The sequence below is a fragment of the Gossypium hirsutum genome, chromosome A06 (assembly GCF_007990345.1).
Source record: "Gossypium hirsutum isolate 1008001.06 chromosome A06, Gossypium_hirsutum_v2.1, whole genome shotgun sequence".
Taxonomy (NCBI): Eukaryota; Viridiplantae; Streptophyta; class Magnoliopsida; order Malvales; family Malvaceae; genus Gossypium; species Gossypium hirsutum.
In genome coordinates, this window is record NC_053429.1 from 16,374,299 (window position 1) to 16,446,387 (window position 72,089).

General features: G+C 34.0%; 3 protein-coding genes across 16 annotated transcripts in view; 2 read left to right on the forward strand and 1 right to left on the reverse strand.

Moving 5' to 3' along the window:
• LOC107962732 (SNW/SKI-interacting protein A) overlaps window positions 1-2,256 on the forward strand; it is a 3,594-nt gene extending 1,338 nt beyond the window's left edge. Inside the window, exons 2-3 of one of the 2 annotated variants that reach the window (XM_016899224.2) lie at window positions 25-104; window positions 239-2,256. In XM_016899224.2, coding sequence (XP_016754713.2) covers window positions 267-2,090 — 1,824 coding nt within the window. In that variant the 5' untranslated portion in view covers window positions 25-104; window positions 239-266 and the 3' untranslated portion in view covers window positions 2,091-2,256. The remainder of the gene's footprint in view (window positions 1-24; window positions 105-238) is intronic. The other variant, XM_041115222.1, reaches the window with a different exon arrangement.
• A 660-nt stretch (window positions 2,257-2,916) lies between these two features.
• On the reverse strand, window positions 2,917-5,670 carry LOC107962731 (protein phosphatase 1 regulatory inhibitor subunit PPP1R7 homolog). The gene is made up of 6 exons (XM_016899223.2): window positions 5,168-5,670; window positions 4,530-4,760; window positions 4,166-4,312; window positions 3,931-4,073; window positions 3,746-3,860; window positions 2,917-3,217 (listed from the first exon to the last, which is right to left on the reverse strand). The coding sequence occupies exons 1-6, from the start codon at window positions 5,465-5,467 to the stop codon at window positions 3,137-3,139; spliced, it is 1,017 nt and encodes a 338-aa protein (XP_016754712.2). The 5' UTR covers window positions 5,468-5,670; the 3' UTR covers window positions 2,917-3,136.
• A 13,480-nt stretch (window positions 5,671-19,150) lies between these two features.
• On the forward strand, window positions 19,151-34,747 carry LOC107962729 (golgin candidate 1). Of its 13 annotated transcripts, none has more exons than XM_041115226.1 (23): window positions 19,151-19,391; window positions 21,028-21,108; window positions 21,601-21,635; window positions 21,735-21,821; window positions 21,996-22,358; window positions 22,460-22,522; window positions 22,769-22,846; window positions 22,960-23,163; window positions 23,668-23,724; window positions 23,841-23,915; window positions 23,992-24,063; window positions 25,498-25,560; window positions 25,667-25,765; window positions 31,356-31,433; window positions 31,554-31,622; window positions 32,315-32,362; window positions 32,450-32,545; window positions 32,651-32,727; window positions 33,576-33,621; window positions 33,703-33,801; window positions 33,887-33,931; window positions 34,063-34,178; window positions 34,371-34,747. In XM_041115226.1, the coding sequence occupies exons 1-22, from the start codon at window positions 19,364-19,366 to the stop codon at window positions 34,132-34,134; spliced, it is 1,935 nt and encodes a 644-aa protein (XP_040971160.1). In that variant the 5' UTR covers window positions 19,151-19,363; the 3' UTR covers window positions 34,135-34,178; window positions 34,371-34,747. The 13 variants fall into 13 exon arrangements, 10 of the variants coding, with proteins under 10 accessions (XP_040971160.1, XP_040971161.1, XP_016754705.2 ...); XM_041115227.1 differs by having other exon boundaries at window positions 31,362-31,433; XR_001701745.2 differs by having other exon boundaries at window positions 21,735-22,358; window positions 34,063-34,201.
• Window positions 34,748-72,089: the final 37,342 nt, after the last annotated feature.

Consider the following 72,089-nt stretch of genomic DNA (forward strand, 5'->3'; position numbering starts at 1 on the left):
CTACCCGAATTGCCCTTTCGACAGCCGACTATCGACATAGCTAGCTGCTGCTCAGTTCGATTTCTATCAAATCATTAACCCGATCGGTTCGAGAGCTTTTCAAGGTATTTATCCTCTTTTTGTTTAAATTAGGTCTTTCTGATTTTGCGTTCGAAGCGTTTTCTTTTTTATGTTATTCGCTTTCTAAATCCTTTATTTAATAAATGTTAGGATTTTTATTTTGCTTATTATTTGTTAGGCAGAAATCTTGTAGATTTGGATACGCCATGGCGGCTTTGAAGGATCTTTTACCAGATGCGAAAAACTCAACGTCGACCTATTATGATCACGCGAATGATCCTTGGTTTAAACAACGGTTTAGTACGTCGGAGGAAGAGAAATCCACTGTCGTAACGGCGAAGCCAGTACCGCCTTACTTGAAGCGCGCCGGATTTGTTCCTAGGAAAGTTGAAGACTTTGGAGATGGAGGAGCTTTCCCTGAAATACATATTGCTCAATACCCGCTTGATATGGGAAGGGTTAAAGGGGCAAAACCTGGATCGAAGATTCTTCCGGTGACTGTTGATGCTCGTGGGAATTTGGCTTATGATGCAATAGTTAAGCAGAATGAGAATGCCAAGAAGATTGTTTATTCGCAGCATAAGGATTTAATTCCTAAGATTTTGAGGAATGAGGAAGAGGGTGATGATGAGGGGGAAGAAGAGGAGGAGATGCAAAAAGAGATCGAGGAAACTATGCAAGAAACTAAGGCGGCTTTAGAGAAGATAGTTAATGTGAGATTGAGCGCTGCACAGCCTAAGAATGTTCCGAAACAGTCTTCGGATTCAAAGTATATTAAGTATAAGCCTTCACAGCAATCGGCTGCGTTTAATTCAGGTGCTAAGGAGAGGATAATTAGAATGGTAGAGATGCCTGTTGATCCTCTTGAGCCTCCCAAGTTTAAGCATAAGAGGGTACCTAAGGCTTCGGGATCTCCACCAGTGCCAGTGATGCATTCCCCTCCACGTCCTGTTACTGTGAAGGATCAGCAGGACTGGAAAATTCCACCTTGTATTTCAAACTGGAAGAATCCAAAAGGGTATACTATTCCGCTGGATAAGCGACTTGCTGCTGATGGAAGAGGTTTACAGGAGGTTCAGATTAACGATAACTTTGCAAAGCTGTCTGAGGCTTTGTATGTTGCAGAGCAGAAGGCTAGAGAAGCTGTGGCAATGAGATCAAAGGTGCAGAAAGAGATGATGATGAAGGAGAAGGAAAGGAAGGAGCAGGAGTTGCGAGCTTTAGCTGCTAAAGCCCGTTCTGAGAGAACTGGGACGGTGGCACCATCTACTGCTGTTCCAATGTCATCTGATAGAAGTGTGATGGATACTGATACGAGAGTGGATTATGAGCCTGCGAGGGAAAGAGAAAGGGATATGCCAAAGGAATCGAAGGAAGAAAGGGAGGAGCGGTTGCAGAGGGCGAAGATACGTGAAGAGCGTCGTAGAGAAAGGGAGAGAGAGAGAAGGTTGGAGGCCAAAGATGCTGCCATGGGTAAAAAGAGTAAGATTACAAGAGATAGAGATAGAGATATTAGTGAAAAAGTTGCTCTTGGTATGGCTTCTACTGGTGCTGGAAGAGGTGGGGAAGTAATGTATGATCAAAGGTTATTTAACCAGGAGAAAGGAATGGATTCTGGATTTGCAACTGATGATCAATACAACATCTACGACAAGGGTCTATTCACAGCGCAACCTACTCTCTCGACACTCTACAGGCCAAAGAAAGACGTGGATTCGGAAATGTACGGTGGTGCTGATGAGCAGTTAGAGAAAATAATGAAAACTGAGAGGTTTAAACCTGACAAGGCGTTTGCTGGTACTTCTGAGAAGAGTGGTCCAAGAGACAGGCCAGTTGAGTTTGAAAAGGAAGTTGAAGAAGCTGATCCATTCGGTCTTGACCAGTTCTTGACAGAGGTCAAGAAGGGCAAGAAAGCCATGGACAAAGTGGGTAGTGGAGGGACAATGAAAGCAAGTGCAGGTTCGTCCATGCGAGATGGCTATGAAGGAGGATCTAATAGATCTCGCATTAATTTCGAAAGAGGACATTAATATACATGGTTCTGTAGCTTGTTTATTTGCTCATCTTTGTTACCCAGTGAAATCTTAAACCCTGAAATAGCAGTCTGGGGTGAGATTTTCTCTCTCTTCGGTACGTGGAATGTTGTTTTATTTTCCCTTGTAGACTTTTAAATAATCATATTTCTCTGTTATTTTATATTTGGTCGATTTCTTGTCCCATGATCATCTGTGTGCATTTCATGAAATAGTATAATCTACAGAGGATAATTGCTTCTTCTCATTGCCCTTTCTGTTCGTTGATAATTACTTAAAAAAAGGTGCGGAGATTCATTGTGGCGTTTATGAACTTCTCTAGAACTTCATCTTGCATCTTTGAGCTGCTTAGAGCTAGAGCAATGTGTGATATTGATTATATCTCCTGGCATTGCTGACAAAGTCTAGGCCAGTAATTTTAAGATGCAAGATAACCATGAACCCATTTACGAGTATCATGAATTGTTGGAATTACAAGTAATTTTAGTACAATGGAAACCATTACTGAACCCATTTACGAGTAATTTCAGTAATTTTAGTAATTTTAGTAATTTACGAGTATCATGAACCCATTTACGGTGCCTTAACTAAATGGAAACCATTACTGAAATGATGAGTAAAATGTGGTTAGTACAACAATTATAAATGAAAATTTGGATTTGCATTTCTTCTTTGACAAATGACCATGCATCTTATGTGAATTTCAGGACTGACCAACAACCTAGAAAGCCATACATTCTTGTTTACAAGAGAGCTTGAAATATTATTAAAAAGTTGGAAAGAGGTCAACAATTCAAGAGATTAAGTATGTTCAAAACAATGATTAACAACACTGAACACTGCATTTAATAAATAAACATATCATGGTTAATCCCCTTTAAAGAATTAGGGATCACTTCCAGAACCCTGTTTTCCCCTAGTAACATATGCAAACTCACAACTTCAGACAACAAGGGACTGGAAATGTTACAGTTAGCATACTACACGCTTGATTGCAAATTTATGAACATTCAACTACAATAGTCCAGATCCTACCAAAATTTCTAAGCAAATACCTCAGAATCGATTTGCTGAATATTGGGGAAAATTTGTTTTAGGGTAGCATTGTAGTTTGGAGACTGCGCCTGCAATAAAACAGTACAGTTGATCACATGTGAGAAAGGTTAAGAGAGAAGAATGACTACTAAGCCAGTAGAGAAGATTGAGAAATGTCAACCGACGATCACCAATTGTGCATGTAACTCTAGCTAAAGTGAATGCAATATGCCAAGGGGAAGATGATGATATAGAATTAACTGAACTCAGCCCAGGAAGGTAGACAACTACATTAGATGGATGCCACAAAACAGCTTGCACCAAAGACATACTCTATCAATAATTAGTGTCTTCATTCAAATATTAAATTGGAAATATAATTGAGAAAAGATTACATATATGAAATCAGGAAAATACAAGAAGAAAACGGAGCTCCGTAGCATACAGAGTAAGAATTAATCATGTTCCAACTACGAATTTGAACTAGATAGAGAACCAAAAATATCAAGATAATCAACCAATTAGCCATAACAAAACATTTGGGATCGTAAGGATGCTGCAATCACAAAAACCAACAAAAACTATAGTCTCTAAAAACTGCAAGTTGCAAACCGTACACATGGATTATTTTCAAGGTAGATAGTAGTGAGCTTTTCTCTTGAACCAGAAACACCCTCAGCTATGTCCTCAAGTGATTCTATTCGGTTGTCATTGAGCCACAAGTCTTCCAACCTGCATATAAAATTATTCAACAACTTATGATAGGATAAGATCCCTACACGTAGAGAGAAATGAAAATTACCTTGTTAAGTTTTGAATATCATCGACTGATGTTAGCTTATTTGATGAAACATCTAATACTCGGAGGTTGACCAATTTTGATAGGCCTTCCGTTTTTGCTATACCATTGTGGCTCAAGTATATTTCTTCTAGGGCATTGCATTCCTTGAAAACAAAAAATCCAAAGAAAAACCTCATCCAAATATTATGACATATAAAAAGTTTTACGAGAACCAACATTTTTTAAAGTGCTATACCTCCAACCCTATCATAGATGTTAACCGGTTACTTTGCAAGCTAATCTTCTTGATGCAGCTAAGCCCACAAAGGTTGATCACTTTGATTCGGTTTCTTCCTAGCCACAGTTCTTGTAACTTTGTGAAATTTTGCAAATTTTCCATCACCTAAGATACCAAGATCAATGAAAGCAATTCACAAATTAGACCATGCTCAAGAAATTACTAATAACTGATCAATCTTACCCCCCCTACTTCAATACTGAAACAAAAATTGACAAAAAGCTTATGCCATGAAACAGAAAATTTCCACCTACCTGCTGCATACAATAGATGCTTATAACGTTATTTATACAAGGATTATGAAAGCATTTTAATAACTAACCCGTAGTCTGTTAGAACCAAGTTCAAGGATTTGCAACTCATGCAAGTGGTCAATCTCCTCCATCTTAGTAACTTCATTTTTGGAGACATAGAGTTCCTTGATTGTGCTGGAGGCCTTCGACAATCCTTGTAATGAAGTGATTTCATTGAAAGAAACATCAAAAACTAAGAGCTTCTTGAATATACCCACATCTGGTATTTTCGTCAGTTTATTATCCCTAAGTATTAACTCCTGTACAAAAAGAAATAACCCCAAGCTTCTTCGTTAGGCTCTTATTCATTTTTTTCCCTTTACTTTCTTATTTACTTCTCACAAACGTCTAAAAGCTAAAGCAAATGGCAAATCTTTGATTAATAATAAACAAGTAATTAAAATATAGCAGAAATTCAGGCATAATTAGTTCATGCAAACGTAAAATTTTGCATCTTATAATTAAAAAAAAACCGTACTTTTAAACATCCAAGAAGATTAGTTGCATTTATCTACATGCATTTTTTAAAAGCAAAACTGCAAGTAATGACCAGCAGTACATAAATTTCGTATACTTTATTTTTCTAACGAAATTACTACAATAATAATGAATCGTAAAGACCAAAAACAGAAGGTTGAGAGGGGGTGAAGGGAAAGAAGAAGATAACCTCAAGACCAGTTAACGATTCCCAGCTGGAGATTGGCTCGATAGCAGCATCGTTGAAGAGATTCTGTCGAAAAGAAAGCTTTCTGAGATTGATGAGGTTCGCAATCCGAGAGTCCAATTTCGATAAGCGGTTCGTTGTTAGGTCCAAATCGATGAGATTTGGCGGCAATTCCACCGAGTCGAGATCGGGGAGCTGGAAGCTGGTAAGATCGAGACTGGTGATGGAGGATAAATCAATCTCCACGGTTTGATCATCTTGGTCCGGTTTGGCTTCTACTGGTGGTTCGTTCTGGCTTTGCATCTTCTTTTTTGGGAGGTGGAGACGCCAGCAGCTTCCGTCGACCAGTCGTGCAGTGGAATAGTTTCGGTTTTCTGGTGCTTTGTTTTTCACCTGGTGGATGCAATGGAATATTATGCAAGAGAAACGACATGTCGTTTTCGGGTTTCCCCTTGGACGGTTTTTGCGTGAAAGCCAGTAGATAATAGGCCTAGCTCCTGGGCCCCAAAATGGAATAAAATTGAAATTGGGCTAATTTATTAGCAGGTGGGTTGGTTTTTATTAATTTTTTAAAATACTCGTACTATTATTTATATTTTAATTGTATTGGTGTCATAAGTTAATAAAATATTAAATTTAACTAAAAATTTATCATTCACGTATGCACGTAGAAATGAAAAATATAAAACACAAATGTGTGTTTGAAAATAACATATAACAAATAATGAAACGTATGACTTGAAACAAATTAATAATGATATCACATGTAAGATAACTTATTACATAACTCAATCTTGAGTCGGTATCGAGTTAACTTGTAATACCAACTTAATCAAATGCATTATTAATACATACAATCGATGAAAGTAATAAAGTGTGCATAATATAATTAAAATGTATAAAATATTAAAATAAAACTTTAGTTGGGTGGTAAGTTAAAGTTTTACAAATGCAATTGATTCGGGTTCAAATTTCATTATATGTATATTTTTATTAATTTTTTTCAATAAAAAACTAAAATACCATCGAATAATATAATATTTTTTCATTAAATATACTTATTGTGGGCTTTGAATAATCTTTAAAGCTTCAATTTAATAATTTCAACCAAAACCACATTTGATATTAATATATTAGTATTTTTTGAGCAATTTCATTATAGGCTTTGATCATGTCTGTTCTTTTTTACATAGTACCTAGAATTACTCATAGCCCCTTCTAATCCATAAACAGTAAGATAATGCGCTTCAATCCATTCGAACACATGTTTTCCTACATTAACAATAATGTTCATGCCAATCAAGTTAAGACTCAATCCTCATCAACTACAGAGTCATTCCTACCTTATTTTGCACAAACCCACCACGGTTACTGGTAATTCTATTCAGTTGAATAATGGATTACAACCCAATTCAACAAAAACATCGAATAGCCATTTTTTGCCTCCCTATTGAATGATAATTCAGAGTTTCCAAGAATAGAATAAAAAGACTTCTGTATCCCATTTTACCAATCTCAAAAGATCTTCACTTTTTAGAAATATAACCAAAACATTAAAATGAAAAAAAAAATAGAGAAGAGTTTTTCATTTTATTGTTTTAGGGACTAATTTTTTTCTTCTAATACCCTCCACCAAAATTTAACAAGATCACATATGTAATCATAAAATCAACAAAATAACACAAAACCCACGTTAAACATCAAAAGCAATAACTTTTTGTGAAGAAAAATTGTCAACAGTTTCTCTCTCCTCATGTTTCTGTGGTTTTAGACACTTGCAAAGGCTCTTGAACTATAAGTTTATGGAGAAAGAAGAGAAGAAGGAAGAAAGAAACAGAGTTTTAAAGCTGGCTTAGAAAGAACAATGACTAAAAGGATTTCTAAATTTCTTTTTACGAACTTCAAGTGTAGAATTATGATTGTGTAATGTGATTTAGAAAAAAAATATTAAAATAAATGTGAAATAAAATATAAAATTTTTAAATAAAAGTAGATTGAATCAAAAGGATAAAAACTCTAGCCTTCTCTTTTAGTTTTTAAATTGGTCGCAGATTATAGATGTCTTTTTATTTGATGATCAATGTAAAAAAATAGAAGGCCAGTAATGACAATATATCGCAAAGAAAAGAGAAAGAAAATTTAAAAAACACACAGATTTTACATGGAAACCCTTTCGGGGAAAAATCACGGGCGGAGGAGAAGAAAATTCACTATGTCGAATTCGAATGATTACAAGAGTAATAGACTATGTCTATTTATAGGCTTGTAAAGCCATATTCTAATAGGAGTGTAGTAAAATTGAAACACCTTATTCTAATTAATATCAAATAGATGGAGTTTAATAATGTTTAAAAATTCTTATTCTAAAATAAAATAAAAGAAGTGTAGTTCTATAGGGATTTTACTTTTATTTTATTTTACCACTATTTTATGTAAATAAAAATTCGGGTCACTTATATCTAACAATCTCCACCTTGACATGAATTCTCAATGAACAAGTTCTTCATTGTAAACTCTCAACGAACAAGTTCTCCACCTCTTCCATAAAACCCCTTATAACTTCAACAATGAACACCAACCAAGTCTAAGCAATGTTCAAACTTGGTTATAAGAAGTGACTTAGTCATCAAATCTGTAGGATTTTCATGAGTACTAATTTTGCTCACAACAATATCACTACGAGCAATAATATCATGAAAAAAATGATACCGAATATCAATGTGTTTTGTTCTCTCATGAAACATTTGATCTTTTGTAAGGAAGATGGTACTCTGACTGTCACAAAATACTATATTGATTTGAAGGTTTTCATTGAGTTCACTAAAGAGTCCCTTCAACCAAATAGCTTTTTTACAAGCCTCAGTAATCGCCATGTACTCAGCTTAAGTGGTAGACGAAGTGACTGTGGTTTACAAAGTGGCTTTCCAACTGATTGCATAACCTCCGATTGTAAAAACATAACCTGTAAGAGATCTTCTTCTATCAAGGTCTCCAGCAAAATGAACATCAACATACCCAATGACTCTATCTCTAGTTTTTCCAAACTGTAAGCAAACATCAGTAGTACCTCGTAAGTATCTTAAAATCCACTGAACTGCTTTCCAATGTTCTTTACCGGTATTCGTCATGTATCTGCTAACTGCACTGATTGCATATGATAAATCTGGACGTGAACAAACCATAGCATACATGAGAGATCCCACTGCACTAGAGTATGAAACATGTGACATGTACTCAATTTCATCATCTGATTGTGGAGAGAAAGCCGATGAAAGTCTGAAATGGGCTACTAAAGGAGTACTAACAGGCTTAGCACTCTGCATATTGAACCTGCAAAGAACTTTCTCAATGTATCCCTTCTGACTTAGGTACAATTTACTTGCTTTTCTATCTCTGAGAATCTCCATACCAAGTATCTTCTTTGCTGGTCCCAAATCTTTCATCTCAAATTCTTCACTTAGTTGGGCTTTGACCTTTCTTATCTCTCATTTATCTTTCACTGCTATCAACATGTCATCAACATAAAAGAGTAGATACACAAAAGAACCATCACTGTTTTTCTTAAAGTAAACACAATTGTCAAAACTACTTCTTTTGAAATCATGAGAAGTCATAAAAGAATCAAACCTCTTGTACCATTGTCTTGGTGACAGTTTCAAACCACAAAGGGACTTTTTTAGCAAGCAAATATAGTCCTCTTTTTCTGAGACTGTAAAACCTTCTGGTTGTTGCATGTAAATATCCTCTTCAAGTTCTCTATGCAAAAATACAATTTTTACATCTAACTGCTTAAGCTCTAAATCATGCATGACCACAATACGAAGCAAAACTCGAATCGAACTATGCTTTACAACTGGGGAGAACACGTCTGTGAAGTCCACACCTGGAATTTAACTGTAACCCTTTGCAACAAGTCTTGCTTTATATCTGGGTTCTTCAACTCCAAGAGTTCCTTCTTTCTTTTTAAACACCCATTTACAACGAACAACCTTTTTACCTTTAAGAAGTTTCACCAGATCTCATGTTCTATTTTTGTGGAATGATTCCATCTCCTCTTGCATAACAAACATCCATTTTTCTAAGTCTTCACAGCTAACTGCCTCAGAATAATTAGATGGTTTTTGGTTTGCATCTATATCTTCAGCCACATTTAAAGCATAAGCAACTAGATTAACCTCAGCATACTTCTTTGGAAGTTTAATTTCTCTTCTAGTTCTGTTTTTAGCGATATAGTATTGTGGTGAAGAAGTAACTTTATTCTCAATTTTTGTACTGGCTTGAGGAGTCGACTCTGTTGTAGATTCTGTATTAATCTGATGCTCCACTTGCTTTTGATTTTCTTTATTGGAAGAATCTTTAAGAGATAAGTTAGGTAGCATAGCAGTTTCATCAAAAACAACATCTCTGCTAATCACAACTTTTCTATTTTCAGGACACCATAACTTATACCCTTTTACACCAACTTTATAACCAAGAAAAACACATTTAATGGATCTCGGTTCCAATTTTCCATTATTAACATGAGCATACACAAGACACCCAAAAAATCTTTAAATCAGAATAATTAGCAAAATTACCAGACCATACTTCTTGTGGAGTCTTTTTCTCAATGACAACGGATGGAGATCGGTTGATCAAAAAACATGCAGTAGAGTCTGCTTCGGCCCAAAACGACTTTGGTAAGTTGGCATTTGACAATATACATTGAACCTTCTCTATGACTGTTCTATTCATTCATTCTGCAATGCTGTTTTGTTGTGGAGTATAACGAACTGTCAAGTGTCTCATGATCCTTTCTGACTTGCACAGTCTATTAAATTCATCATAACAAAACTTTAAGCCATTGTCTGTGCGAAGGTATTTTATTTGTTTTCCTGTCTGTTTTTCAATCATAATTTTCCAAGACTTAAATGCGGAAAACACATCACTTTTCTGCTTCAGGAAGAAAACTCAAACTTTTCTGGAAAAATCATAAATAAAAGTTAGCATATAATTAGCTCTACCTCTTGAAGGCACTCTGGATGGCCCCCATAGATCAGAATGAATATACTCTAACGTTTCTTTCGTGTTATGGATTCCTCTGGTGAATCAAACTCTCTTTTGCTTCCAAAAAATGCAGTGCTCACAGAACTTCAGTTTGTAAATTACTTACCCATCAAGAAGTCCTCTTTTGCTCAATTCTGCCATGCCATTCTCATTCATATGCCCTAAGCGCATATGCCAAAGTTTATTAATATCATCATCTGATAAGGAAGAAGAAATGATAGCTGCATCACCAGTAACAGTAGAACCTTGCAAAACATATAACTTGACAGTCTTTCTCTGCCCTTTCATCACAACGAGGGAACCTTTGGAAATCTTCAAAACCCCACTTTTAGCTGTGTATCTGTACCCTTTTGAATCAAGAGTACTTAACGAGATTAAATTTCTCTTCAATTCTGGAACATGTCTCACGTCACTAAGTGTTCTGACGACTCCGTCAAACATTTTAACTTTAATTGTTCCAACACCTGTGATTTTACACGAAACATTATTTCCCATCAAAACAACACCTTCAGACACTATTTTGTAAGTTGTAAACCAATCCTGATTGGGACTCATGTGGAAAGTGCAGCCCGAATCAAGTATCCACTCCTTGCTCACTTTAGAATTGTTAATAGAAGCGACTAGAAGTTCACCATCGCTGTAGTCTTCTACAACATCAGCTTCACTGAAATTTTTTGGTTGTTTTCCCTTTTGATTTGTAGCCTCCCTTTTTATCTTATTTTGTAGCTTATAGCACTCAGATTTAATGTGCCCTTTCTTCTTACAGAAGTTACAAGTTTTACCTCTGTTTGAAGACTTCTATCTACTTTTAAATTTATCACGAGGATTCCATTCCTGTGTCCTTCCACGATTATCATCAGCATTCCGATCTTGTCTTCCACGAACAATTAGACCCTTTCCTTGAGAGTCGGGTTTAACCACAAGATATTTCATCTTATCGTACGGGGTTAAAGAATCATAAACCTCATCAACTGTGAGAGACTCACGACTATATAAAATCGTGTCTCTAAAGGTTGAATAAGACGGGGGCAACGAACAAAGTAGAATCAACCCTAGATCTTCCTTATCATATTGAACCTCTATGGCCTCCAAGTTTGAGAGAATTTCTTTAAACACTGTTAAGTGTTCGTGCACAGACGCACCTTCCTCCAAACGATGAGCATAAAGACATTGCTTCATATGCAACTTGCTGGTTAGAGTTTTCGACATATATATTTGTTCCAACCTCTTCCATAATACAGCGGCGGTTTTCTCCTTCATCACATCCTGCAAAATTTCATTGGACAAATGTAGATGTAATTGTGTTAACGCCTTTCGATTCTTACACTTCTTCTCTTTATCTGTTAATATCGAAGGCATCTTATCTATCCCTAGCAAGGCATCCTCCAGGTCCATCTGCGCAATAACTGCTTGAAACTTAATTTGCCACAACGCAAATCTGGTGTTGCGATCCAACAACGAAATTTCATACTTCAAAGATGTCATTACCGTGATCGAGATGAACAACCCGGAAGCTCGGATACCAATTTGTAAAAAAATAAAATGTCGGTAATGACAATATATCGCAAAAAAAAAGAAAAAAAATTAAAGAACATAACGATTTTACGTGGAAACCCTTTCGGGAAAAAACTATAGGTAGAGGAGAAGAAAGTTTACTATGTTGAATTCGAATGATTATAAGAGTAATATACTATGTCTATTTATAAGCTTGTAAAGCCATTTCTAATAGGAGTGTAGTAAGATTGAAACACCTTATTCTAATCAATATCAAATAGATGGAGTTTAATAAGGTTTAAAAAACCTTATTCTAAGATAAAATAAAAGAAGTGTAGTTCTATAGAGATTTTACTTTTATTTTATTTTACCATTATTTTATTTAAATAATGATTCGGGTCACTTATATCTAACAATCAACCAGCTAAAGTGATTGAGGAACAACTCAAACCACTAATTCTTCCATAATGGTAAATTAATTAGAAGAACATCCCAACAATTAATTTTGTATAAAATTTTTAATTTTTTTAAAAATAGAGAATTCTAAAAAATCTATAAAAATTAAAAAATATTATAAAATTATCAAATAAAGAGAATACTAAAAAGTAAACAATAAATGAAAGTAAAAGAGAATTATCTTGTACCCTATTTTAACTATCACAATGATTCTATTTATAAGCCATTGTTATTCAATGCAATATACAAATAAATGAAACTTACTTAGGTGCTTATTTAATACATACATTAAGCAAGTTTTATGTTCACTTTCATAAATGAATAGGGGATTTATCTCATAAATGAATTGGTTAGAATATGAACATCCACATTTATATATTTGTAACATTCTCCATTGGATGTCTATCAGAGAAAAATGTGACTCATTAAAACATTTGTTAGGAAAAACCTCGTGAGATAAAAACCTAATGAAGGAAAAAAAGTACACAAATTTCTATTTTAAGTTGCCTTGTTAAAAACCTTTACTTGGTAAACCCAATGGAACAAAACTTTGATTAAAGGAAAAGAGTACAACATGTCTTGAATCCCTTGATAACAATGTCACTTAACATCTTTGAGTTAATGCATTCCAATTTTGTAAACCAGCCTTTCAAATGTTGCAGTTGGTAATGCATTGGTAAACAAATATGCTAAATTATCACTAGAACGAATGTGTTGAACTTCAATATATATCACATTTCTTCTCAAGATCAAGAGTGAATAATAATTTTGGTAAAACATGTTTCATTCTATCTCATTTTATGTATCCTCTTTTAATTAAGTTATACATGATGCATTATCTGTTAGGAAATGTGCCCATATTGCAGTAAACATGTAATTATTTTCTATGTATTTGAACGATAAATAAATAAATTTCACATTTCACTATTATGTCTTTTGTATTTTTGTTTTTCATATTTTGTATGCATTGCGAAATTGTGACAAACAAATATTAGCTCATTGATTGTCTAAGTTCAAACTGATGATAAGTGACACTATAAGAATGTTTACATTGCGAGAAAGACAACTTACTTCTGTAGATAATCTAAATGACTCCATAATCTCGTAAAAGAATCAAAGTGAGCATTTGATTCAAATATTGAGAAGGATTATTATGTCGTCTACAATTCCAATTAAAGAAATGACTAGTCTTAGCTATCGGAGCAATTGACTCCATGGGTAGAGATATAAATATATTCATTGGCAGAATGATACATTTGACTAGACCTAAGATGAATTAATTTTGAATCCGTTTGTGAATTAATTCACTTATGACATTATAATGTGATTTACCTAAATCCCAAGTTAGTCACTGACTATGCATATGTAACTCATGTGCTTTGATAGAAGAGGAGGCTTATGCTCTAAAGATAATCGAGCCGATAGCCGGTATGTTGGGTACATGACTTGTGTATGTCATGGTTTTCCTAGTAACAGGGAAATTCATAGCTCAATTAAAGAGTTAACGATATCCTCTCATTGACATTGTATGGATTGATAAATATGGAACGTGGTCACAGGTTGCTGGTTCTCGAACGAGCAATTTATCATAGTCATTTGTTAACAGTGACCATATTAAAATCATTAAGAAGACACAATAGTGACAATAAGATAAAATAGGATTGTATTGAGTGAACGGATTTAACTTAAAGGAATCAAATATATCATATAAGGGTAACACATACATGATGAGGTCATTGGACAAAGCAGTTGGATGAAGAGTATACAATAAAGAGTTTTCAATCATGGTACTTCTTGTAGACTGACTCCATGATTAAGTAATTGTGAATTATCAGAACGATGCTTTTGGCCATAATTGCAATTAATAGAGCTTAATTGTATATGTTCAATTGGTCCCTCCGCTAGCTCAACAAAAGCTCAATCAGACTGCTTTTGAATCAGAAGAAAATTCTGCGACTTTGAAAATAATTTAATTGAGTCAATTTATTGGAAGTGGAATTAAATTGGGCGGTCATAAGAATTGTTCAACTAGAGAATTTGATTAAAGAATTTTCTTGAAAAATTAATTTGGAAAATCTAAGTGATTTTTGGAAAAATTAATTTTGATCAAGTAAAATTAAATTAATCAAATTAATTAAAAATAATATGATATTTTTGGAAATTAATTTTCAAGTCAGACAATTGGTCCAATAGGTAATTGAACTTAAAAATTGGACTTGAGATAGTAAATTGGGCCCAGGAGCCCAAAACTGAGGTTAATACTCATAAACTGGTCAAACCAGGCCTGGTATGTGAAACCAAGCCGATGGTCCAACCGGTGGCTAAATTAGACTGGTCGGGTTATTATTGGCCCAGATTGAACTGCCAGAAACCGAACTAGCTCGGGGTGCCAACGATTGTGACGGCGACATTTTAGTGGTCGAAAAATGGTCAGTGGTGGTGGGTCTTTGATGGTTGAGCAGTGGAAGAATTACACTTCTACTAGGAATCTTAATTGTATTTTATTAATTTAATATTAAACTAATTATATTAATATTAATATTAATATTAATTTAACGTTTATCTTGTAGATAAATATTTATTAATTTAATAAGATTTAATATTAAATTAATTTAACGTTCATCCTAGACGAATCGAAAATGTACAATTTTGATTAAATGTTTATTACTTTAGATATCACAACCAAGTTCTTATTTTGATTTTTTTTTAAAATTCTGGTTTTTCCCTAAATTTATTTTCCCCTGCATTTTCTAAACACAATTTTCTAACACCAGTGTCTACTATCCACTCAGTATCATTTTCCACCATGTTGACCTCGGAGACCACAATGACAATCATCTTATCTAGATCTTCAATCAGATGCTTTAATGGTTTGTTCTCATTCTAATTGTGACTCTCGGAGTAGTCAGAGTGCCGAAAGCATTGGTATGCTTTGTGTCCTAGCTTGCCACATACATAGAAACTCACCGAGTTGTTGGACTTTTGATTCTTTTCTAGTTCCTTGAAGTTAACAAGCTTCTTCGATCGAGGCTTGGTTTCTTCTTTGGATTCCCGACATTCTTAAACCTTTTAAGTTTAGGACCAAAAGAAGATTCCATAAGGCTAGCCTTAAAAGATAATTCACTGGTAGTGACAGAATCCTTATATTTAAGATGATTGGCTTCCTCGATTTTCATGTGGCAGATCAGTTCCTCCAGGGACATGTCTTGTTTCTTATGCTTCAGAAGATTCTAGTAGTCGGTTTTGTGCAGTGATTCGAGTTTGGACAGATTAGAGATGTATTTGTTAGCGGCGAGAGACATTATTTCTACAATAGTAGGTATTGTTTCTAAATTGTTGGATAATTAATAAGGGAAAATTATATAAATAATGTACTGTGGAGAACCACTGCCTTAGAAGCAATTTTGCCTTGATCGGTGTAATCGGAAATGGATGTCGCCCCTAAGGTTAACACAGTGCTTTAAAATTCGTACACCCAAATGAGTAGGATAGAACACAATCGGTATTGCTCTTCTTAAGTTTATATGAAATAAGATCAAAAATAATTTTAAAAGTGGTCAAAAAATTTGGCTGAAAAAAACCACACTAGGATCAATTTTCAAGAAAATTTGGAGGGGTCACAGACAGTCCCACTTACTAGACAGAACTTCCTCTAATGTAATTTTTAGTAAAATAACAAAGAAGGATGAAAAAGACTAGAAGAGTGATAAAGGCTCTGATTCTTGTTGTTTGTAAAAAATGGGGGGAAATGAATCCTATTTATAGGATTCTTAAAGGTGCAAAGTGATCCAAAAAGTTCAACGGTCAGATTCCAACGGCCATATTGTAACAATCATATTTCAGTGGCCATATTGTAACAATCATATTTTAACGACCATATTTTTACATTACCAACACTTGGGACATATCATTAGTAGAAAATGAGTAGCTATGAATTACAACAATGTGAAATGTGTCCTTGAGTGGCCTAACCCGAAGACTGTTAAGGAACTCGGGGGATTCCTTGGGCTTGCTAGTTACCATAGGAGATTCATCAAGGGATATGGTCTTATTGTAAAACCATTAACTGACCTTCTGAAAATGGATGGGTGGAATTGAAACGAACAAGCTACTTCTGCATTTCAGTCCCTTAAAAGAGGCCATCACCAAGCACCGGTTTTAGCATTACCAAATTTCTCGGATGAATTAACCATTGAAATAGATGCATGTGGATTGGGAGTAGGAGCAGTATTATATTTATGGGTCGGCCTTTGGCTTTTTTTCAGAAAAAGCTCTTTCACCAAGGCATCGGGCCCTTTCCATATATGAAAAAGTGATGTTGGCAATCCTAATGGCAATCAAGAGGTGGAACTCATATTTGGTTGGTAGACATTTTAATATTAAGACTCACTATCAAAGTTTGGAATTTTTACTGGATAAACATGCGGTGACCCCAACGCGACAAATGTAGATTGGTAAAATGCTAGGGCATGATTATGAGCTATGCTATAAAAAAGGATCTACGAACACGGTGGTTGACTTATTCTCTAGAAGACCTATAGAAGAACAACCTAACTTTTAGCTATTTCAGCCATCTCTACCACAATTTTACAAAAAAATTCAAGCAACTCGGAAAGATGATGCAAGGCTACAACACAAAATTTCCGAATTGCTGAAACATCCGACTAAGGGTTCAAAATATACGTGGATGAACAATTAACTTACAAGGAAGGGAAAGTTGGTTGTGGGTCATGATTCTCAAATTCGGGAGGAATTAATTAGCTGCTTCTATGACAGCCCTACAGGGGGTCATTTTGGTGCTCTGCTACAGTAGTCCGCTGTTGTTTACTGGAAGGAATGAGCAAAGACATCAAAAAATGGGCTAGAGCTTGTCCAATTTGTCAAAAGCAGAAATATTACAATGCTGCTTATCCTGGTATGCTGCAAACTCTCCCAATCTCTGACAGAATTTGGACTGACATCAGCTTAGATTTTATAGAAGGTCTTCCTAAATCCAATGGGGACTATGTTATACTGGTGGTTGTTGAAAGGTTATCAAAGTAAGCCCATTTTGCTACATTAAAGCACTCTTTACTGCCATTATAGTTTTCCAGCTATTTATGGATCAAATTGTAAAGCTCCATGGTCTTCCTATTATTATTGTTTTGGATAGAAACAAAATTTTTATGAGTGAATTCTGGAGGGAGCTATTCAAACGATTCAACACTACACTTAAGTTTTCCACTTCTTGCCACCCCCAAACGGATAGCTAGACAGAAGTGGTCAACAGAAGTCTTGAGACTTACCTTCAGTGCATGACAGGTGAGAAACTAAAAGACTGGAGCCTTTGGCTTCGCTTGGCTGAAAGGTGGTACAATAAATCACACCACTTATCCATCAACACCACTCCTATGAAGCGTGTGTATGGCCAGCCACCACCCTTACACCTACCTTACCTTCCCGGGAAATCAAAGGTTCATGCTGTGAATAGGAGTTTGTAGGCACGAGAAGTTGCCATTAAAATGCTGCAAATTTACCTCACAAGATCTCAAAACTGAATGTGGTCTTTAGCTAACAAAAGAAGATCTGATAGAGAGTTCAAAGTCGGAGATTGGGTTTACCTAAAGCTCCAACCTTACAGGAAACAATCCACAGTCAACCAACCATATATGAAATTAGCAGCCAAGTACTTTGGTCCCTTCCTCATCCTGGAAAAAAAATGGTAATGTTGCTTATAAACTGAACCTACCCTTGGCTCGAAAGTTCACTACGTTTCATGTTTCTCAGCTCAAAAAATATGTGGGAGCAGCCCCTACTCAGCCCCAATTACCGTTGATGGCTAATGATGGGACCATCCCTTAGGAACCAATTACAATACAGGAGGATGATTAAAATACTTACAGGAGGATGATTAGAAAGGGAGACCATGTAGCCACTGAAGTACTAGTTCCATGGTTCAATTCTTTCCAACTTGGGAGCTATGGTAACAATATCTAGATTTTAATCCTTGAGACAAGGATTCTTCAACCAAGCGAGTATTGATGCAGAGAAATAAGTTTGATTGAATTAAAACTTTATATGTTATGGGCTGGACTTATTTAGTAACAGGCTTAATACTAGTATTTTGTTATTTTTGTTAGATGTCAATCTGCTGGGATGTTGCAGAGGAGAAAATGAATTCTGTTATATAGAGGAATGAAATGTGAGAAGGGACTGGAGTATTCTTCTCATCACAAATTCTGTTAATTTTCTCTTTCTTCTCTCACTCTTATCTTCTTATTTTCTAATTCTTCTACCTCTGAAATTACCCTGTATCATTTTGTCAATTTAAAGTTTGATTTGGTGTTTGTTGTGAAAGAACTGAAAAATAAAAGAAAAAAAGGCATTGTTTAATTTTATGAAGGAAGACATAAAAAATAGAATAAGAAAGAAAAGAAGATAAAACTTGAATTTGAAATATTTGTAATTCTTTTAATATTTTTACATATATTATTATTTTTAATTTATTAAATTTCTAAATGTTGACATGATAATTTTGATTCTTGTATAATTTTAAATAAAATCCAGATCAAATTAATAAAAAATATAAATGTTGATGACTAAATTTATTATTATACACGTAAAATTTTGACAGTCGCTTAAAGATATTGATGACTAATTTATAACTTTTTCTAGTTGATTGACCAAAACAAAAATTATACATAATTGGGGGAGTATTGATGCAATTTATCATTTTATGTAAAGCCCAAGTAAAGACTATAATAATACTTAATATTAATATTATATAAATATTAAATATTACTAGGCCGTTGCTGATGCTAACCGAACTAAATGTTAGTCAATAACTTGATATGTAATTAAAGTAGCATTCTCAATTTGAAAGGAAACTAAAAGGACAAATTTTTAGTTAGCAGGTTTATTTTTTATTTCAAATGCTAAAATTTATTTTTATTATCGAATTTATTTATTTTTAATCATGTAATATTAAAAAGTTATATATAAGTTTTTTTTTTCATCTAAGCAATCTGGAATGCAATCCAAAATTTCGAATAATATTTTCAGTTTGTTAAGAGCCCCCCGCGGTCTTGATCTTAGCAGAGAAACGAGTTCGTTACCATTTCATTATTGCTAGCCAAATCGTACCGGCGCCTTCTCATAATCTTATTTGCCGGTGCATGGACGCTCCGTGGATCCATCTCTAGTGCACGATTTCATTCATAACTAATGGCTTCGTGGTTCAAAGTCGCCGAAGGTGTGACTCTTCTCCTCCAATTTGTTCCAATCTACATTTCATTTGTTGTTTTAATTTTTCATTTTTAAAACTTTAATTGAATTTGAACGTCTGATCTAAAACTTTGAATCATTAAATCATAATGTCGTGGGATTAAACGTGAGTTTTTAATGGATTAGGTTGCTTAGTATAATGTTATTTGTTAACTTTTGAAATTACTTTGTATCTCCTGGTGATTAGCTGGGTATAAACTAAGAGCAAGAAGATTGTAGTTATTTTGTTATGAGATCCACATCTGATTTCGTGTTTGGCAATTAACATAGTTTGAAGTAAATAGTGAAAAAGCGGTTAAGCTTACTCTAGTAATGTTGTTAAGACTGGCATGTTTATCTGTTCGAGGAAATTTAGAATTACTATTTGCAAGGGATTTGCTTTTATTAGATTTTGGATTGTCTAAAGGATTCTAGTTTTTCTTTATTATTGGCTACTCTTGGTAATGCCAATGCCAGGGATCTATTAAGGGTAAGCTTGAGTTCAATGGCTATTATTTGGTTAGCTTAAGCAAACATGTATTAGCAAAAGCTTTGCTGGATGAAATTGACATTGTGGTAGGAGTATTAAAATTATTATCGTTTTCTGCTTCTTTTTTGGTTGTTTCTTGTTATGACTATGAGTAAAAAACATGTGGTTTGTTTTCCATTTTATCGTGGCCATTACACAGAGTTGAGAAAATTAGATAAGAAATTTTGATCTGTTGTATAGAATAAGTCAACCTGTATCTGAGAGCTTCAGATATTGTGAATGTTTGGGTTCTATATTAGGGGTAGGTTTTGTAGCTCTTGATATAGTTTTAAATTTTTTTATAGGGAATGTTATTTTGGATCCATGTTAGAGTTTTTGAAATTTTCACTGTCACTTGGAAGTCTGAATATTCTCTGCTCCATAGAAAAATAATATTTCAAACAAAAACTATTGTGTTTTGTTTGCCATTTTATCGTGGCCATTACACAGAGTTGAGAAAATTAGATAAGAAATTTTGATCTGTTGTATAGAATAAGTTGACCTGTATCTGAGAGCTTCAGATATTGTGAATGTTTGGGTTCTATATTAGGGGTAGGTTTTGTAGCTCTTGATATAGTTTTAAATTTTTTTCTAGGGGATGTTATTTTGGATCCATGTTAGAGTTTTTGAAATTTTCACTGTCACTTGGAAGTCTGAATATTCTCTGCTCCATAGAAAAATAATATTTCAAACAAAAACTATTGTGTTTTGTTTGAATCTTGAGGCCTGATCTAGAGAGCTGATATTAAAAAATAGCTGCATTGGTTGATTGGCAGTGGGTTACTCAATCCTTTTCATCTATTTGTTGCTGCATATTGGTTTTTCATAGATTGCTGTAATGTTTTTTCATCCTTTCTTTTATTTAAATATTCTGGATAAACGTGCCTATATAATGGTATGCAAAGGTTAAAATTCATATGATCTCAACCTTTAGCAGTTTTGGAGAGTCTGTAAGTATCAAGTTCTTCTTCACCTTATTGTTTGATATCTTAATTGTTAATCTAGGCAATGCTGGCCACCCATCAGTGAAAATAGCAATCAGATTTCCTTTTTATTGATTCATGACAATTGAAGGTAACTTACTATTTTGGACCAGATTTATTTGAAGTTGTAGATCGAAGAGCAAAGCTGGTTGCTAGTGAACTGTCAGAAGAGCAATCAGATTCTCAGCCACAAGGTTAGGGTTCCAAATCAAGGGGTTATTTGCATGCATAAATCAATGTGAAAAATGTGGTTTGGTGTCTTTGCACTAGCAATTTCTTATTCATGGTTATATCAACAGTGTGTTTGTCCAATAGAGAGACTAAAGTTTAAAAAGTCTGTTTGTCTATTAATACAAATGTCCATCTTCTATGGGGATCATTTGCTTAGAAAATCAACATATAGATATTCCTTTTAATATCATCCTAAGATTGATTTACAACCAAGGTGGAAATTAAACTATAATATCAGCTTGAACTCTGAGTAGAAAAGTAAAATCTTAACTTCATTTAAATTCTGTTTGAGTTTTATTATAATAACTAATAATTCTGCCTTCTTGTTTTCTGAATCACAATATCTGTTTTCTGTCTCTCTCTGGCTCCTCTCATTCTTCTGTTTCTCAGACGCACATGCACACGCACACACACATATCTTCCCCCTTTTAATTGCAATGCTTCTAATGTGCAAGGTTCTTCAGCAGAAAAGACAAAGACAAGGAAAAAGGTATTAGAAACATACAAGCTTAAATTAGTTCTAAGTGTACTCATTTAAAGCAAATATGTTCATAAAAAAATTTTAATTGGTTGTTTTTCTTCTTTGCAGGCTCAGAAAAAACTTCCCACAACTAAATCTCCCAAAACTAGTGATGCTGTACGTGAAGAAACAAGTTCAGAAGTATTACAATCAGAGGTAACACTATATAAAGATAAGGGTACTCTTTCTTCTAAAAATGAGGGAAACCCTAGTGCTACATCTATGGTCCAAATAAGTAGCGAGTTGTATAGCAACAGTGAGAAAGATAATCCTGGATTTCCTTCACCTGAGCCATTGGATACCAATGTGGTTAAACATGATACTGATCAGGAAGAAGTCTCTGCAACTGTTAGCAACACAGAAGCTTCCTTGTCAACTTCAAATGGCAAGCTTCTCAATGAGCATGCCTCTAATGTTCTTGTGGAGCACCGTTCTTCACCATTAGCTGCCAAAGATATTCAGGTTGCTAGTGAAGATCATTTAGCTGATGGTTGCCAAAATATTGAATCCCAAAATGCAGATGTTATTTCAAAGACTGACCAAGAGAGGTCACAACCTTTATTTGCTGATTCTCCTGTTAACATTGAAGCTCAATTAAAAGAAGATGATATTAAAGTTGGAACTCCTGTGAATCAGAAGAAGCCACGAGAACAAAATGCTAACACTCCTCCAGTTCAGGACCACCTTGAGGAGGTGACAAATATATTCGATCTGAAATTGTAGCTCATGTCCTCAAATCTTCTCATGCCTCCAATTTAAAAGCTTTATTCACTATTTCTTTAGTTTTTGTTCAGGCTCAAGGATTGCTTAAAACCACCAATTCCACAGGTCAATCGAAAGAGGCAAGACTGGCTCGGGTAAGCTCTCTGAATTTATTGGTTTTTCTTTCTCAGAGATATTGGGACTAAGTTTTATTATTTGCTACTTTAGAAAAGATGAGTTCAGAATCTGTACTTAAGGGATGTGGCAGTAGGATGATAAATGACATAGTGTCTCCTAAGTAATCGCTCACAGATTAGACATTTTGCTGTTTCTACTCTCTCGCATTTTTTTTTCTTTCTTCAATTTGGAATTTCTAACAAATTTTGTACACTGTTTCACAGGTTTGTGCTGGACTTTCATCTCGTCTTCAAGAATACAAATCTGAGAATGCACAGCTTGAGGAGCTTCTAATTGCTGAGGTACATCAATCTATCTTTTTTCTCCTTTTAGATATATTTTCAAGGTTTAGTCACACTTGTTCTGGATGCAATTTAAGGAGTATTGTTTTAATACTAAATTGCTCCGCTTACAGAGAGAGCTGAGTAAATCTTATGAGGCTCACATAAAACAACTACAGAAAGATTTATTTTTATGTAAGAGTGAAGTAACAAAGGTAGAGGCAAATATGGTTGAGGCTTTGGCAGCAAAGAACTCTGAGATTGAGGTGCTTGTCAACTCTATGGATGCGCTTAAGAAACAAGCTGCTTTATCTGAAGGGAATCTGGCATCACTTCAGGTTTAACTCTAACCCCCTAGTTTTCCGAGCACTATCTTACATAAAATGTGGTCTTTGTTTAGTGGCTCATAGAATTGTGGCAATTTTCAAGTTGCATGAAATGAAATATATTTAGGGTCTTGGAATTCTTTGATTCAGTGGGTGGATTTATATGGTTTAGCTTAAAAGCCATACTTTTTATCACCCTGGCTTCTGTATATCTAACTATTAATAGCTTTAGAAGCTAAATAGAAAGATATTGATCCTACCAAATACTTATGTTAGCCATGCTTTTCTTCTGATAAAGAACCAAAGGATCAGCCCATTCATGAATTCCTGTTAGCCTTTAAGCAAATTGTAAAATGCATGTCTGCTTCTGTATTTCTCTCCTGCTTGCTAATTGCTCCTTTACTTGGCCTCAACGTTAGACATTGTCTCTCTGTCAACTACCAGTCAGTATGTGCTCTCGACTTGTGCCATTTGATCATAAGAAGTTTGTTAATACTTTTTATCGTACACCATCAGGCAAGCATGGAGTCTGTTATGAGAAACAGGGAATTGACAGAGACAAGGATGCTGCAGGTAAACTAATTAGTTCTTTCTTGCTTGCACGTGCATGTGTATTCACACACAAAAAATGCATATAAGCAATTATATCATTATGATCTTGTTGATCTATTTGTTTACTTCTCTGTTAGGCCCTACGTGAGGAGCTGGCTTCTGCAGAAAGGAGAGCAGAAGAAGAACGTGCAGCACATAATGCTACTAAAATGGTCCATATTTGGAACATCAATTTATATACATTTTGTTGTTATCTTGCACTCAAATAATCTCTAATTTTTGGAACAGGCTGCAATGGAAAGGGAAGTGGAGTTGGAACATCAAGCGGTTGAGGCATCCACGGCTCTAGCTAGGATCCAGGTAATGTAAGGATTCTTTGTTTCTGATTCATGGCAAATCATCACCTAATTTGCATGCGTAATATTATCGTTTTGCTTGATAATTGGGTAACCTAGTATTGCATATTCAAAAAAACTTTGAGTTGAATGTAATATTGGCCTTTCAGGATTAGTCTCTTCCTCATTCTTTTTTCAAGTGGATGTCAGTCGTTTCAAGTAAATGCCTTGATGTGGTAGAAATTTTACATTTAATATCTGTTTGGTGAACATCTGTCAACTTTGGATTTGTAAATATCATTATCCAGGAAATTTCATTTGCAAACATATTTGCATTTTTAATCACTTTTGGCACTTATAATCTTGGCAATGCAAGGTTGTTAAGACAAATATGTTTTTTTTTTGTATTAGTTTGGAATTGTGCTACAGAAGTTGCCATATAATAGACAAATATGTTATTCAAATGGTTCATTGGATGTTTGCACTCTGAATTCTTGGATTCTGGTGTTTCTAAGATCTGTTACCTGGTATATCTTCACAATCTTATTTACCACAACTCTTTCTCTGAGAAAACATGGAAACCAGTTTTTAATGATCCGCATGAGTTTCAAATACTGAAGTGATGAAAAAAGGGCAATTACATGAAATTTTTAATCAGGATAATGGTTAACTAATCTCAAAGGCATTTCGACATCTTATTTTCAGCTTCATATTTACTAATATAGTAGTTTTATGTTGACTGTTGTCTTTAAGCTATCCTTCATTGTTGCTGCACTTGTTTACAATTGCGCTATTTACGAGGATACTGCAATTAGTTTCACCATTATGGTGTCATAGCTTAGTTTAATTTATTTTCAAATGGTTCATTGGATGTTGGCACTCTGAATTCTTGGATTCTGGTGTTTCTAAGATCTGTTACCTGGTAATATCTTCACAATCTTATTTACCACGACTCTTTCTCCGAGAAAACATGGAAACCAGTTTTTAATGATCTGCATGAGTTTCAAATACTGAAGTGATGAAAAAAGGGCAATTACATGAAATTTTTAATCAGGATAGTGGTTAACTAATCTGAAAGGCATTTCGACGTCTCATTTTCAGCTTCATATTTACCAATATAGTAGTTTTATGTTGATTGTTGTCTTTAAGCTATCCTTCATTGTTGCTACACTTGTTTACAATTGCGCTATTTATGAGGATACTGCAATTAGTTCCACCATTATGGTGTCATAGCTTAGTTTAATTTATTTTCCATTAATTTAAAAAAAGAATAAAAAATAAAAAACCAACAGTCTGTCCTGTAGTTAATATGCCATTTACAGTTTGGAGCTCAAAATACTGCTACTTTTTTAGCAAAGCTGGTGCCCTTTCCTTGTTCAGCACAGGTGTCCATTGATCATTTGGCCCTCTATATATTTCCAACAAGCATTGTAAAATTGTTGCTTGTTTCGCTATTCAGAGGGTTGCAGATGAGAGGACAACAAAAGCTGCAGAGTTTGAGCAGAAGCTAGCACTTCTTGAGGTATATAAAACAAACTGGTAACAATGCTTTATATGAAAGTTTACCTCTTTGACTGAGCAAAATATGAAGTGAAAAGCCTCTTAATATTTACCTGATATTATGTCAGGTTGAATGTGCTTCTCTAAATCAAGAATTGCAAAATTTGGTAGCTCGAGCTCGTCATGGACAAAAGAAGTCCCCAGAAGAGGCAAATCAAATGGTTCAGGTACATATGTTGAAGATATAACTGTCTCAATTCTATCTTGGAAATGTCACTGGACCATTTCCATACTGTTGTTCCAATAGGGTCGGAAGCGTGTAAATTATTGTACTAAAAAATCACACAAAGTTCAATTCCCAGGGAAGAGAGGTGGATCACATGGATCTCTTAAATACCAAGTCTTTCCTTAGACAGAATATCCCTTCTATAGTAATTTAATAGCACAATTAAATACTACTATTATACCCTCAAATATTGAAAGAAAAATAGGACAAGAAAGAACACAAGAGATTTAACGAGGTTCGGTAAATTATACCTACGTCCTCGGGCACTAACACCAGATGATAACTTTACTATCTCCAAAATATTACAAACAAATAGAATTCCTTAAGAATTCTCAAATGGGAGAAGAGAGAAAACTAAGAGAGAAAGATTGGTTGGGATGGTTGAAATGAGAAATGGTTAGGCCTATTTATAGTTGAAGTTCAGGGACTAACTTGCAAATGGCCTAAAAAATTAGGGACCAAAATTGCAATTATCCCATTCAACTTTTCAACATTCGGTGCAACTTGCTCAACCTTTTTAACAAGTTGCTTCCTACCTTTGTTGACTTTTCAACAATCTCCACCTTGAAGATTTGATTAGGATAATCACATCTTCACATACTTCCTTCAACTCCCCAAATTCGATAAAGCTATCTTTTGTAGTGCCTCCAAATGCGCTCTCGAGCGCCATACACCTAAAGGTGCTCAAATTCTCAGGATGTTAATCAAGTTCAAACAATGATTAAACTTGATTGTTGTTACCACCTTGGTCATCATATCTGCGGGATTATCTGTTGTCGGAATCTTCTCAAGTAGAATTTTTTCTTTTTCAAAGACTTCCCGCACAAAGTGATATCTTACGTCGATATGCTTGGTTCTTGAATGATAGACTTGATTTTTCGCTAAATGAATAGCGCTTTGACTGTCACAATATGGACTAATGTGACTTTGAACAACTCCCAAGTCTTTCAATAATCCATTAAGCCAAATAGCCTCCTTAACAGCTTCTGTAACTGCCATATATTCTGCCTCTGTAGTAGACACAGCTACTGTAGACTGTAAGGTAGACTTCCAACTCACTGGGGCTTTCGCAAGAGTAAACAAATACCCCGTAGTTGAACGACGTTTATCTAAATCACCAGCAAAGTCGGAATCAACATATCCAACTACAAACTGACCAAGTGCTTCATCCTGTTCAAAAATTAAACCAACATCTACGGTTTTTCGAAGATACCGTAGAATCCATTTCACAGCTTGCCAATGTCCTTTTCCAGGATCATGCATATACCTGCTCACAACTCCAACAGCTTGTGAAATGTCAGGCCTCGTACACACCATCGCATACATCAAACTCCCAACTGCATTAGCATATGGGACTTTTGCCATATATTCTCTTTCTTCTTTAGTTTTCGGAGATAATTGAGCACTAAGTTTCAAATGAGAAGCAAGTGGGGTACTTACATGTTTTGTGTTTTCATTTACACCAAAACATTGTAATACCTTTTTCAGATATTGCTTCTGATTCAAATAAAGCTTGCCTCTCTGTCTATCTCTACTTATCTCCATGCCGAGAATCTTCTTGGCCTCACCTAGATCTTTCATCTCGAACTCTTGATTCAACTGAGCCTTCAGCTTATCTATCTCATTTTGGCTTTTCGAAGCGATTAACATATCATCAACATACAAGAGTAGATAAATGAAAGATCCGTCATGCAGCTTCTGCAAATACACACAATTGTCATATTTGCTTCTTGTGTACTTCTGCCTTCTCATAAAGCTATCAAATCGCTTGTACCACTGCCTCGGGGATTGCTTCAATCCATATAGCGATTTGTTAAGCTTACAAACCCAATTTCTACCACCAGCATCTATGTATCCTTCTGGCTGAGTCATATAGATCTCCTCTTCTAACTCACCATGCAAGAAAGCCGTCTTAACATCAAGTTGAGCTAGCTCCAAATTCAACTGTGCTACCAAGGCCAACAAAATTCTAATGGAGGAATGCTTCACAACAGGGGAAAATACATCATTGTAGTCAATTCCCTCCTTCTGAGCGTAGCCTTTAGCTACCAATCTTGCCTTGTAGCGAATATCCTTTTTGCTAGGAGATCCATCTTTCTTTGCGAATACCCACTTGCATCCGATTGCCCTTTTACCTTTCGGTAATTGCGCCAACTCCCAAGTATTGTTCTTCAGGAGAGACTGCATTTCTTCATCCATGGCGCTTTTCCATTTATCACTTTCTAAGCTTTGCATTGCTTCTTGATAAGTGATAGGAATATCATCAACGGGAAGGGCGTAGGCCACCATATCAGTAAATCGAGCAGGTTTACGAATTTCTCTCCGTGGCCTTGCAACTGCAACTGGTTCTGGTGTACTTAGTGGTTCTTGGGTCAGAACCTCTTCAACCTCTAATTCCTCCATTGTGGCTGGAGAATTAGACTTATTAACTGGGCAAATTCCCATCTGCTCAAACTCCACCTGTTTTGGAGTACACTCCACCTGCTGTGGAGTATTGCTCGTCTGAATATCTTTATCTGCTACCTTTTTCAATGTGGCAGATTCATCAAAGGTAACATCTCTGCTACAAATCATTTTCTTTGTGCTTAAGCACCAAAGACGAAATCCCTTCACTCCAGAAGTGATTCCCATAAAGAGAGCTTTCTTTGCCCTCGGATCTAACTTTGACTCCTTCACATGGTAATATGCAGTGGATCCAAACACATGTAAGGAATCATAATCTGTAGCCGGTTTTCCAGACCATACCTCCATAGGAGTTTTTCTTTCTAATGCAGATGATGGCAAACGATTAACAAGATGGCCAGCGTATGTCACAGCCTCAGCCCAAAATTGCTTGCCCAACCCAGCATTGGACAACATACATCGAACTTTCTCCAGCAATGTTCGATTCATACGCTCTGCCACTCCATTCTGTTGTGGTGTATCCCTAACTGTGAAGTGTCGAACAATACCATACTCTTGGCACACATCGAAGAACGGATCACTTTTATATTCCCCTCCATTGTCCGTCCTAAGCCGCTTGATTTTCTTGCCAGTCTGGTTTTCGATCATAGTTTTCCATTTAAGAAAAACTCCAAGCACTTCATCTTTAGTTTTCATGGTATACACCCAAACTCTTCTGGAAAAGTCATCAACAAAAGTAACAAAGTAGTGTTTTCCTCCCAACGAAGGTGTTTTAGAAGGCCCCCACACATCTGAGTGAATGTATTCCAAAATACCTTTTGTATTATGGATAGCAGTGCCGAATTTCACTCTCTTTTGCTTTCCCAGAACACAGTGCTCACAAAATTTTAATTTGCAAGCCTTTGCACCTTTCAACAATCCTTGCTTTGCCAGAATTTGCAAGGATTTTTTGCTGGCATGTCCCAACTTCATATGCCACAACTGCATTGAGTCCAAGTCTTTGTTACCGGAAGCTGCAGCGACTGCTCCAATAATTGTACTACCTTGGTAGTAATATAAGTTATTTTTCCTGATGCCCTTCAATATCACAAGTGCGCCAGATGTCACTTTCAAAATCCCATCTCTCATAGTAACAACTGAACCATTGGATTCCAAGGCTCCCAATGAGATAAGATTTTTCTTCAAACTGGGCACGTACCGAACATCAGTCAGAACTCTGGTTGATCCATCTTGATTCTTTAATTGGATTGAACCTATCCCAACAGTTTTACAGGCATTGTCATTGCCCATATAAACAACTCCATTTAGTTCTACTAAATCAGAGAACCACTCCCGGTTAGAGGACATATGATAGGTACAACCCGAATCCAATATCCACTCATCTGAATGGAACGACGATGATGATTCAACCAGTGATAGTTCAGAGTCACTAGTATCATGCTTAGCAACACAAGCATCTACAGCAGCTTTTCCCTTATTCTTCAGCTTTGGACAATTTTTCTTCCAGTGGCCTTTCTCATGACAAAAAGCACATTCATCTTTCCCGAGTCTGGACTTTGACTTTGATCTCTCCTTTTGAGTTTTCTTCCGAGTGTATGAACGACCTCGGACTACTAAAGCTTCTGTATCTCTGATTGAGTTTTTCTGTTTGTCCTTCTTTCTCTGTTCATAACTGTATAAGGCCGCACAGACTTCGCTCAGAGATATATCACTCCTGCCATGAAGTAGAGTAGTTTCTAGGAACTCAAACTCCTCAGGAAGTGACCCCAACAGCATCAAAGCCAAATCTTCATTTTTGAATGTCTCATCCATATTCAGCAAATCAGTGACTAACTGATTAAATTTGGTGATGTGATCATTCATTGTGGTACTTGGGACGTATGTGAAGCGAAACAGTCTTTTCTTCAAGTGGAGCTTATTTTGACTGTTTTTCTTCAAAAATTTTTCTTCAAGTGCCACCCACAACTTATTTGTAGAAGTCTCCTTTGAAAAAGCATACCTCTGCTCTCGAGAAAGGCATGATCGAATTGTGCCACATGCCAACCGATTGATTGCCTTCCAATCTTTCTCCTGTACATCATCTGGTTTCTCTTCATCAATGGCAATGTCTAGACCCTGCTGAAAAAGGGCATCTAGAACCTCACTTTGCCACATACCAAAATGGCCCGTGCCATCAAAGATCTCCACGGCCAATCTTGCATTTGCAATTGTCGGTCTTGTCCACATGGACGATGTTGAAGCTCCTACACCGACCGTTTTCTCCATAATCTTTCAATATACCTAAGGAAATCTTTTCTGATGTGGAAGATCAGTTTAAACTGCAACCACAGAGCATACTACGATTAACCTTCGGCTCTTGATACCACTTGTTGTTCCAATAGGGTCGGAAGCGTGTAAATTATTGTACTAAAAAATCACACAAAGTTCAATTCCCAGGGAAGAGAGGTGGATCACATGGATCTCTTAAATACCAAGTCTTTCCTTAGACAGAATATCCCTTCTATAGTAATTTAATAGCACAATTAAATACTACTATTATACCCTCAAATATTGAAAGAAAAATAGGACAAGAAAGAACACAAGAGATTTAACGAGGTTCGGTAAATTATACCTACGTCCTCGGGCACTAACACCAAATGATAACTTTACTATCTCCAAAATATTACAAACAAATAGAATTCCTTAAGAATTCTCAAATGGGAGAAGAGAGAAAACTAAGAGAGAAAGATTGGTTGGGATGGTTGAAATGAGAAATGGTTAGGCCTATTTATAGTTGAAGTTCAGGGACTAACTTGCAAATGGCCTAAAAAATTAGGGACCAAAATTGCAATTATCCCATTCAACTTTTCAACATTCGGTGCAACTTGCTCAACCTTTTTAACAAGTTGCTTCCTACCTTTGTTGACTTTTCAACACATACAGCCAGAGCCTAGCAATCAAAAGCACCTACTTATGGGATATGCATAATGTTGTCTACTGGGACATGGATTCTATGTCATTAAGAACATTCTGAAGTTCAAAAGTTCAAAATCCATTTAAAATCTACTTACAGGCATAATATGTGGCCTTTAGCTGTTGCATCAACTGTAGTAATTGAGAAAATGATGACTTAAAGATGGTTTTATTAGATGCAGGCATGGCAGGAGGAAGTAGAGCGTGCACGCAGAGGTCAAAGAGATGCTGAGAGCAAGCTCTCTTTGTTAGAGGCAAGTATCAAAAAAATGTTTTCCTCTTTTCTATATTGTACAATTATAGTAAGATTATTCTGGTTTCTTTGCTGGCTGATTTTTGGATTTGTTTTCTTTGACCACTTTTCCTGGCTGCAGGCTGAACTGCAGAAAATGAGGGTTGAAATGGCTGCCATGAAGAGGGATGCTGAGCATTATTCTCGACAGGTAACAGTTCAAATTTATTCTTCTGTTTTTCTTACTTCAAACACATATATGCATACACTTCGGTCAGAATATTCTAGTCAGAAATGAAATATAGCTTTGTTGATTGTATGGTTGCTGTATATAAACTCTAAGTGTTTATTGTCGTGAGTCGTGACTGCTGAACTTAGTAGTCATGGAGCCTTAACTTTTATTGCTTGTCTTCTTTATCTAGATGCATATCAACTGCCAAGTTACATGACTTTGTTCTCTTGAATGTTTGGGTTCAACCAACTCCTCAAAGTTGTCAGATCTTTTTGTATATCACAGATGACTAGGGAACAATCTGTCCTTGCTGTATTCATAACTTGATTTTGTTGGCTTTTCCCTTAAAGTTGTCATGTACTCATGTCCTGAAATGTACTTGACTGTATGGGGCCGGTTTTGCCACAAACTTTAGCTGTAGAAAACATCCATGCCATGCCCCACACTGAAGTCATATTAGAAATTGAGAATCACCAAACTAGAACCTGTGGCACTGAGTTACTGTTGTTGACATCTGAGGTCTTAAGTGTTCTTGCTACTCTGAAAACGTAATGGAATCTAGTTCAGTTGTTTTATATATGCAAGTTTTTAAAGTATATTTCGTCATGGTACATTCAGTTGTATGTTTTAAATCCACCCAAGCATTGTCTTATGTCGTTGCCTACTCTCAGGAGCATATGGAGCTAGAGAAACGCTACCGTGAATTAACTGACCTTTTGGTAATAGAAACTGAGGTTTACTTTTTCACTTGTTCTTGTAACACCTATTTGTTTGGGCTGACTTCTTGGGGCTACACCATTATGCAGTACAACAAGCAAACGCAGTTAGAAACTATGGCTAGTGAAAAAGCTGCAGCCGAGTTCCAGTTGGAGAAGGAAATAAAGCGTCTTCAGGAAGCACAGGTTTAGTGATTTCTCTGCTACAGGACTGATTGTCTATGTCTTGTTAGAACTAATTATATTTAATATCATTGTTTTTTGCTTGTGATGTACTATTACAATCAACAGGTTGAAGTAGAAAGAAGTAGAGTTCCTCGTCGGGCATCAATGTCCTGGGAGGAAGACACTGAAATCAAAGCACTTGAGTATGTTAAGCTTTTTGTTTTATTAGATTACAATCCTTAGACCCTTTATCTGCAAGTTTTAGCAAGTAAAAGAATATATGTTACCTTCCCTTTCAGACTGGTTTTCATTTGAGGAAACATGATTTGTTAAAATTACTCATATTTGATTAACTTGAAGCTTATAAATTGTATGTTCTGCAGAACAATCAGCTGTTGTAGGTGTTCTGTTGGGCTCAATTAGATCTCCTGATATGATTATTTACATACATCTTTCCTTTGGATGAAAGAATGAAATAGTATAGCTGATGTTAGCGCTAAGTTGGGAATGAATTGGTTTCTTTGCAACTTAGACATTTACCTCTCAGTTTTTAACATAGCCCATAAGGAAAGCATCATGGTGCAGCCTTAAGTTCAATGAGATGAAAGTGTAATATTATGCAACCGTTATAACTAGAATTTCTAAATTCTCATTCTTTGGTAAGAAGGTAGAAAAGGGAAATAAGAAAAGAAAAGAAAAGAAAATCTTTGAGAGTGGAATCTGCAGGGCTGAATCATCCATTAACTGACCATATGCGCTTATTTTTGTTGATACCTTGGCTGTTGTTCTTGCATTGGTTTTTTTGGCTGTAGTGCCTTCAAATTAGAATACTGTGTGTAAATATTTAGGCTTTGACTCTTGTGATTGAGTTATTCATTTTGGCTTTAACATATGCTCTTCCTAGTACTGGTATGGAGTATAAATAGATGTGAAGCGAAATCAAAAAGATGTCCATCCTACATTCATATTGGCTCTCCTATCCCCTGCATGAATATATTTGCTTCCTCTTAATTTAATGACGTGGTTACTTTTGATATTTTCAAAACTGCAGACCCCTTCCCTTGCATCACCGTCACATGGCTGTTGCTAGCATACAGGTATTCTCCCTCTTGTATCCCGAAACCAACTTATCATCCCCATTGTTTATTCTGACCCATGTTTCAACCTGCCTCGTGCAGTTACAGAAGGTTGTGAAATTACTGGATTCAGTATCTGTTAGGGCCATAAGATTTCTTTGGCGATATCCAGCAGCTCGAATAATCTTGCTATGCTATCTTGTAAGAACAGTTTCTCCTTCTCTTTGTAGAAATGTGTTATATATGGATTAAATTCTATAATAACAATGACAAAAATTATATGCAGGTATTTGTACATCTCTTCTTGATGTACTTGTTACATCGTCTTCAGGTATTGACTATCCGACCTTTTGGAAAATTAACATATGAACAGTTGATTGTTGGGATCCATTTATATTTCCAACTGTAAGTCAATATGCCTTATCACACATATCTAATCATCGAGTTAAATGTGGTTTATAGGAACAAGCGGACAATTTTGCTGATAGGGAACTCGCGGAATCTATGGGTCTTAAAGACTCCAACTTACCCTAATTAGGGAATAAAATGCACCTTAGCTCCGACCAAGGGTTCTCCAAGTATGTGGTTTACCATCTGCAAGGTTTGCTTATTCTTATTTTCTTTTGCAGGCATACATGGAATGATCCAAGAACACATCGAGAATTAGGAAACTATAGAAGATGCACACACATCTAAAATCAGTCACTGGCATTTTTATATTGAGAACTACAACTAGCAAATTTAGATTTTGGTGTATTTCTGAAATCCAGATGCATCAAGCGGCCGCTGACTGCTAGCTGTTGATTTTCTGTCGACAGACTACCAATTTTACATAAATTGGAAGTTCGTTTTGGAAATGGGTGTGGGAAAAACAGAAATGAGAAGCCAGCAAGCATGTTGTAGATCCAAAGTAAGTGATTCGGCTGTGAATGATAATATTCTTTTGGTATACAGGTGACTTGGAAACAGTGACGTTTACTTGTTCTCTACATCATAAATGAATGTTTTTGAAGAGATATTGTATGTAATATGATACTATGATAACTAATATTAACATGGCTAATTAAATCTATGCATATATAATGTCACCTTCAGTTTACCTCATCGGTAATTGTTATAAAGAGTATATACGCATACTATTTTTAAATCCTTCTACAAGTAGTCTCCTTTATTTAAAGAAATGTACCGTTGTAATTTGTAATTAGAATCTGACCTTTATTTATAACTCAAATACTCATTTGGCCTCCTAAAACATATCCTAAATTGATTTTATGATTTTTTTTTTGTCATAGCTTAATACTCGAGATTTTTTTTGTAGTAGTAGTAGTAGTCTTAAAACAAGATGGCGTGATAGTCATTAATTGTGACTTGTGGCATCATCATTTGAAAATAAAAAATAATATTAAAAATATAAAAATTATAAAAAAAGCTTCAAAATATTATATAAAATCTAAATCTAAAATTAAAATTAAAATTAAAATTATTATTAAATTTCGTGCAGTCTTCTAGAACAAAAAAAATACCTAATATTCAAAAAACTTACAATAAATTCTTCCACATTTATATTTTTAGTGATTCATCACCAAATCTCTTTTTCCAGATGATACCTCCTGCTATTCAAAAGACATGAAACAAATTTTGTCAAAGCCCTCATCATTGGAAGAGTCACTATCACTCCAAGTAGCTACCATGGCTTTTATTTTTTCTCTTGCTTCTTCTTCAAAGGACAATTATACTTGTTGTGCCCCGACTTTTTGCAAATGTAGCAAACTGTTTTCTTTTCTTGAAGTCTCTTGCCTTTGTCCATTTTCATTAATCTTTTGAACTTCTTGACAAATATGATTATTTTTTCATTATCCTACTCTTCATCAGCATCATTGTTGCTTTCTTCTTGGATGGAGGACTATAAAGCAAATTTACCATGCTCCAACTTCATCTCATAGGTGATGAGTGAACTTATGAGCTCATCTAAAGAAAGCTTATCCAAATATTTGGATTCCTCAACAGTCGTTAGTTTTGCTTCCCATTCTTTTGGTAGGCTATTGAGCAATTTCTTCATCATTTGTTTATTGGAATAAGCCTTCCCAAGTGCCTTCAAACCATTGATGATGTCGGTGAATCTATCGAACAAATTTTTGATGCTCTCTCGCGACTTAATCTTGAAAAGCTCAAAGTCAAGTGTAAGAAGACTGATCTTGGATTCCTTGACTTGGTTTGTTCTTTCATGAGTGGTGGCAAGCTTGTTCCATATCTCCTTACACTTTGACATTAGGACACTCTCTTGTACTCATTAGGACTTAATGCACAAAAAAGAGTGCATGACCTTGGCATTTAATTGAGCCTTCTTCTTGTCATCATCTTCCCACTCATCTTCATCATTGGGCACCTTTCGATCACCATTTGAGATAACCCTCCACACATAAAAATCATTGGCTTGAATGAAAAGTTTCATCCTTATCTTCCAATAAGAGTAGCTCTCTCCATTGAAGTAGGAAGCTCTCACAATGGATTGACCTTCACTTAATCTAGTTGAGTTGAAAGCTTGTGCCATCTTCAAACTCGGTACTTTTTCCTAGAATCGCCTCTCTCGATGGTAAAACCTTTGATGGAGAGCTAACTCTAATACCAATTGTTACGCCTGAAAATACCAAAAGGGGGTGAATTGGTATATTAAATATTTCTACAATTTTTTCTAAATGAAAGGGAAAAAGAAGAAAACTTTAGACAATTCAATTTATAGTGGTTTCACCCCAATTCCCTACCTCCACTACCTTGGAATACCTCAACCAAGGATTTCCCAATTCACTATACTTGAATTGATACTTTTCAAGGATAATATATAACATTTACAATTCATATCTTTTTCACAATGTTGAGATAGAACCTTCCCACTAGCTTTTGTGGCTAAACTATAACCCTCTAGCTTCTATAAGGCTCAACTATAACCTTTTATAAATCACCTTAAGGTTTTATACCTCAAAAACCTCAAGTAGCCTTTACAAGCAAAAATAAACTATGTAAACAAATGGAGACTTCTTAAAGGTGTGTGGTTATAAGTGTTAAGATCTCTCAAATAATGCAAATGAGAATGATAAAAAGATCTAACAATAAGGACATAAGAAAGATATACAAGAGAAAATGAAGAAATAAAGAATTAGAGGTTTTTCTCTTGATTTTTAACTACGCCACGACGTACGAACATTGAGTAGAGAATTAGCACAAAATATAATAATTTAAAAGCAACTTGATTGCAAGTGTGACAGGTCAGTTCTAATATTTATATGTGTTACAATGGAACACACAAAGTATTCCAAGGATCGAACCCAATGGATTGTCAAATTGGTAAATGTGTTTACCAAATTAATTACGAGTTAAACAATTACTAATCTAGTTGAGTCAGAAATTATTAGTAATACCAAAAAAAATAAGGCTTAAGGTAATTCTAGATTAACAAATAAAAATACCAAACTAACTTTCTTACTCTTTACTAGAAACAATGCAGATTGATTGAAATGATGGTCGCATGATTCATGAATTACTAACTAAGTTAACAAACCTATGACGATTATACTGTTTGCCACTCTTAGCTAGGAATCTCCTCTCGGTCTCATCCTAAACTAAAAGATACCACCTAAGCTCTCCTCTTAGTCGCACTTAGGCATATAGATCTCCTTTGGGTTTCATTATTTGACACAAATGTATCAAAGTCCTACATGATAGAGTCTTCTCTCAATCTTATCTATCTAGATCTTCCACTAGAGGCATCAATTATAGTGCAATATTGTAACAGCCCGATTTTAGCTAAATCAGAATAGTGGTTTTGAAACCACAAATTCCAGGTCAAAAAATTATTTTAATATTATTTTTGGTGTTTATAGTATATTAATATATATGTGTGAAAGTTTCGTGTGATAATTTTATCATTTAAGTGATTAACTTAAAAAAGGACTTAATCGCTTAAAATGCAAAAGTGGCATGCTATAATTTAAATGTTTCTATTTGCTATGGTTATTAAATGAAAGGTCCTTATGTTGATATTAGACCATTCATAGTGGAAATTTTCATAAATGGGCATTTATTAAGGTGTTTAAATGGTTTAATAACAAGGTTAAATTTATAAATTGGTTATTAAGGTATATTAAATAAAACCAAAACCAAAATTATGTGTTATCATCATCATCTAGCAGAAAATAAAAAGAAGAAAAGAAGCCAAATTAGGTTTTAAGCTTTCGGCACTTGCAAGCTTGATTTGGTAAGTGTTTTAGCTCGATTTTTGACGATTTCTATGTTTTTGTGATCGTTGCTTTGAGTACTAGCTAGCCCATGCCTCAATTTTTGAAAGTCTTGTTGATTTTGAAAGTTTCCATTGATGAATTCATGAGTTTTATGATGTTTGATGATAAATTATGCAAGCTTGGTGTTTGATATACATGTTTTGTAAAGTGATTTTTGACAAAAAATGTCAATTAGGGATTTAATTGTGAAAAGTGTAAATTGAAGGGTTAAATGTGTGAAATGTTGATAATTATGGGCTGCTATGAAGCTATATGAAATTCGGCACACATGGGTTTGTAATGAATTGGTGTAATTTTGTGTTTATTGAAATAAGGACTAAATTGAATAAATGTGTAACTTTAGGGGCTAAGTGCAAAAATGCCCAAATATGTGTTTGTGGACTAAATTGAATGTGTTGATGAATAAAAGAGTTAATTTTGAATGTATATAGATCAAGAATGAAAGAAATCGGATTTAGATCGGGGGAAATCCAAAGTTATCGAATAGTCGATCTAATCCCTCTATTCCGACTATGAGGTAAGTTCATATGCAAATAAATGTCTTTAAATTGAATTATATATGTTTACTTGCTTTTGAATTGTTATGAATGTGAAACTAGCAAATATGAGAAGAAATAATGAAGTTTCGATATCCGAAAGTCCCGTACGAACCTTAGGAATAGTATAGGATACAAATGTCATGACATTAGGTTACCGAGATGTGATTACAAGTAAGACCATATCTGGGACATTAGCATTGTATTGCAATTACGTGCAAGACCATGTTTGGGACATTGGCATCGTTAATCGATTTCGTGTAAGACCTTGTCTAGGACAGTGGCGTCGATATGTGATAACATGTAAGACCATATCTGGGATATGGCATTGTTCGAGCTTATGCGATTTTCGAGTATTCTTAACGATTCCGAATGGTTCAACGGGCAAAGTCAAGTTGAGAAAGATTATATGAATGAGCTCATACGAGTATTGAAAAGTGAAGTAAATGATAAATTTGATTAAGATATTGAATATGTATTCAATGAGAAAGGTTTGAGAACTTGTGTGTGATTAGTTATGTTTAGCATATTTGAATTGATATGCAAAGGTTCATATGATAGATTTATTTGTATATGGCTTACTAAACTTTTAAAGCTTACTTTGTGTGTTCTTTCCATGTTTTATAGATTTTCGAAGCTAGCTCGGACATCGGGGATCATCGGGAACCATCATCACATTATTGACTACTTGTTGGTACTTTTGGAGCTTTGTTTATATGGTATATGGCATGTCTAGGCTAGTGTCATTTTGGTATGTTTTAAGTCATGATATTAGCCATGAGATTTGGCTTGTAAATGTTGATATGTATGGCCATTTAAGTTGGCTTGAATTATGTTTGATAAGTGATATGTATGTGATGTTTATAGTGCCTTATATGTTGCTTATTTTGGTATGTTGCCATAGTTGTTGATATAGTTAAATGGTTGTTCTTTTGATTGGTTATTAATTGTTGTACTAATGCTTGGAAGTTGGCATATTGTGGTTTGATTTGAGATGATGATATAGTGTGTTATGTGACTTGAAATAGAGGATAAGTTGATGAGTTAATGCATTTGGAAATTAGGTAAGTTGTGATGATTTTGGCATAATGATTTGGTATGTTTGAATATGAAATTGAGTTGTTGAAATGGTTGTGAATAGATGGCATGATATGTGTATGAATTGACATGTTTTTGGTTGCCTATTTATGTGTTAAAATTATGCCATTTTATGGCTAGGTGAGCATGAGAAAAGGGTGGCAAATTAGCTTTGCAAATGGCCTATTTTTATTCACAGGAGCAGAGACACATGCGCGTGTCTCAGCCGTATGCGACACACGGTCATGCTGCATGACTGTGTGTCCCCTGGGGTACCCTTTGAATTAAAGTCAGTATACCCTATAGGTTTGGCACAGCCTAGACACACGGGCATGTCTACTGGCCGTGTGTGGCACACGGGATGGCACATGGGCGTCTGGTCAGCCGTGTGAGCCAAGCCATTAACCTCCCTAGTTTTCCCACGGCCATGGAACACAGGCATGTCCTCGTCCGTGTGGTACAAGTCAGTATGTATGCCCTGTTTTCACACGGTCTGTGCCATGGGGGTGTCTGGTGGCCCTGTGAGGCACACGGCCTGTTCACACAGGCGTGTGACCCTTAAATGTTAGAAGATTTTTCTAAGTTTCTCAAAGTTTGCAGATGTTACCGTTTCAGTTCCGAATCAGTTCTAAGCATGTATTAAGATCTCGTAGGATCTTATAAGGGACAATGTGATTGAGATGAATGGATTTTTGATTATGAATGTATAATTGTATGTGAATGATGTGTATTATCCGGTAATGCCTCGTAACCCTATTCCGGTGTCGGATACGGGTAGGGGTGTTACAAATATGAAATTTAATATGCTTGAATAAACAATGAATCAATGCATAGATAATAACTTAGTTAAGTAACCTATTCATCAATCAACCAATAAAACGATTCAGCACATGATTAAAATTAAATTCCACACAAGCATTTTAACAAACACATGGTGGACATAAAATATAAAAGTTAAGGGTTGAGAAAATGATCCTTAATAGATAAATATCCAATGAAGCATGACAATTTAATCCATTTCCATCCACAAGGTTTTAGCAAAAATGAAGAAACAAAAATGCTACAACAAAAAGAAAAGAGAAAAGAGAAAAGAGAAAAAAATTATCTAAGCCTAACCTAATTTTCTACACTAGCCTCCCACATAGTTGATATAAGTTGGTATTTATAGGCAAAAGGTATTTAACTTAACATTAACAATTATGCCCTTAAATGAAAAGTGATTTAAGCTTGTTTGGACAAAAAATTGCAAAGGTAATTTTTTATCCATTAGGCTTCGGTGTTGTGACACCCAACCTTTGGTGCCGCAACACCCTTGTCAGTTGACTTCAGGGGTTGTTTGGAAGCTTCAATGTCATGACCATGATCTTCTAGTGTCGTGACTTGGCATTCAGGCTAATTAGCTTCCTTAGTATTTTGTGTCTAGGCTTAAGGTTGCGAATTTGCTAACTTAGCATCGCAACCATAGAGGTAGGTGTCATGACATCACTCCCTTAATGTCGTGACTTCAAAGACAGATCTCTTGAATTGCACTTTTTTGAACTCCAACTCCTTCAGTGGTGATGGAAGGTTGGCGTCACGACACCAAGACAATAGTGTCGCAACCTTGGCCATAGTAGAGGCTTTTCTTCACATTTTGCATTAACCACATTCTTACTGCACAAGCTTAATTCAACCATTAAACATCCAATGCCATAAATTTGTCAATTTGGATCTAAAAAGAGGTAAAATAAAAGAAAAAGTATCATTAACACAAAAAACTTAAGAATTGATAAAATTTTTTTTAAAAAGACTCATAAATTGCTTGAAAACAAACTCATTAAGTACTCGAGAGAGCCTAATTTGACATGTCAAATTACGACAAATTAATTTCTATGCTTGAATGTTCATCTCTTATGTCTTGATGTATTTTTAACTTGTGTTTTCTTTTATCAATGAATGAGTTTGTGGAAGTTTATGACCATTGGGGATGAATTTTAGCCCTTAGAAGCATTAATTTCAGGCTTGAAAACACTTGTAGAGCTTTAGGGTGCAGTAGCTGTAACACCTCTAACCCGTATCTGTCGCCAGATTAGGGTTACGAGACGTTACCAAACCAAACACAGTTCAGCACAGTTATAAATCACTTTTCAGGCATCAAATTATAATTATATTTCATTTAAACTAGATACGCATATTTGATTCTCAATATCAACTAAATTCAAACATACATGCTAATCATGGTTCATGTATAACCCATACTCTTATTTCATACTAACCAAAACTTGCATTACAAATCATGCTTCATAATTTAATCACATCATTACTCATAATCTAAACAAGTTTCGAATTAAGCTTTCATACATCAAAACCAAATTTCACATGTTTCATATTAAACCATCACTAGCCATATTATTCTACTTAAAAGACATACTTATGTGAGATAACAGTCATATCGCCAAATAGTCAATTTATAGCTTTTGCACTTCTAAAATTCGTGCATATTTTACTATATCCTCATGAATTATTATTGAACTCAAATAACAAGTCAATGTATACATTAAACAAAGAGCCACAAACAAATATGCCATACACATCTAAAAATTTAAACCACATCATTTAATCAAAACATAAACCCATATTTAGCAAATGAACAAGCCATAGACAGCTCAAAAAGAATTATTTCATATTCGAACATAATAATCAACCTGTAAGCATTGAAACAATTATAATTCATTGACTTAAAACAACCACCTCAATCACACATAACATATTCTATGAATACTTTAGCCGAAACACTCATATTTTTACTCGAGATCACAACATCAAACATAACTCAAACAGGTTATTTATATATAATGCACATTACTTTCGAAACATGCTTAAATTACAACCAAATTCACTCAACCATTATTAATTCATATCACACTTATAAACTATAACCTAAAACACATACACTTAGGTAACATATTAATAATTATTCGAAGCACATATCATAATGGCCAAAATGAACTTAAACCATATCCAAACCAAAATTAAATTCAAGCAAAATAGTTAAGCCATTTTCGCATGGCTAATAAACATACATTACCAAAAATTAAAATTTACTAAGCACTCACTCCAGCCTATACATGCCATATTTGAATAGTTTGAATTCAAATATTTAAATATCAAAGCTGTAGATAGTGTGATGAACTTTGCTGACGATCCCCGAGCTTGTAACGTGAATCCAAAATCTATAAAACAAAGTAAACATGTACACACAGAGTAAGCTATCATAGCTTAGTAACTCATAAGCAAATAACAACTCAATAATATAGTCAACTCCTTAAAATTTAAACTGAACCAATTTACTATATCAATGCCATATTTAGTCTCAACTTAAACATTCCATATCCACACATGTTTAACATAACTATCACTTTGGCCGAATACTTATAAGGTTATAATTTTACAAATTTTCATTCAACTTTCAAAGCCAAATATCATTACACATTCAAATATACTTCCACTCATTTACACAAGCTCACAAAATAAGATTTAACTTCATATACAAACATCACTTATTTGGCCAAATACACAAGATCATATATAACATCACATATGTACATTACCTATATGGCTGAATATACATGGTCACACATATGCACATAGTGAGGAATCATTTCATTGATATTCAAATTATTTATGTACAAGGCCGAATGCACATACTAATCTCACATGTATTTTTCATTACTATCATACATGATTTAACACAAATATTCAAAGTACTTACTTACCTTATCTTACATAGGTAACAAGTTAATTTATACCTGGCCATTTAGCTCGATTTACTTACTCAAATATCACATCAGCGTGAAGTCTTTTAGGCATAAGCTTATAATAAATCACCGGCATAAAGCCTGCTAGGCATAAGCCTGTATCTCACACCGGCACAAGGCCTACTAAACTCAAAGTTTGATTTTATACACCGGCAATAAGCCTGCTAAGCATAAAACCAATTTAATTCACCAGCACAAGGCTTGCTAGGCTCAAAGCCCGAATATCACTATTATAAAGTTTTCTCATAAACAATTCATATATCGAAAATCCCAGATATGCCATATAGTTCATACGGACTTTCAAATGTTATAACTCAGTCGAATTAAGCTCAAATACATTATTTCCATGCTTAATCATATTTGGATAACTTTACTATAAATCTATAAATCCCAAATCAGCATATTTAACTCATACATATTTAGAATTAACAATCTCTATTTGCTTATAGACTTACCTCGGACGATGAAAAACCGATACGGATTTGCCAGTCGACAACTTTATTTTTCCCCCGATCTAAATCCGATTTTCTCTTTTCTTGATCTAAATTAATATAAATTGAACTTATTAAATCAAATATTCAACCAAATTCATCCAAAAACACACAAATGGGTAAAGTACACTTTTACCCCTGATATTTCACATTTTTCACAATTTAGTCCATATTGCATACAACACAAAATATGCACAATCTCACAACAACATAGTTAGGCCAAATATTCCTTATACTCATACTATTCCATATATTTCATTTATTTCATTTATTTCACATTTTAGTCCCTCAATTTATTATTTTTACAATTTAGTCCTAATTACTCAAAATCTTCAAAAACTCCAATACAAAACATGTTAATCTAAAACATATCTTTAATATTTCATCATCAAACATCACAAAACACAAATATTCATCAATGGGACAACTCAAAACATTCATCAAAATTAGAAATTCTAGCATGGGTCGGATAGTATTCGAAGCAACGATCTCAAAAATGTAAAAATTATCAAAAATCGAAACCAAACTAACCTTGAATCAAGCTTGAGAAATGGCCGAATATCACCAAGCTTTAGTTTCTTTTTCTTTCTTTTTATTTTCGGTCAAAGCATGCATATATGAACATCATTTTATTATTTATGTTATATTATAACACTTATATTATTTACCTAATTACATATTTAACCTTTTAAAACTAATAACAAAAACATACATAATATAGGTACATTCGGCAATCACATAGTCTAAAGGTTTATTTGCAACATAAATACTTCAATTTACAAAGCCATTAACAAATTGGTCCTTATAAAATAAACTATCTATTTTTCAATTTAAGCGATTAAACCCTTTTATTAATTTAAGCACACAAACGATCAAATTTTCATACGAAACTTTCATATATGAAAATTCACATATAATAAACATGGAAAATAATATTTAAATATTTTTTGACTCGAATTCGTGGTCCCGAAACCACTTTTTTGATTAGGCTCTAAATCGGACTGTTACAGTAGCTTTCTTCAAAATTTTGACTATTGAGCCACAGGTATTGCACCCTAACTAGAGGCATGTGTGGTACTTGGGTGGAAGGGTGCTATACCTCTTGAAAATGGTGCTATACTTTTGTGCTATCTTGTACGTTGACTTTTAGGTACCGCACCTTTTGGCCAAGGTGTTGTATCTAGCTTAAAAACATTTAAAAATCCTTTAAAATTATTTTTCAAGCCTTAAAATTGTTTGAAAATGTTTGATAAAAATTTCAACCATATTTTCACTAAATGACTTAGAAAATATAATAAGTAAAATTTATCTTAAGTGTTGTTATATCAAAATCTTGGGACATAAAAGCTAACAAAAATCATAAAAGAAGAGTTAATTGCACTAGACATCCCAAACTATGATTCTCATTCTAAATTGGTCGCCAAACTTCAAAACGTTCTAATTACATCCTCAAACTATTGATGTTTTATTAGTCAAGTGAATTTATTATTAAAATTGTTAATTTAATTGTTAAATTACATGCCAAATCTTATGTGGCATAATTTAAAACGAAAATTTTAAAGAAAAGTAAAACGTTGTCGCATTACTTTTAAAGTTAAAATAAAACAAAAAAGATAGAGTGAACGATAAATCTTTTGTAAAAGTTTTGAAAACATCCAAAACCAAAATTTTTACAATATTTTTTTTTTTGAATTTCACTTTTGAAACTATACCACATAATATCTAACGTGTTGTTTAACAATTAAATTGATGGTTTTAATAATGGAAGGACCTTATTGATATAATTTCAATAGTTTGAGAATGTAATTAGAATGTTTTAAAGTTTGGGGACTAATTTAGAATAAAAGTTGTAGTTTGGGGATGTCTAGTGGAATTAACTCATAAAAGAATGATGAGAAAGCAAGATTTTCAAAACAAGAAAGTGGTTAAATTGGTCAGACCATCAATTTTTGGTTCGATTAAGTTGACCGATTTTATAAATTCAATTAAATAAATTATTTAAAAATTTTAACAACAGAAAAAAAAACTCGATTCAATCAATTTTTGGCTTGATTTAAATAGTTTTGAGTGGTTTGCGAGGAGCAATCAATTTAATCTCTCTTTGAACTAATACCCTTACTAATTCTTAGTCCGACTAACCAATCTGATCAGGTTCAAACAAGCGAAAATGTGAATGATATAGAATAAAAATAATAATTCTTACAAAAAAAATTCAAACATAAAAATAAAATGTAGCACCCCAAACCCAGCCCAGACGTTATGGCCTGATCCGACATGCCACATCGAAGCATTCAAAACATTTTCGATCCAGAAAGAAAACTTACTGAGTGTTTTAAAAGATGATTTCATTATAGGTTAAAGTGAATGGAAGCTGTGCACCAGGTAGGAAGCCGGAAAAGAGGAGGTGAGTCCATCGGACTGCTTAAGTACCAAACTCCCTTCAGATCCAATCCTAGACATGCAAACCGCCATTGTCATACCTTAACGTCATGTATATTTCTAGGAAATCGATTTGATTAAGTCTTTTTTAGGAAAAGTGATTAATTTTGGAAAATATCTTCATTGCGGAAGCTTTGCTTGTTTTCGTGTTATTTTGAAATCAATTACAGTTTTTGAAAACGCGCCCTAAAGCTATCTAATTTCAACATTTAAAATATAAATATTATCTATCTTAATAAAACATATAAAAACCATCAAAAATAAATAAGCGGCCTTATTACATTTAAAAGCCCAAAACCTCAAACATAATTAAAAGGATGTCTAGTTCACCAGAAGAAAATCAAACTTTTAGAACGGGTGGCCACTCCGAATTCCCTCACAGCTCCAAGCCCAATATGGTTGGGGATTTCCTGCGTGGATGAAAATAAAAGGGGTGAGTTTGGGGAAACTCAGTGTGTAAGGAAAACCCATTCAAAGCCCAAGTCAGCTCAAGCCTATTGGGCCTAAGCCCATTCAGGTAACAGTGGTACTGGGCCAGAGCCCTTTTCAGGTTACAATAAACTGGGCCTTAGCCCCTTATTCAGATAACAGTATGGCCCATACGCCCATTTCAAAATACATGCAACACCAATAACATATGCAAGCCCATTTGGGGAGACTACTCAACCCACCAACCACTACACTCCACCCGTACCAGCCCTACACTCCATGTGGGGAATAGCTCAACCCACCCAGCCCAACACTCCACAGTTGCAGCCTTGCTGCTCAGTTAACAGTAAATTGAGGCAAAGCCTCCAGTACGTGGACAAGCCACTTTCAGTACTTCCTCCGTCAATATCCCAATCCCATGCATCAGATAATAACAACAGTCAAACATGCATTTAGGTCAATTTAACCCTAGGGGTATTTTGGTAATTTATCTACTAGGGGGTAAAACTGTAAATTTTCCACTTTTTAAAGGTATTTCAGTAATTTATCTATTTTAGGGTTTTTCATGCATATTCCTACTTTTCACGTACTAACAGAATCACGTACCGAGGGTTCTTACCAAATTGGGCCCGTTGCCCATCATTCCAATTTTGGCCCATTAAGCCCAAAAATATCGAGGGCATAGAAATCAAAGCACTTTGCAGTCCAAATTTTGCAGCTTACCAAAAACATTAATCGATTTACCTCACGAGCATTTGCACACTCGCAAATCTACAAAATACCGGTTTTCGACATTTCGGATTTTTGACTTTTGCCGATCTAGACTAAGAAAGAGGGTGTTAGTTACACACCTGTTTGCGACGATATGCTGACGAGATCCACACATGAACTGCCTACAATTGGATTACTAACACTTTAATCTAACTATTCAAATAAAAACTACGTATTAACCCCTTACAATATTCAGCCAACCACACCTACAGATCATAGTAAGTTTATAAGAAATCAATAAGCAACTCATTAACAAATTTTTGTCAATGTTTACCACATAATCATAATTTCACTGCAAGCTGTCTTCCTGAGCAACAGTCACTAAATCATTTATAACTGGAGCTACGAAACTCCAAATCAAGTTCCGTTAATTTTCCGTGAAAATAGACTCATATATCTTCTATCCATAAAATTTTCAAAATTTTTGGTATGGCAAATCAATACCAGATTTTTCTTAAATTTTCCCATGTTTCACTGTTTAACTAATCTAACCACTATTCATTTCAAATCAAATTTCTCATTGTACAGAATTCAAAATATATTCTCGTTTATTTCATTTGAAACTAGACTCATTAAGCTTTAATTACATAATTTATTCAGCTTCTAATTCTTCTCCCAAAATTTATGGTGATTTTCCAAAGTCACATTACTGCTGCTGTCCCAAGCAGATTTATTACCAAATCACTCTTTCACACATACCTTGCATGCATGTTATTTAAACATGTATATCACCAATCAATCATCACATATCTATGATTTTACTTAAGTATAATCTCCATTTCATCATTTTAAAGCACAACATGTTAGCTGATTTTTCCCTTTAACATCTAAGGCACATGCATGCTCATTTGTTTGGCTCAACTTCACCTATCTTCCATTTTTCATCAAAAGAACATGAAACAACAACCATTTCCTTCATTTTAATTCATGACTAAATGCTCACAACACAACTAAAAACCAAAATATGCTTCAAGAGTTAAGGTAGAATCAAGATGAACTCATGAACTTCAAAATAAGAAGCAAGGTACCAAGAACTTACCTTCAATTTTCCTCCTCCTAATGACCGAATACTCAAGAGCTTTCTCCTCTCCTTTCTCTTCTCTAACTTTCAGCTATGATGAACAAAGATGGACAAAACTTTGTTCTTTTCACCCCTTTTTCTTTTAATAAAACTTCATATTTCATCCATTTAATTCTTTAATACAAAAGACATGAAATTCTTATCATGAAACATTTACCTAACCCATTATCATGAAACATTTACCTAACCCATTATCATGGAACATTTATCTAACCTATTATCATGGAACATTTACCTAACCTTTTATCAATTTGTATCAATTTGTACCATAAATTATGGATATCAAGTGTACATTTTGTCTACAACAACATGATGGCTGGCCACTTCATGTAAAATGGGAGGTTTGTCATGCAAATCCTCCTATTTTGCACTTCTATTTATTTGGCCACTTCAATTTAATCTATAGCATTTTCAAACATTTTCACATAGGTCCTATTTCATAATTTCACCCCCTTTTTCTTATGGAACAAAAATTAACTAAAATTGTCGGGTTCTATCTTAAGTTTGGGCTTTCTAGAGGCCCACTAACATAATTAAACCTATGCCAACATTCACAGGATTCCTGAAAATTGGGGCGTTACAACTCTACCCTCCTTAAAGAAATTTCGTCCTCGAAATTTACCTAATCCAAACTGATGAGGGTATTGCTGTTGCATCGTCTCTTCTGGCTCCCAAACTCAGAAGTTTCCCCTTCCTTAACTTGTTGAAAATGAGCGACCAAAGACTCATCGTTCAACTGTTTTTCCTTAATCTGAGCCAACCAGGTTGGCCTCACTTGCAACTCAGCCAACAGACTTCCATCATCATACAGACTCAGACGAGCAAACATTGCTCTCAGATCAGATACAGTTCTACGACTTAGAGCATCGGCTACCACATTAGCCTTGCCTGGGTGATACTCGATCGAACAGTCATAATCCTTAAGCAATTCAATCCATCTCCTTTGCCTAAGGTTCAGCTCCTTCTGAGTCAACAAATACTTAAGACTCTTATGGTCAGTGTATATAATACACCTTTCTCCGTACAAGTAATGTCTCCAAATCTTAAGTGCAAATATCACTGCTGCCAACTCTAAATCATGAGTCAAATAGTTTCCCTCATGAGGCTTAAGCTATCGTGATGCATATACAACCACCTTACCCTCTTGCATTAACACGCAGCCCAAACCCACGTGTGATGCATCATTGTACACACTAAAATCCTTCCCAGACTTCGGCTGAATTAACACAGATGCTTCAGTCAGAACTTTCTTCAACTTCTCAAAAGCTTCTTGCTGCTTCTTAGTCCATACAAACGATACTCCTTTCCTTATGAGTTTTGTCAGAGGTGCTGCCATCACAGAAAAACCTTCTACAAACCTTCTGTAGTATCCTGCCAGTCCTAGGAAACTCCGTATTTCCGACACTGACCTAGGCGGCTTCCATTCCAAAATCGCTTCAATTTTCCGAGGGTCCACTTTAATCCCCTCAGCAGAGACCACATGTCCTAAGAAAGTTACCTCCCTCAACCAAAATTTACACTTGCTGAACTTCACAAAGAGTTCCTTCTCCCTTAATACTTACAGCACTATACGAAGATGCTCATCATGTTTCGTTTTAGTTTCAGAATATACCAGGATATCGTCAATAAAGACGACTACGAATTGATCTAAAAATGGTTGGAACACATGATTCATCAGATCTATAAACGCTGCAGGAGCGTTCGTTAGTCCAAATGGCATAACTAGAAACTCGTAATGACCATACCAAGTCCTGAATGCTGTCTTATGGATATCTGCCTCCTTGACCCTTAACTGATGATATCCAGATCGAAGGTCGATCTTGGAAAATACAAAAGCTCCTCTAAGTTGGTCAAACAGATCGTCAATCCTTGGCAGTGGATACTTATTCTTAATCGTCAGTTTATTCAACTAGCAATAATCAATGCACATCCGCATCGTACCATCCTTCTTTTTCATGAATAGCACCGGTGTTCCCCATGGAGACACGCTTGGCCTAATGAAGCCCCTATCCAACAACTCTTGAATTTGAGTCTTTAACTCCACTAACTCCTTCGGTGCCATCCTATATGGTGCGATGGACACGGACGCCGTTCCAGGTAATAAGTCAATTCCAAACTCCACTTCTCGGTTCGGAGGCAATCCTAGAAGTTCCTCCGGAAAAACATCTTGGAATTCCTTTACGGTCCTAACCTTATCCACTGTCAATCCCTCCTCTTCTGACTGACTTACAAATGCCAAATAGGCCCCACAACCTTTCCGAATCCACTTTTCAGCTCTTAAAGCCGACACCATATTGGACAAATAATCCCTTCGCTCACCTATCACCATAACCTCCTCATCCTTTGTGGTCCTTAACACCATTCGTTTAGCAACACAATCCAGGGTCGCCTTATGCTTAACAAGCCAGTCCATTCCCAAAATGAGATCAAACTCTCCGAATGGTAACTCCATCAGATCTCCAGGGAAAATCCTACCTTGAGTTTCTAAGGGTATATCCCTATACAGTTTGTCTACCCTAACCGAGTGACCCAAAGGACTTAGTACAGATACCCCACTCACAATCTCCTCAGAGCAGTCCAAGTTGTCCATAATCTGTTCTGTGGCCTCCAACCAATATTTCGCCACATTCGGGTCTATACCAGACACACCCCTAAAGATCTCCGCTCCGTTGGCCTGGAGTCGTTCAGAAATCGATCCTCGAATTCCGTTGCCCGTACTTGCCCCGGCAACCCTTTCCAAAACACGAAGCATTGCTTGTGACAGGGCATCATCCCCGGTACCGCGGTTATGAGACTCTACCTCTGTTGCCGATGGTACCGGTGCATCCACCGCCGGCATATGTCTCGAAGAAAAAGATCTCGCTCGAGCACTTCCTTGGCTCCATCCACGGCCTCTTGTACTCATATCGTATTATCTTGATTACGAATTTTTATGCATCAATTAATATTCCAGTGTTTATTACAGATGTTTTATGAATCAGACAGTAGTTCAGAGTTTGTTTTCGCAGAATCGAAGTCTAGCTACAGTTTTAGTCTCTTATCAGATTTTTCCTATGGTTTCAGTATCATCCTATCTAGAGTATCCTAGCAGGATTTTAGTACAGAAAGATAATTCAGGAAAATATTCAAAAAAATTCAGAATACTTACAGACTTGAGCCGGAGATTCGGAATGCCACCTTCTAAAGATCTAAATTTTGAAAATCGAGTTTTTCGCATTCTTTATAAAATTTTTGCTTTCGAAAATCTTTGTTTTTGTAAACCCATTCCACAGCCGAGTTGTTGCAACCTAGGCTCTGATACCACTAAATGTAGCACCCCAAACCCGGCCCAGACGTTATGGCCTGATCCGACATGCCACATCGAAGCATTCAAAACATTTTCGATCCAGAAAGAAAACTTACTGAGTGTTTTAAAAGATGATTTCATTATAGGTTAAAGTGAATGGAAGCTGTGCACCAGGTAGGAAACCGGAAAAGAGGAGGTGAGTCCATCGGACTGCTTAAGTACCAAACTCCCTTCAGATCCAATCCTAGACATGCAAACCGCCATTGCCATACCTTAACGTCATGTATATTTCTAGGAAACCGATTTGATTAAGTCCTTTTTAGGAAAAGTGATTAATTTTGGAAAATATCTTCATTGCGGAAGCTTTGCTTGTTTTCGTGTTATTTTGAAATCAATTACTGTTTTTGAAAACGCGCCCTAAAGCTATCTAATTTCAACATTTAAAATATAAATATTACCTATCTTAATAAAACATATAAAAACCATCAAAAATAAATAAGCGACCTTATTACATTTAAAAGCCCAAAACCTCAAACGTAATTAAAAGGATGTCCAGTTCACCAGAAGAAAATCAAACTTTCAGAACGGGTGGCCACTCCGAATTCCCTCACAGCTCCAAGCCCACTATGGTTGGGGATTTCCTGCGTGGATGAAAATAAAAGGGGTGAGTTTGGGGAAACTCAGTGTGTAAGGAAAACCCATTCAAAGTCCAAGTCAGCTCAAGCCTATTGGGCCTAAGCCCATTCAGGTAACAGTGGTACTGGGCCAGAGCCCTTTTCAGATTACAATAAACTGGGCCTTAGCCCCTTATTCAGATAATAGTATGGCCCATAGGCCCATTTCAAAATACATGCAACATCAATAACATATGCAAGCCCATTTGGGGAGACTACTCAACCCACCAACCACTACACTCCACCCGTATCAGCCCTACACTCCATGTGGGGAATAGCTCAACCCACCCAGCCCAACACTCCACAGTTGCAGCCTTGCTGCTCAGTTAACAGTAAATTGAGGCAAAGCCTCCAGTACGTGGACAAGCCACTTTCAGTACTTCCTCCGTCAATATCCCAATCCCATGCATCAGATAATAACAACAGTCAAACATGCATTTAGGTCAATTTAACCCTAGGGGTATTTTGGTAATTTATCTACTAGGGGTAAAACTGTAAATTTTCCACTTTTAAAGGCATTTCAGTAATTTATCTATTTTAGGGTTTTTCATGCATATTCCTACTTTTCACGTACTAACAGAATCACGTACCGAGGGTTCTTACCGAATTGGGCCCGTTGGCCCATCATTCCAATTTTGGCCCATTAAGCCCAAAAATATCGAGGGCACAGAAATCATGCACTTTGCAGTCCAAATTTTGCAGCTTACCAAAAACATTAATCGATTTACCTCACGAGCATTCGTACACTCGCAAATCTACAAAATACCGGTTTTCGGCATTTCAGATTTTTGACTTTTGCCGATCTAGACTAAGAAAGAGGGTGTTAGTTACACACCTGTTTGCGACGATATGCTGACGAGATCCACACACGAACTGCCTACAATTGGATTACTAACACGTTAATCTAACTATTCAAATAAAAACTATGTATTAACCCCTTACAATATTCGGCCAACCACACCTACAGATCATAGTAAGCTTATAAGAAATCAATAAGCAACTCATTAACAAATTTTTGTCAATGTTTACCACATAATCATAATTTCACTGCAAGCTGTCTTCCTGAGCAACAGTCACTAAATCATTTATAACTGGAGCTACGAAACTCCAAATCAAGTGCCGTTAATTTTCCATGAAAATAGACTCATATATCTTCTATCCATAAAATTTTTAGAATTTTTGGTATGGCCAATCAATACCAGATTTTTCTTAAAATTTCCCATGTTTCACTGTTTGACTAATCTGACCACTCTTTATTTCAAATCAAATTTCTCATTGTACAGAATTCAAAATATATTCTCGTTTATTTCATTTGAAACTAGAATCATTAAGCTTTAATTACATAATTTATTCAGCTTCTAATTCTTCTCCCACAATTTATGGTGATTTTCCAAAGTCATATTACTGCTGCTGTCCCAAGCAGATTTATTACCAAATCACTCTTTCACACATACCTTGCATGCATGTTATTTAAACATGTATATCACCAATCAATCATCACATATCTATGATTTTACTTAAGTATAATCTCCATTTCATCATTTTAAAGCACAACATGTTAGCTGATTTTTCCCTTTAACATCTAAGGCACATGCATGCTCATTTGTTTGGCTCAACTTCACCTATCTTCCATTTTTCATCAAAAGAACATGAAACAACAACCATTTCCTTCATTTTAATTCATGACTAAATGCTCACAACACAACTAAAAACCAAAATATGCTTCAAGAGTTAAGGTAGAATCAAGATGAACTCATGAACTTCAAAATAAGAAGCAAGGTACCAAGAACTTACCTTCAATTTTCCTCCTCCTAATGACCGAATACTCAAGAGCTTTCTCCTCTCCTTTCTCTTCTCTAACTTTCAGCTATGATGAACAAAGATGGACAAAACTTTGTTCTTTTCACCCCTTTTTCTTTTAATAAAACTTCATATTTCATCCATTTAATTCTTTAATACAAAAGACATGAAATTCTTATCATGAAACATTTACCTAACCCATTATCATGAAACATTTACCTAACCCATTATCATGGAACATTTACCTAACCTTTTATCAATTTGTATCAATTTGTACCATAAATTATGGATATCAAGTGTACATTTTGTCTACAACAATATGATGACTGGCCACTTCGTGTAAAATGGGAGGTTTGTCATGCAAATCCTTCTATTTTGCACTTCTATTTATTTGGCCACTTCAATTTAATCTATAGCATTTTCAAACATTTTCACATAGGTCCTATTTCATAATTTCACCCCCTTTTTCTTATGGAACAAAAATTAACTAAAATTGTCGGGTTCTATCTTAAGTTTGGGCTTTCTAGAGGCCCACTAACATAATTAAACCTATGCCAACATTCACAGGATTCCCGAAAATTGGGGCGTTACATAAAAAGTTGGATAAATTACTTAGTTGGTCACTCAATTTTTAGGGTGCTTTCATTTTGGGTGACCAAAATGAAATCCTTGCAATTTCATCAATAAACTTTTAGGGTGCTTCCATTTTAGTCACCCAACTGTTAATCGCTAATAGCAGTTAACTGTACACACCGCATCATGTTCACACTTTCATTTTGGTCAACCAACTTCTAGGTCACCTTCATTTTGATCACTAAAAAATAAAATAAACTCTTATTTCAATATTGAAATTTTAAACTTCAAAACATAAAAACAAATTAAATAAGTTGTTGAAATTTTTTTATCCATTGATAATGTTAATTGATTTGTCACTATAATATTGAAATTAATTAAATTAATCTCTTTCTAAATTTTACATTTTTATTTTATGTTCATATTATTCGTAATGAAATCAACTTGATAACTCATATTTAATAATTGGTTATGAAATTTAAATTTCTTTTGATTTTATAATCTCAAATATTTCATACTAAGCTAAAAGCAAACAAGTACAATTTGACAATTTTTAAAGCATTATTTTAGTTTCTACCACTTTTTATTTTAATTCTTAATGTTTTTACCTCGATCAATATTAAAAATAATGTTATTTTTTGGGTGACCAAAATGAAAGTAACTTAGAAGTAGGGTGATTAAAATGAAAATGTAAATATGATGTAGTGTGCACAAATTAACTTTCATTAGAGATTTAATGGTTAGGTGACAAATGAAAGCGCCTTAAAATTTGAGTGATTAAATTAAAATAATTTTATTTTTGCTGACCAAAATGAAAATACCCTAAAAGTTGAGTGAGCAACTAAATAATTTACCAAAAAAATAAAAAAACTAAAGCATGATATAAGTCGGAACAAACTAAATGGGAGCCGAAAATGGTAATTGTGACTTTGTATTATTAGTATACGAATAAAGCCAGTATGTATGATGGATATAGTAAACTAGTGCTATGAAATGTGCTAAAAATCAGGAAGACAAGCTCGTTCCCACTCACCACCACCACCACCACCATCACCACATTGGTCCAAATCTGCCGCCTTTCCACTATTTAGAAACTGAAATTGACCTTACATTCAGATTCACCTTGTTTCAAATAGAAATGAATTTACCATCTTCTTATCTGAAGTCGTCACTCCTATTCTCTTCATCTCATCAACATAACCTTTTTATATTATTCGTCTCTTTTCGTTACAAAATTACTGTTAATATCCACACCATGGGGGTCTCTTCTTCTCGACCTTTTCGTGCATACTAATGGTTTTGGTTTTTTGGTTTAAGGGTGTAAGAAGTTTTCAATTTTTTTTAAAAAAAGTAAATAATTTTTTTACTCAATTGTCTACTTAAACTTTCAAAATGTATAAAAAATGTCTTCAAATTTAAAAAAAAGAAAAAGAAATTAAGTTCCTGCTTTTTTTTTTACACTCAATTAGGTTCTTGAACTATCAAAACGTATAAAAAAGGCCCTTTAACCGTTAATTTTAACAGTTGACCGTTAAAGCTAACTCTCCCTAATTTTTTTCAGTTAAAGCTACCCGTGTCACAACCCCAGCATGATGTGGCAAAAAAATTTATAAAAAATTATAAAATTATAAAATTATAAAATTTTAATAAAATATAAAAAATATTAAAAGTTATAAAAAATTATAAAAAGCATAAAAATATAAAAAAAATTGTAAAATTTTATAAATATCATAAAAAAATTATAAAATGCATCAAAAAAGTTATTTAACTATTAACTTTAACCTTAACCGTCAAAGTTAATAACCCACTTTTTTTTTAGTTAAAGCCATCACGTGTTGTAACACAACGTAATATCTGACAAAAAATTATAAAAAATAAAAATCAATAAAAGTTATAGAAAAATTATAAAATACTTTTTTTAGTACGATAATTTTTATAATTTTTTTACGAATTTTATATTTCTTTACTTTTTATAATTTTCTTACTATTTTATAAAATTTTATAATTATTTTCTATATTTTATAATACTTTGCAATATTTTTACGATATTATATTTTTCTAATTTTTTAATTAAAATTTAATAATTTCATAAGTTTTATTGAAATTTCTTTTTTTTTATCCTTTTTTCTCACATGTCACACCATGGTTATGGCACGTAGTGGCTTTAACTGAAAAAATTAAGGGTGGTTAACTTTAATGGTCAACTATTAAAATTAATGGTCAAAGAGCCTTTTTGATGCATTTTTGCAGTTCAAGTACCCAATTGAGTGAAAAAAAAGTAGGGGTTTAATTGCTTTTTTTGAAAAAGTTTAAGGGTCTTTTTGATGCATTTTAAAATTTCAAAAACCCAATTAAGTGTAAAAAAAAAGCAGGGGCTTAATTGCTTTTTTGAAAAAGTTTGAGGGCTTTTTACACCCTTAAGCTTTTTTTCTTTCTTTCTAAAACTGAAATGATTTCATTAGCCTTTTTACTCGGGTTTATTTGATAATTACAGAGAAATTAGGTGAATGTGTACTTATTATGGTAGCAATTACATTATCTTATAATTAAAAAATAATTTACAATTATATTGTAATTTCATTTATCATGTTTGATGGTAAAAATTGTAATTGCATTACAATATAATTTTGAATTCTAAAAAAATGTTAATTATTAAAAAAATTATCACTTATACTTAAGAAAATTTTTTTCTAAACAAGTAACAAAGCCTAATATCAAACCATTATATATAATAGTTAGTCGAAGAAAGTATTCGACAATATAATTACTAATAAAATTAAAAAAGAAAATAAATATTTTATACAATTGTATCTAATTCCTAAAACAATCTATATTTGTTGTGTTATTTATTCTCTAACACTATACATATACTCATTGTCATCATTAATTGATTATTGACCAAGTCTAAATAATTAATAATAATTACTATGTAATTTAATAACTAATTAGATTTTTTAGATTTTTTAAAATTAATAAAATAATATATAATTATAGTTTTAAAAAATAAAATATATATCTTAAATGGTTAAAATATGACATAGGTCCTTGCACTCTTCCTAAATTTAGTTGTGTTATTAGTTCTTGTACTTTTATTTCTAGAAATTTAGCCCCTTTACTTTTCAAATTTCAAAATTTAGTTCCAATTGTTACCACTATTAAGATTATTTTGTTAAATTTAGGTTCATCAGAATATCATTTTTTGAGTTACATTGCTACTAAGTGAGTACTTTTTATATTTTAAAATGTCACACCAACAAATTTAACAAAAAAAAGTTTAATAGAGTTAACAATTGACTTGAATTTTCAAATTTGGTAAGTAGGGAATAAAATTTGAAAATAAAAGTATATGGACTAAATTCTAAATATAGGAAGAGTAGAAGGACCTATGGTATATTTCAACCATATTGAATCAAAATACAATTATTATTGTATAAAAAATAACTTTTTAACTTACAATACCATCAAACCTATAATTGCTCTCATAGTTAGTGTAATGGAGTCTCAAATTACACTCAATTTAGTGGGACACACTAATTACAAATCCAAGATCAAATAGGTTTAATACCTGCATTATTTTCAATAATATTACTTTTAAGGCTTTAAGAAAATCTAGTGTTTAATAATGTAAGTTGTAACACGCTTAACCCGTATCCGTCGCCGGAATGAGTTACGAGGTATTACAAGAAAAGAAATAGCTTAGGCAATCACAAACATACTCAAACATGTAATTCAAATTTAAATCTATTATAAACTTAAATAATCAATATAATCTTTTTAAGAAACAATTTATATAATAGTAATCGACTTGTTTTTAATATGAAATCATAAACAAATAATGTCAATTATATCATTTTGTCACAAATCATATGCACATATCAAAGTCTTTATAAAATAACTTAAATAAATTATTATAAGCATGAAATATCAAAGAGTACATAAACCAAATTTGCATGCAAACCATTTAAACCTTATAATACTAAAATAACTATTCATTTGGTCAATTTTATAAACATTAGCCGATTACCAAATGCTTTCCTAAACAAAGGCATTTCATTACTAAACCAAGAACAAATACAATACAAATTATTCAATCAAGGATTTCATGCATGAAAATTTTAAAGCATACATATTTGAATTACATACCATGTTTACCCTAATTCATTTAACAAGTAAATTTTAATTACAAGAAATGTTAAATTTTCCATTTCAAACATAAATAATCTACTATTCTTATGATCATTTTATAAGGTTTTAACCAAAAATGAACATGCCTAATACATGGGTTTCATTCAATGACCATTTCTTTAAGCAAACCGAATCATCAATCAATATGTAAGTTTTTTTAACCACACTAAGTGATACACATTTCTAAACATATCAAATCATGTACACTTATAAGTCCATTCACACCTCAAATATCAAATATATATAAACATCATTCAAGACAAACAATATTTATACCACATCTCATGATCAATTTCGTAAACCATTCATCTTTCACCAACCACTACAAGCAATAATCACATCTAGCTATACACATATATATTTCATAACCAAATATGCCAAACACATTCAAAACAACCAAAGATACTTATGACCGATTTCTTCATACCTCATGCAACATCATTAACTAATTTCAATATACAACATATAACACATTTTATGTTCATTCATGTCACATAGCATATTAATCAAAATAGATTCAAACCATCATTATACCAAAACCAAATTCAAGCATTTAAATAAGCCATTTTCACATGGCTTTTATACACAACCAAGGTTCATCATATCAAAACACAATTCAGCCTATACATGCCATAATTCAAGTTCGATTATTTAAATACCGAAGCTGTAGATAGTGTGGTGAACTTTGCTGACAACCCTCGAGCTCGTAACTTGAATCCAAAATCTATAAAATAGAGTAAACAAAAACACATAGAGTAAGCTAACTTAGCTTAGTAAGCCTTAAGCAAATTAAACAATTAATGCATAATAACATCTCAATTACTAAATCATTTCAATTAAATAAATCAACTCATGCATTTGTTATCACATTTAATTTCAAGCTTTTAATTCCATGCATATATAACATATACTTTCATAGAACAATTTCTCCTTGGGCAAATATACATGTATACATCATCAATATATTCTCAAATTTTGAAACCATATTGTCTTATATAATCGAATATACATATATATATTTATAGACATATATTCATCAATCAAACTTTAACATTACATCCATATACAACTATTGTAACGCCCCTAACCCGAATCCGTCACCGGAATAGAGTTCGGAGCATTATTGGAGTTACCGATTTGTTTATCAGATATTTCATTAATCCGATATCTTTTCTTTTCCACGTTCAAGTCTCATATTCGAGTCATCCGGATCTTTATAAAGAAATTTGATCGTCGTTTTCATTTATTTCATGTTATAATACATTCAACTAATGCTCTAAACAAAATTACCATTTTACCCCTAAACTTTTAATTAATGACGATTTCATCCTTAGGTTAAAATAAAATAAAATTCTAGCAATTTAATTCTTATTTCTAGCCGTTATTCTCAAACAAATTGATAACAACCCATGAATTCTATAAAATATCAGAATTTTCCATAATTTCAACACTTTTCAATTTAATCCTTAAAACATGTTTTCCCCTGATCTTGAGCTAAATTAATAATTTCATTCAATTTTGTAACTTTAAATATAAAATAATCCATTTCATGCAAATTGGTCATTTTTAACATTTTTTTACAAAATTGCCCATAAAATTTTACTTTTATTCAATTTAGTCCATGAGCCTAAAACATGCAAATTAGCCATGCTAGCAAAATATTCATACATTTTTTCCTCCTCCTCCTCTCCATTCCACATCCTTAATTTATATAACATGCAACAAGTAACATTATCAATAATTTCACTATTTACTTATATGTATATTCAAAACTGTCCATTTGCGTCATAGTCACTAAATTATTTATATCTTAAGCTACAGAACTCAAAATTAAGATCCGCTAATTTTCCCTAAAACTAGACTTAGATATATTATTACCATAAAATTTTCAGAATTTTTGGTTCAGCCAATAAGTACAGTTTATTCTTTAAAATTACCCCTGTTCTGCTGTCTAACAGTTCCGACCCTTCTTCACTAAGAATCAATTATCTCATCGTACAAGATTCGGATGATGTTCCCGATTATTTATATTGAAAATAGACTCTTTAAGGATTTTAAACATATAAATTTAATCCCTTAATTATTTTTATCAAATTTTTGATGATTTTCCAAAGTCAGAAGAGGGGAACCCGAAATCATTCTGACATTGTCTCACAAAACTTATTATATTTCATGATTTATAATTCCATTGTTTACTCCGTTTCTTCTATAAGAAACTAGACTCAATAAGCTTTAATTTCATATTTTAGTCATCCTATAATTTGATTTCTAAATTTTTTTGTGATTTTTCAAAATTAGACTATTGCTACTATCCAAAATTATTTTAGTGCAAAATGATGATTTTCATTTTGCCCCAAATTTCACAGTTCATACAATCCAGTCCTTACTTAATTAACCCCTAAATTAAGCTAATTTTCTCAATTAATACTTTTCCTAGACATTATAAGTTATTTCATAACTATTGAAATTCAGAATTTCCACATAAAACTCTAACTTCAAACTCTTTTACAATTTAGGTCACAAACATTCACTTTCTATTCAATTCTTTCAATAAAATCAGCATATAAACAATTTAAAGCTCTAATTCCATGCCAAATAATCATATACTTCCAGCACATATTCATAGAAACTTTCAATTTCTTTCATAGAATCAAGAACTAATGAATTCAACAAGTGGACCTAGTTGTAAAAGTCACAAAAACACAAAAATTTCAAGAAATAATCAAGAATTGAACTTACTTGCAGTAAAAATATGAAAAACCAGGTTAAGGGAACTCTTCCATGGTGTTTTTGCTGATGAGAATGCAGAAAAATAAAGAGAAATCTAGATAATTCCACTTTAGTCCTAGCTTTATTAAGTAAATTTTGCAATTTTCTAATTTTGCCCTTAATTCCCCTTATTTTCTTGCTGATTTCATGCCCTTGCCATCCAGCCCAAATAGACCTTGGGTCTATTTACCTTTTAAACTCTCTTTCTTTTATCATTTAAGCTATTTAATCATTTCCCACAATTTTGCATTTGATACAATTTAGTTCTTTTTGTTCAATTAGCTATCAGTACTTTAAAATTTCTTGACAAAACTTTAATACTAACTTATTAACACTCCATAAATATTTATAAAAATATTTATGACTCGATTTAAAATTCTCGAGGTCTCGATACCTCGTTTTCATTCTAATTATTTTAAAATATAAATATTTTTAGTACACTATTCACTATTTCAAAAATTTTCCTAACTTCACATTTAACTTATACTCACTAAATTAATAATATTTCCTACTCATTCTTCGGATTTAGTGATCTCGAATCACAGTTCTGACACCACTGAAAATTAGGCTGTTACAACTATAAGGCCAAACATATTTATCATATTAACACATATACTACAACAACTTCATGTATCAATAAGCAAGAAATCAACTATCACATACCTGATCGTTTTAGCTTGTTTAACGTATTTAATTACCACATCAGCATAAAGTCTTTTAGGCATAAACTTATAATAATTCACCGGCATAAAGCTTGCTAGGCCTAAGCCTGTATCTCACACCGGCACAAGGCCTGCTAAACTCAAAGTTTGATTTTATACGCCTGCAATAAGCCTGCTGGGCATAAAGCCCGATTAAATTCACCAGCACAAGGCTTGCTAGGTTCAAAGCCCGAATATCACTATTATAAAGTTGTCTCATAAACAATTCATATATCGAAATTTCCAGATATTCCATATAGTGCATACGGACTTTCAAATGTTATAACTCAGTCGAATTAAACTCAAATACATTATTTCCATGCTTAATCATATTCGGCTAACTCTACTATAAATCTATGAATTCCAAATCAACATATTAAACTAAGTTACATTTAAAATTAACGATGTTTAATTGCTTAAAGACTTACCTTGGATATCGACAAACAAAATTAATCGATTATTCGACTATTTTGGTCTTCCCAGATCCAAATCCGATTTTCTCTGTTCTTGATCTTAGTTGACATAAATTAAACTTATTTAATCAAAATTTCAATCAAATTCATTCAAAAACACATAAATGGAAAAATTGCACTTTTGCCCCAGTCCTTTTACACTTTTAGCAATTTAATCCAAAATTCACAAAACAAAAAACAAGCATAATTTGCCCATGCCATGCTTAGGCCGAATACTCCCCATACACATACAAGTCCTCACATTTCATTTATTTCACAATTTAGTCCTTTAATTAAACACTTTACAATTTAACCCTATTTACTCAATTTCATCAAAATTTCAATACAAAAACTTGTTAATCCATTACATAACTTTTATTTAACATCATCAAACAAAAAATTCACCAAGCTATCAACAATGGTAAAGCTGAAAATATACATCAAAATCAAAAATTCAAGCATGGGTCGGATAGTACTCAAAGCAACGATATCAAAAACGTAAAAATTATCAAAAACCGAAACAAAACATACCTTAATCTAGCAAAAACTCTTTTTGAAACCTATCTTGGTGTTTTTCTTTTATTTCTTTGATATATTCGGCCAAACTAAGATGAAAATGACATTATTTTATGTTTTATGTTAACATATAATAACATTTAATCTAATTACCTAATTAACCTTTGTTAAAATTTTATAATATCATTTATTCCATGTCCATTTCCGTCCATTTAGCTTAATAGTGGCCCAATTACAACATAAAAGCTTCATATTATAAAAACATTAACAATTCAATCCTCAAACATTAAACTATCAAGTTTTCATTTTAGGCGATTAAATCCTTTTTTTAAATCGGGCATCCAAACGATAAAATTTTAAAACGAAAGTTTAGCACACACAAATTCGCACACTATAAACACCAAAAATAATTTTAAAAAGTATTTTTCTAACTAGGATTCGTGGCCCTGAAACCACCGTTCCGATTAGGGTCTAAATCGGGCTGTCACATAAGTTTCAATGGAAAAGCTAGTGTAAAAGACCAAAAATAAAAGCTTAACTATAGTGCAATGGAAACTATTGGTTTTCTTTGTAAGGAAAACATGAATGACAGATCAAAATTTAGAAATCAAATATGGCTTGCTATATTTTCAATTCCAATACTATATTTAGTATGACTTTAAATAGGAAAATTTTACCAATTGCAACTTGACAAGTTGGCAAGTCTAGGTACATGAGATTTACTCATTGGTTGATTACTATCTAATTAACACCGTTCAAATTATCCTATCAAAATAAAGATATATAAAATAATCTAACAACTTTTCTAAACAAGTTGACAACTTGTTAGCTTGTATAAAAAGCTTCGGGATAGTTCGCAACAATAAACCTTAAATCCCAATCCACAAGACAATTTACGCTTTGTGTATCTGTGAGTCTTATTCAAATTTGGACTGTCCGCCATATAGTCCGCCAAATAACTTGTTCACCAAATAACTCACACCAATGTTGTTCGCCAAATGTGCGAGCTATTGTATGAATGGCCATCTCTCAACACTCCTTCTTGGCCTTTATGCAATGAACACCAATATCATTTCTTAGTTTCTTAAACCTCATTTTTCTAAGAGGCTTGGTTAGAATGTTCGTCAATTAACTCTCTGTGCTGCAATGAACTAGATTCACTTCATTGCTCTATTCGACTTCCCTCATAAAATGGTACTTGATCTTAAAGTGTTTTGTCTTCCCATGAAAGACATGGTTCTTCACAATTGCAACGACGAATTGATTGTCACACAAAATTTGCGTTGATTTATCCTGCACAAGATTCAAGTCACTTAGAATTTTTCTCAACCAAATTGCTTGGTTGACTGTTGTTGTTGCTGTAGCTACATCCTCCACCACAGCCATGGATTGAGCAATAATTTGCTACTTCTTGGAACTCTAGGAGAAAAAGTCAGAACCAAGTGTGAAGAGATATCTAGAAGTGCTTCACATATCATCCATTGATCCTGCCCAATCACTATTAATGTAGCCAATAAGCTTCAATATATCCTCCTTCATGAACGAAACGCCAAAGTTGGCAGTCCCTTTGACGTATTTCAACATCCTCTTAGCAACATTAAAATGTGATATATTGCAGTAGTTGATGAACCTTGATAATAGACCTTCTACATATATAATATTCCATCATGTTTTTGTTAAATACAAAGAGCAATCAATGAGACTTCTGTAATTCTTTTCGTTGACCTTATCAAAATCTCTATTGCTACTAAGCTTTTCTTTAAGTGCTATAAGTGTGCTTGTTGATTTGCACCTTTCTAGGAAAAACCTTTGCAAGATCTTCAAAGCAAAGCTTTGCTGATTGATGAATATCGCTTTCTCAACTTGTTGTACTTCCATGCCAAGGAAATACCTTATTTTGCCAAGGTCTGACATCTCAAACATTTTCTTCATTTGCTGCTTGAATTCCTTCACCTAATCATCACAACTTTCGATTACAAGTACGTCATCAACATAGAAAGATACTATTAATGCTTTGACATTTTCAACCATTTTCACATAAAGAGTTGGCTCACCGAGGCTTTTCTCAAATCCTAAATTTTGTAAGTAATCATCAATTATTGCATACCAGGCTCTTGGAGCCTGTTTTAGCTCGTATAAGGCTTTCTTAAGCTTATACACCTTATCTTTATTTCCTTTGACAATTAAACTAGTAAGTTGCTCCACATAAATTTCTTCTTGTAAGTTTAAAAATGATAACTTGACATCTAGCTGATGGATCTTCCATCCCATTTAGGCTGCCAAAGCTAATAGCAATCTGATCGTATCAAGCCTTGTTACTGGAGAAAAAGTCTCCAAGTAATCGACATTGAATTGCTGATTGAAACCTTCCAAAACCAACATTGACTTCAACTTGTTGAGTGAACCATCAACATTGAGCTTGGTTCTGAACACCCATTTAACACCAATAACTTTTTTATGTGATGGCTTATCAACAAGATCCCACGTCTGGTTCTTGTGAATCATGTTCAGCTTAGATCTCATTGCATCCATCTATCCTTATATTGTTTTATCCTCTTTGAAGCTCGAAGGTTCGAGAACTGCAATATCAGCCCTTTGATAGATTTCAGCAATTGGATGCGGGCCAATAACTAGTATGTCATTAAAGTCTTTTTCTTCAGTTTGATAATTAGTAGGCTATAACATTTATTCAAGCTCTCTTTGTTGGAGAATCTCATCTTCAGTAGCATCCCATTTCCATGTATTCTCTTCATCAAACACAACATCCCTACTCACCACAATTTTCTTAGAGAAAAGGGTTATAGATCTTGTACCCTTTTTTATTACTATTGTATCTAAGGGATATCCCAAGCTATAATCTTCTCTCGAGTTTGCTTCTTTTCACCTGTGGAACATGAAAAAAAACATATACAACCAAATAATTTTAAGTGAGATACTGAAGGTTTGTACCCGAACCAAGCTTCAAATGGAATCTTCTCATTCACAGCCTTGGTTGGCAATCTGTTCAATTGATAGACTGAAGTGTTTACTGACTCAACCTAAAATTCATTTGGCAGCTTGCTTTCAAAAAAAAGGCACCTCACCATATCCATTACAATCTTGTTATTACTCACACACATACTCCATTTTACTGCGAAGTGTAAATATTAGTGAGTTGGTGTGGGTCTCACTTTTTTTACAATATCTTTCGAACTTGTTTGAAGTGTACTCAGTTCCATTATCAGACCTGACCATCTTCATTTCTATCGATCTGGTTTTCAACTTGTACTTTAAATTTTCAGAAAACTTCAGCTACGTTAATTTTTTGTTTCAAAAACTAAACCCAACAATATTTCGTGCAATCATCAATAAATAGAATGAAGTATCTACTATCATTCAAAGAAGGTGTCTTCATGGGTTTGCATACATCATATTGGACCAAATGTAGTTTTTCATTGGTACTCCAGGCTTTATTTTCTAGAAATGGAATCCTTGCCTGCTTTCCAAGTTGTCAGACTTTGTAGATGCCACCTTACTATTCAATTTTGGTCATATTCTCAACTAAATTTGTCTTGCACATTTGATTAAGGGACTTATAGTTAACATGTTCCAATATTTTGTGCCAAAGATCTATTTCATCAATTGAAGTGGTGTAGGCATTTGAGGTTACAAAGTTTCAATTCAGCCCAAAGCTTTTGTCTTTCATTAAAATTACCACAACTTCCTATCTCAATGAATCGAATATGGTGCAACTACTATATTTAAAAATAACAGAGTATTTCTTTTCAAGCAATTGACCAATGCTAAGGAGATTATGATCTATTTTAGGAACTAAAAGAACATCTGAAATTACTGTTGTACCTGATGGTGTATTAATCAACAAGTCACCTTTGCCCTTAGCTTGAATGAGTTTGTCATTTCCAATCCTTACTTTGGAAATGCAGTTTTTATCAATATTTCTGAAGATGCTTTCCTCTGAGGTCATATGATTGGTACATCCACTATCAATCAACCAACCCTTTGCGACTCTACTTCTTAATACAAAACATGAAGCTGCGAACACTTGCTCCTCTTGAGTGTGGTTCCAATCAGCAGTTTGGGCCTGAGCATTATGTTGCTGTGGTCTTTTCTATTGTGTCTGCATTTTGTTCTTGCATGCTTTCTTTATGTGGCCAAGCTGCTTGCAAGCTCTACACTATATATCTGGTCTAAACCAGTAATATTTCTCCAAATGAGTGGTCTTGTTACAGTGAGAGCACGATAGATTCTTCTTTTTTCACTGCCTCTAATTGGCTTATCTTTCTTATTTATCCATCCTTTCTTTTCTTTGTAATCTCGAGCATTCCCTGTTTCTAGCTTGAAAGGCTCCCTCAGCATGCTCCTCTTGTATTTTTTCTCCCCTCTGTGTTTTAGCATAAAGGGCATTTATCAACTCTGATAGAGAGATTGTGGATAGGTCTCTCGAGTCTTTAAAAGATGATATTTTTGACTCATACCTCTTTGAAAGTGTTGTGATGACTTTCTCAACTACCCCACTATCAACAAACTGATCTTCAAGTACAACAACCATGATTCTATCAGAATACTGTTTGGCAGTCTCTGAATCCTTCATATTCAAGTTCCTAAAGTCTCTCTTCAAGTTGATAATATGTTATTGTCTTGTCTTTTCTGTACCTTGAAACTCTTCTTTCAACTTATCCCAAGCTTACTTTGGAGTCTTGCAGGCCATGATCCTAGTGAAGACCACATTAGAAACACTATTATGAAGACATGACATTGGTTTAAACTTCTTAGCGCAATCATCACTATATACTTGATTTGTGCTATTGTTGGATTGGCTCTCAACGGTGGTGGCTCAACATCCGCATTTGCAACCTCCCATAAGTCATAAGCTTGTAGGTAGGTCTTTACCTTAACTACCCAAATATGGTAGTTTTCATCATTAAAAACTGGTGGTGGAGGAGGTGTAAAACTAGCTAAAGACATTTTTTAAGTAACAAAGAAAAAAAATGACCCTAAAAAATAACTAGCTCTAGATACCAATTGTTGATTTTTCTTTGTAAGGAAGAGAGGAAAGACAGATCAAAATTTAGCAATCAAATGTGACTTGCTATATTTTCAATTCCAGGACCATACAAAGTATGACTTTAAATAGGATAATTTTACCAACTACAACTTGACAAATTGGCAAGTCTAGGTACATGAGATTTACTCATTGGCTGATTTTGTCTAATCAGCACCGTTCAAATTATCCTATCAAAATAAAGATAAATAAAATAATCTAATATCTTTTCTAACCAATTTGACAACTTGCTAGCTTGTATGAAAGCTTGGGATGGTCCACAGTTAAACTTCGATTCCCAATCCGCAAGACAATTTACGCGTTGTGTATATGTGAGTCTTATTCAAATTTGGATGGTCCATCAAATAGTCTGTCAATGGCTGTCCACCAAATAGCTTGTTCTCCAGATAACTCGCACCAATGTTGTCCGTCAAATGTGCAAGTTGTTGTATGATTGGCCATGTCGCAACAGAAACAACAAAGCAAAGTTTTCTTTTTTAAAGTTCTGGTGTAGATTATGTATAGTTGTAATATATCCAGTTGAGACTTTCTTATACTTAGAGAAAATATTGTAGTAGTAGTAGTAGTAGAGTTAGCTGAAGCAATATAGAGAAGGATGAAACCACGAAGGAGATAAACGTTGGGGAATCAGTGCTTGACATGGACCCTAAATCCACTGTTGGTGACAGTGTCGAAGATGTTTACCCCGAGGATTTTGGCACTGAAGACCACCTCGTCACCCTTTGGACTTACTCTGTAGCCAGGTCAAAACCTTTGCTTTCCGTTTTAGTGTGTTTTCATATGTTATCAAAGAACGGTTGATTTGATTTACTTAAAGTTTATTATTGTAATTTAAATGTAATGATCATTAAAACAGTTCAGAAAAAAAGGGTTCTGAATTTAAGTGATGGGTACTATGATTCTATGTTGCGGTGGATATTCATTGTTGAGGGATCCTCGCCATAACAAAGGGCTTGCATTTACTGAGGCAGAGAGGGATTCTCACTACTTGCGTGGTTTACTCCCTCCTGCTGTAGTCACTCAACAACTTCAGGTTTAACTAGTTGTAATACCTGTTTTATGTATGTGTGTTTTTAAAAAGGAATTTAAATTTAATGCTTGTGTAATTTTTGTAAAAACCGGGAGAAAAAATTGATAAATAGTGTCAGGAACTATCAAGTTCCACTGCAAAAGTATATGGCCATGATGGAGCTTCAGGTCTCCCTTTGGCCTCTAATTATTCACTTCAGACTTTGAGCTGCATTTATTTTCTAATAATTGCAAATGAATCTTTGTTTTCATTGTTAACAGAAAAGAAATAAAAGACTATTTTACTAGCTTTTAATTGACAATGTTGAGGAGCTGATCCCAGTTGTTTACACTCCAACTGTGGGTGAAGCTTGCCAGAAGTATGGAAGCATCTTCAGGCGTCCTCAAGGTCTGTATATAAGTTTGAAAGAGAAGTATATATAACTATGAATGATTCTTTTCCGTTATGTAAATTTAAACCTTCTAGTGGATTGACTTTGATTCAACCTGCTAATATTGTGCAAGGGAAAAGTTCTTGATGTCTTGAAGAACTGGCCTGAAAGGAGTATTCAAATTATTGTTGTGATTGCTGGTGAGCGTATTTTGGGGCTTGCGGATCTTGGTTGTTAGGTAAATTATGTTAACACCATTTCTTTCTATTTTAGACATTACTTAATTTGCAACTTTGGGATTGTATGTATATTAATAAAGAACAGCTATTCTGGGTGTGATTCTGTTGGGAATTTAGGGGACGGGAATTCCAGCAAGGAAACTTTCTTTATACACAAACTCGGAGGGGTTCGTCCTTCAGCATTAAGCATTTTCGATATGGCAATTTTCCTGGTTTTCTTCATTGCTTAAGATCTTAAACTGAAAATTTTCACGGTTAAAGAAGTAGAAGTGAAGCTTGAATATTGATAGCAATTATAGTAAGGATGCCATAAATATAATAACTCTGAGCCTCTTGACTATAATAATGGTTGATTGATTCTGCTTGATAGTGTTTGCCAGCGACCACTGATGTGGGGACAAATAATGAGGTATTGAAGGATGAGTTCTACATTGGGCTTAGACAAAGAAGGGCAATTGGGTAGGTTGGTGGATTTTAGTAGCATAATTGCTAAGAACATATCTTACATTAAGGTAATTATTTTGACTACATTTCAGGAATATGCCAACTTGCTACACGAGTTCATGACCGCTGTCAAGAAGAACTATGGTGAAAAAGTTCTTATACAGGTCTTCATGCTGAGAGTTCATTATTTTATTCGATTCACATTTAATTTGCATTTTCCACCCATCTCTAATTAGGGATACATCCATGATTTTATTTCAAGAGGGGCGAAATTTTTAAATTCAAAAGACTTTTTTTTAATGTAAAAAAGTGACAATTTTTCTTAGATTTTTTTTATCAAAGAAATTAATTTAATATTTTTTAATATTATAAACAATTTAATTGTAAAAAAAATTAAAAGAAAAAATCACACTATATAAAATTAAGTATTTCTTTCCAATATGCAAAAACGAATAACTAATATTATACTAAAAATTTCATAAATATCATTATAATTCCAAAAAATTAAATTAAAAAAACTTGGCTTTAGTCATATTTCTCAATACTATGCATCCTAAATTACACCCTCCGTTTTTTCATAAGATCGAACTCATCAATGATAGAATCTATTAAAAATTCTCAAGTTATCTCTTTTTTTATGTATGTCACTAAGTAAGTTGAAAGAAAATTATCCTCTATTTTGTTGCGAAGACTTGTCTTCACAATTTTCATAGCTGAAAATGTTTGTTCTTTTGTTGTAGTAGACACGGAAAGAGTTAGCACAAGATAAATAATTCTATTAAGAAGAGGATAAATACTTGACTTATTTGTCTTAGCTAGCATTTGACATAACTCTGCAACTGTAGAAACTTTCTGCAACTGTAACAACCCATGTTTCAGTGGTGTCAAAAATAGTGGCTTCGGGGCCACAATTATGACAAGTGAGTTCATAAATAATATTTATTAATATTTACGAGTTAATTATAGTTTTTTGTTAAATTTAATCTGGTAAGTTTTGCTAATTGGTTAGTTCGCCAAAGTCAAGTGGTTTTGGAAAATGAGGTATAAAGACTTCGTTTCCATAAACTGAACCCGTAAATATTATTAAATATTTATGGAGTGGTTATATAGGTAAATTACAATTTGGTCCGAAAATTTTGGTGATTTGGTAGTTAATTAAGGAAAAATGGCTAAATCGTAACAATCGTAAAAGTTAATCACTAATTATTTTAATTAACTAAAAAGACTTAAAAGGTAATTATTAAGGTTTTAAGTGGAAATTTATCACTTTTTATGTTAGTGGCTGGTTAATACAGGGTTTGGTAAGAATTTATAATTTTTTTAATTAAAACTAAGTTTAAATAATTATAAAACTATAATTATCATCTATTTTCTTCATTCCTTCTCCCTCAACCAAATACATCAAAGAAGCTTGAGAAGCCATGGATTTTTCTTCAAACTCATTCGGCCTTCTTTCATGGTAAGAAATTAAG

What these genes read in the sequence shown, in the direction of transcription:
- LOC107962731 (XM_016899223.2), bottom strand. Translation starts at nt 5,467, where the DNA reads ATGCAAAGCCAGAACGAACCACCAGTAGAAGCCAAACCGGACCAAGAT. An exon ending in CATCTATGATAGGGTTGGAG is followed by an intron (nt 4,074 to 4,165) that starts GTATAGCACTTT and finishes TTTGTTTTCAAG; the next exon opens with GAATGCAATGCCCTAGAAGA. An exon ending in ACCTTGAAAATAATCCATGT is followed by an intron (nt 3,218 to 3,745) that starts GTACGGTTTGCA and finishes GTTTTATTGCAG; the next exon opens with GCGCAGTCTCCAAACTACAA.
- LOC107962729 (XM_016899215.2), top strand. Translation starts at nt 19,364, where the DNA reads ATGGCTTCGTGGTTCAAAGTCGCCGAAG. An exon ending in ATCAGATTCTCAGCCACAAG is followed by an intron (nt 21,109 to 21,600) that starts GTTAGGGTTCCA and finishes CTAATGTGCAAG; the next exon opens with GTTCTTCAGCAGAAAAGACA. An exon ending in TTCAGGACCACCTTGAGGAG is followed by an intron (nt 22,359 to 22,459) that starts GTGACAAATATA and finishes GTTTTTGTTCAG; the next exon opens with GCTCAAGGATTGCTTAAAAC.